This window comes from Lotus japonicus, chromosome 1 (assembly GCF_012489685.1).
Source record: "Lotus japonicus ecotype B-129 chromosome 1, LjGifu_v1.2".
NCBI lineage: Eukaryota > Viridiplantae > Streptophyta > Magnoliopsida > Fabales > Fabaceae > Lotus > Lotus japonicus.
Window position 1 is genome coordinate 82913358 of NC_080041.1, and position 71100 is coordinate 82984457.

Sequence of the window (71100 nt, forward strand, 5' to 3'; positions counted from 1 at the left end):
CAGAAGCAGAAGATATGAAGGTCAGAGGATCCAAGCATCCCTCTGACTCTGATCACCAAGCTTCACAAGTTCCAACATGAAGCGTTGTTTGATCAGAAGTCAACTAGGATAAGGCTCACGTCACTGTCCAAGTACAAAAGCAATTGTACTATCCTGACGACCTTACCTAAGATGTTCAGCCACAACAGAATCTGGAAGTTCCGGATTTGCCCTCCAACGGTAGCATTTCAAACAACGGATACAACCTTAATCCTTGGAGTATAAATAGAGGCTGAAGTTGGAAGAAGAGGCTAAGAAACTTTGTACAAGCTTAAGCAACCATTCAATATTCTCTTAGCAATTTTTCTTCAATCGTTCTTATTGTTTTTACCTTAGCTTTCTTAGAAGCATTCATTGTAAACCCAAAACCCTCAAACAATTAGTTTGATTTCCTTAAGGGACCAAGGTTGGTCAGCTCCTTGAGAAGACTAAGAGAGTGAATCTTAGTGTTTTCTAGTTCATTGTATTGTTAGTCATTGAGCAGGTTGCTAGTGCAGTTGTAACAAACATTGAATAGTGTATTGCCTTCATTCTAAGAAGGAAGAAATCACCTTAACGGGTGGACTGGACTAGCTTGAGCGATTATCAAGTGAACCAGGATAAAATACTTGTGTGCTTTTCTTCATCTCTTATCTTTGCACCTTGATTGTTTGTTCGAGAGATTTGTCTAAATCTCAAGAGGGAAAAGTTTTTAGTGGAAAATGCTATTCAAACCCCCCCTTTCTATCGTTTTTCATACCTTCAAAAAAGAGTACTTTTTTAGTCCTAATTTTGTACCAAGCTTGCTCTGCTGGAGTCAAGTCCTTGCTCGTCTCGCCATGCCGGTGGCTGCCTTCTGTCGCCATTCAGAGCACCTCGCCAAGAATCCCATCTCTCGACCCTGAAGTGCTTGCCACCCAACCTGCATCCTCTGGAAACCAAACCTCTCGCCCGGACCTCCTGTGGTGAAACTGATTTTCACCCACCTTGAATTTGCCCTTCAATTGTTGAGCTATTTTGGAGGGTTTGAAACCCGCCGCCCCCGCCGCCTTCCAATACACCATTTTTCCCTTGCCTTTGTTCTCTGGGCGATACTCATGACGCATCGCCCGTACCTTCCCAGATTTACTCTGGAACCACCCTGCTGAGCTGCTTTTCCTTTTCCTTCGTTTTTGCTGCAATGATTCCGGGAGACCACCGACGGCGACTTCCCAAATTTTCCATGGCCGCCATTGTTCTGACAATGCTCCGAAGGGACTGCTGCCTGCTGCTCCATTTTCCCCTTTCCGTCACCTTCGAAGTGACTCTTCAGGAGAATCAGCTTCTTAAACTTGGGCAAGCCCCACTTGGCATCCTTCTCACTCCAGTAAAAAAGGTCTAAATTTTTTCCTACCAAATTTTCCAAACAGTATTCTTGCTCCATTGTAAGCTCAGGATCAATCGTCAAGACTCCCCTACTAAACTTGAAAAGCTCAAGATCTCCGATCAAGCGTTCTCATCGTTCCTCCGCAAGAGGACCGGTGAACTGCCCATCCTTACCTGTCCTCCTTTTAGCTCTTTCTTCATAACGGCTCGCTCGGCGCCTTCCGTTCCTCGCGCCAGCCAACTGTCCCTGCCTGCTTGTTCTACCCTGGTCCTTATCTTGAACGTCCCTCTACTCCTGATCTCCATCTAAAACCTCAATTTCGTGGCACCTGTGACCTGCAACAGCTCCCTTCTTGCCATACAGACTCAAACAGTTGTTGTAACATTCTCTTGCTCTCCGCTGATCAACTGGTATCTTTCTTACCTTGTCGTTGTTTAGCGGGTACTTCACCGCCAAGTGAGCCGTTGAAATCACTGCACATAGAAGATTCAGCGTGATCCGACCAATGATGATGTTGTACGACGCTACTACCTGCAAAATCAAATACCTTACTCGCAGAACCTTCGCGTTGTCATCAATACCAAAAATTGTGTCCATATCCAGGTAGCCGCGCACCCAAACTTGTTCTCCGGAGAATCCTACCAGAGTTCCTGTGTACGACGTCAGGTCCTGATCTGTCAGCCCCAGCTTGTCGAACGCGTCGTCGTAGATTATATCCGCTGAACTGCCCTGATCTAGGAGTACACGCCTTACGTTGAAACTATTGATCCTTACCATGACCACTATGAGATCATCCTTGTGGGTCTTGATCCCTTCAAAATCAGCCGACGACACTACTATATCCGAATGCTGAAAACCAAACAGAATCTCTTGTACTGAACTTACCGCTTTGACGTGCCTTCGCCTCGCCGCCTGAGTGTCACCCCCGCCACCGAAGCCTCTGACGATTGTATTGATGTTCCAACTGGCGGCTCCAGATCTTTGTTGAAGGTTTCCTCAGCTCCCTTCTTTCCAATCGCTAATGTCTCCTTTCGATATCTCGCTGGGGTTCAGCGACGGTTGTCCTGTCCGTGCTCCTCTCGTTGGCGGTCCCCTTGCTGGCGATAACCCTACTGACGATCACCTCAATCATACTGTTGTGAGTGTCCCACCTTGATCAGCCTTTCAATTTCTTTCTTCAGGGTGAAGCAGTCATCAGTGTCGTGGCCCGCCGAGCGGTGGTACTCGCACAATTTAGTCTTGTCTACCCACTCGTGGCGGGCGCGCCTCTTGCTCGACTTCCACAACTGCATGCTTTGCTTTTACCTCGCGAAGTGTTGGTCAATCTTCAAGTGCATAGAATATACCCGATTTTAATTTATCGAACCACAGAGAATTGGAATGCGAATTTGGTTTAAGATTCAAGTTCAAGGTTGGAAAGCAAATAAAATTCAGTTTTAAGGGTTGATTGTTAAGTTGATTAATTATAAATCTAACAAAGATAAGTGTGTGAAGAACAATGGTGAGCATGCCTTGGGTTCTTGCTTAACTAATTCAGTTCTAATCAACCTATTCTATCCACAAAACTCTGAGTCTCTCCTTGATGCTATAATCTAAACAACTATCTATCAATGCCTCGCATAGTTAATACTCTCAAATCAAAGGATAAGCTCAATTCCTTGTGTACTTAAACAATTGTTTGAGGCATTAAGTTTTCAATTTCAGATCAACAAACCCCAACTCTTCCTCTATTCCTAGTAGCAAGCATAGAAGAGGTAATCCCACAATAAGTCCCTAATCTATAACAAACTTCCGTTCTATTATAGAAAAGCATAAAGCTAGCACGCATTCTAACTTGAAACATAAAGCATGGATATGGGATTCAAGGGTTTACTCAGAGGATTCATGAATAGAAATAGGAATTAAGATTAAAACATCATAAGTCTTACAAAGAAGCCAAAGCAAAAGGGGTTTAGCCAAGCATAGCTATAGAACTCATACAAGAAAGAAAGGATGAAACCTGGAACATGGACTTGGAGAAAGCTTCTCCTCAAGCTCCAGAGCCTAACCTTACTTCTAACTTATTTAGGAATGTATAGAAATGACAAAAGTTACAAAAGAAATGACAAAAAGTAAATTTATAGGCAATTTGGGAGAACTAGGGCGCTCAAGCACTGCCCTGGGGCGCTTGAGCGCTCCCTAAACAGAAGCCGGCACGAAGCTTCTGGAGTGCTGGCACCTGGGCGCTCAGCCCCAGCGCTTGGGCGCTCAGCACCCAGACAGAAAAACTTTCCATTTTCTCTTTAACTCCCTTTGAATGCTTCCATCAATTATCCTGATAGCTCTTTGGCTTTCCCTCTTCATCAGTTACCACCTGAAGTACTTAGAGCCCAAGCTAAGGAATAAAATCAAGAAACTCAAAGGATTAAAAGCACTAAAGTCCTCACAATTGAGTGGAAAACAAATGCAAGTCCTAAACTTACTTAAAATGCAAGAAAGGTCCCTATAAAACTACAAATTTACGAAAACAAAATAAAAACTCAAAGAAAGATAAAAATGCAGGATAATGCATGAAACACTACATGATACTCAAAAAAAAGACTCAAAATAAACTACGAAATAACCCTAAAAAGACTACTAAACTAGGGTCATCACGAAGCAAGTCTGTCAGATGTGCACTAAGGTCCTTGTGTGCTTCCTCTCGTCGGGGTGATCCTTGTTGTTGCCAAGGGCGACGCTGCTCAAAACTCTCTTTCTTCGGATAAAGCTGGTCCTTAGCATATTTCTCCGATGACTTACCGTTCTTCTCCCTTCGCTTGTTGCTTTCACCTTTCTCCTAGCCTTGCCCGTCCTTTTTCAATTGTTCTACTTGTCTGCCATCTTTCTCCTTCTTCGCACGCTTTCTTTTAAACGTTTCATCCTCCTCATCCAAAATGTAAGTGTTTGCCCGCACGCAAATCTCTGCCATGAAATGTCGATGGAAACATTCTACACTTCACCGCGTCCGAGGTCGCGCTTATCACCATCTTCGTGTTGAAATACAGAAGGTCATCCTTCGGATCCGTCTTCTCACTGTAAGATTCCAGGACGAGATTCTTCAAGTTGTCCGGAATTAAGACCTCTCTCACCGCTGCTGAGAAATGCTCGAATTCCGCTACGACCTCCGCCTCTCGCACTCCTTCGTCCTGCTGCTCATGGCGGAAATAGTCAAGCTGCTCTTGCAAATAGTCATCTGTTTCCGAATGTCGTCAACGTTGCGTATCAAACGCCGCCAATCTTTGTGAGGAAATTTCCTCTGAGGCTTCAGTGATCCATTTTCTGCAAGGATCGGGGAGTTCCCCGGAGTTCCTTGCTGCGAAAGGTGAGGATGGCGGAGTAGGCAACGGAGGTGTTGGAGAAGGAGGATGGGGAAGCGGTGGAGGTGGAGGAGGAATCAGTTGCTTAGGCTGCTCGCGACGAACCTCCTCGCGACCTGGTCTCCCCCTCACACGACGCGATGGTGAACCGCGCCTCTGCTCCTGCGTCTCACTGCGTCGACGACGGCGAGTTTCCATCGAAAATCAAGCGTAAGCCAGAAAATCAATCCGAACTTCTCTTGATCGTAAAAGCAATCCACGTAGTCTGGGAATTGAAATGCACCGATCCCCACAGACGGTGGCAAATCTTCTAGCCAAGAACATAGAGATATGGTATAGTACCTAAAGTGAAGGGGTTGCAACAAGAGAGAATCTAGAGAGGGAAATGTGTAACTGCCTAGAGAGAGAGAGTGTAACCGCTTAGAAAGAGAAAATAACTGAAGTTAGAGTTTGTTATTGATTAAATGAGCCAAGAGTCTCTTACATGTGGTAACCGCTCCCTATTTATAGGCTAGGTGTTCTATCCAAGAACATAGAGATGAGGTATGGTACCTAGAGTGAGAGGATTGCGATGTGAGAATCTTAGAGAGAAAGGACGTAACCGCTTAGAGAGAGAATATAACTGAATTTCAAGCTTTTATTTCTCAAATGAGCTAAGAGTCCTTTACAATTGGTAACCGCCCCTTATTTATAGACTTGGGGTTGGGCCTAACACCCCTAACCGCTCTTAGTGGGCCAGTTGGGCCTCTTAGGGGAGGCCCAAACTCCCTGGCTCATTCACTGCCCTGTGACAAGCGCCCTTGGGCGAGGGCCCCTTTGTCTCGCCCAGTCCATAAGACACCGAGCTCGAAGCATGAGGGCTAAGAGTGTCTTAATAATTTAGGCATCCAATATGAGAAAAACTAACTAATGTCAAAGCTTAGTGATGAAGAATGATTGCCAACATGGCATAGTAAGTAAAGCCAAAGCTAATTTCTGATTCCCTTCACGAGCCCCTCCGAGTCCACAAGTCCACAGGTTATGGCGACGATGCTTGGTTCTCTCGCCCTATTCCAGTTGTGATCGCCGTGAATCATGGTTGTCTGACGCGTGAAGGCCACTTGTAATGTACTGAAGAAGTGCAAAGGCCAGCGAATCTGCAGAATCCAAACCGTTGTCCTCGAAACGTCCCCTCGAACCGCAATAAAGCCTGCCAATTTGAATTTAATCCAATCAACCGTCATGATTTTTATTTAATGCGCCATCCACGCTTCCTGAAATACGCGTCCTTTCCCCCAATAATCATTTCATCTTGTCATTATAGGTTACGACTCCTTACTTAACTGTGAATCATCTCCTTTCTTATTTCTTTATTACCTCATTCCTTATTGCCAATGCCCTCATACTCTTCCCGACTCTCACAACGGTTTCTCCTGACAACCCCGCGAACTCCGACCTCTCCTGCTTCCTTCTTCACAGCTTCTCTTTGGTTAGTATTCTCATCCTTGTTTTTACTCTTTCCTTTTGTTTTCGCGATGCCTCCAACAGGAGCCCTTTCTTCTGTGGAGGAAATCAAAGCCCACCGCTTGAAAACCTTCGCCACTCTCCCTTCCCCAATCCAGAACGCTCCTGACCAAGGGATCCTTGACCAACCCTCGGAACTTGTCACTGGTGACTCTGTCTCTGACCTCGCCCGCAGGGTTGGGGGTTTTTGTAGCACCCCGTTGTTAGAAAACCTCCTTCGCACTACAGGTTGCCAAGGCCAAGATCGCTCGTGGCAGCACCGCGCACTTAATAACCCCAAGTACTCCCATTTCTTTTTTATGTATGAATACCTGTTCCTTGACCTTGGAATCAAACTCCCTTTCTCCCCATTTCTTAGCCAAGTGTTACGTGACGTCAACGTTTCCCTTTGCCAACTTCATCCCCGCGCCTGAACTTACTTGAGCTGTTTTGAAATTCTCTGCAACAATGTCGACGTAGTTCCTTCAACTGCCCTCTTCTTCTTTTTCTTTGAAGTGGATTCCCGATCCCTAGGGTCCCCTGGCTAGGTCGAACTGGCGCCCCGCCTGGGCCGGGAACGACTCAGACTCAGCCCTTACCAGGGTGACCCTAAACCATGTCTAGCTCGCCGGTACTTCCGGGTCGTCGTTCATCCAGCCTACCCCTCGTCCTTTACGCAAAGAGACGGGAAAGCTCCCTTCCCTTTTTACTAGACCAAGTGCCCTAAACCAGTAGCCGATCCTTCTAAAGCACCTTTGTCCGCCAGAGAGAATTTCGCCCTCAGGGTCCTCGCCCGACTTCCCCGCCTTAATTGTGCTGAATTACTCGGCGCCCCTGCGGGCTCCAAGCTACTCCCGCAATTAGGTTTCTCTTTTAAATGCTCTTTCAGGTACTCTCTTGACTTTTCTGCTGCTAACAACACCTTTTTGTTTTTGCCTTTCAGGGAATATGAAGTTCTCCACGCTGAGCTCCTGAAGGCTTTCACCTCTGGGAATGCCAAGGTATTCTCCTCAACCCAAGTCGGGGAAAAGAGAAAATGTTCGTCGGTGCACGCCGAATCATCCAAGAGAAGAGATTTGGGAGAGCCAAACCCTCAGACTATCCCTTCGACCAGCACAGATGGAGGACCAATCGCGTCTGAACCTGCCGCCGCAGATCCCCCACTGGTGTCCACTCATCATGGTCAGACGGGCGCCTCTCTGCCTCCAAACACTCCTCCCACCACGACCCCATTGGAAGGGCAAAAGTCACCTTCCTCCGTCCGCCCGTCGTCTTTCTCACCCGGCCCGACTTCCTTTGACCCATCAACCCCACACCTTCCCGGGGCTAGTGGTGAAGGAGAAAATCCTCCTGCGGACCACCCGGAGGGTCCTTCCAGCGGCTCCTCCCAAGATCCCTTTGTCTTCCTCCTTTCTCACCCTTATCTTGAGAAACTGAGGGAGGCCTCCAGCCAGGACCCGCAGGATATTGCACAGGAAGCCGTGTCCAACCTCCTCCGCGCCGGGTGTTTGTTCACCCAAGTGGCCCATCGAGCACGACCCCTTGCAGGAGTCTCCGAGCTCCGCCAAGAGGTGGAGAAGCTGCGTTCTAACAACTTTCGAGCGAACGATACTTGCTCTAAACTGTCCAACCAATTGGCAGCAGATGAGGGCAAGGTCAAAAAGATGCAGCAAAAGCTCAAGGAGGCGAGGCTTGCAGTTTTAATGGCGAACGAGAAAGGGGAAAAGCTTGAGACCCAGGTCGAGGAGCTCCAACGGGACCTTGACGCCAAAGAGGTCATTGCTGCTTCTCAGGTGGAAACCCTTGCCACCAAAGATAAGGAGATCGCCACCTTGCGTGACGAACTGGCGGGCAAGGGTAAGGACCTCGCCGAGGCTCAGGCGGATCTGGCGTCTAAGTGCCAGCTCGCGGCTGAAAAGGATGCCCAAGCTAAAGCTCTAGAAGAGAAGATAAGAAGGGAAGCGGCCCTGGCGGCGGCCAAGGAGCGCGTTCGCGGCTTCCTCATTTCTAAGGCCCAAGTCAAACACCTTCACCTTTCTGTTAACCTCAGCTCCTTGGGAATCTTTAAAAAGGTCACCCCAATCGGGTTGGAGGGTCCATAAGATCCACCGGAAGTTGTCCATGTTGATCTCGGGGATACTGTGGAATAAGAGAAGAAAACATAATGTTAATTATCCTTAATAATTGTAACATTAGTACTCCTTTATTTTTGTAATAACGTATTTGTTTCAATTGCACGTTTCGATTTTGAGTTAATTAGTTCAACTTTTATTTCCTATGTCTGTTTAATCGCTTTTCCAAAATTTTCACACGCTTCCCTCTCAGTCTCCTTGGGTCTGAATTACGTTTGACGATATTGATGGTGTGTCCGGTTTAACTAGGACTTTTGCTCAGTTTCGAACTGAGGCTTTGTTCACACGCTCCCGTAAGATCAGGTGTGGCCCCGCCAGCTTTACTTGGCGAGGACTTACAGTGGCTCGGGTCCCAATGGCCATGTGGGTTGCCCGAGACTTAGCCTACTTAGGTTCGCTCGCCCAAATTTCGGGGAGGCTATTTTGGATAAGAAGCTTATCCGCACACGTCGCCACGGATGACGGCGAGCAGGGTCGGCTTTTCCGGAGCAATCCCCAGACATCAAGGTCGTGTTGGGATTACAACCTTCAGGGAATTTTTCCCACCTAGCACTTGCCGCAATTCAGTGTGGTTGAAATTGCTTGATACAATTTTTGTATTTTCAATCAGACGTTATAGTCAACAAACTCCCGAGATGGAGAACAAGAACGTGTCTTTGTTTTTACAATTTTTAGGCGTTTTAGCCAACAAACTCCCGATATGGAGAACAAGAATATGTCTTTGTTTTTAATCCAGCGGTCTTCATGAGTCTTGTTTAGTCGATTGCCCTCGCCTCCAATCTAATCTCTTCCTCAATCTTCAGCTGTAGTATTACCTCAGGCTTGATGCGTTCCAAGATCGCAGCACTCGCCTCCCATCCAAACACTCGAGGTGGTAGGCCCCCTTCCCCAACGCTCTCAAGATTCTGTAAGGGCCTTCCCAGGCCGGACTCAACTTATTCCCCACATTCCCAGTTCGTTTCTTAAGAACCAAATCTCCTTCCTGCATCACACTTGGGCGGACTTTTGAGTCATACCTCGCCGCAGTCCGCCGTTTCATCGCAGCCTCTCTGATACGAGCCTCATCCCGCGTTTCCGACAGCAAGTCCAGTTCCACAACCATATTAGAAGAATTCTCGCCCTCGAACTGTGGTGTTGTTCGCCAAGAGCTGTTTTCTATTTCCACATGCAGCATGGTGTCCGCCTCGTAGGTCATTCTGAAAGGAGTTTCCTTTGTGGTTGAGTGCGACGTAATGTTGTAGGACCAAATCACAACCGAGAGCTCGTCCAGTCAGACTCCCTTTGCCTCAGAGAGTTGACGCTTTAAACCTCGCAAGATCAGTTTATTTGCTGACTCCGCTTGGCCATTGGTCTGAGGGTGTTCCACTGAAGAAAACCTCAGTTGTATGCCCATTTACTCGCAAAACTCCCTTGCTTGTTTGCTTGCAAATTGCGTCCCATTGTCCGAGACAATCGCCCTCGGGACCCCAAACCGACACACGATCGTTTTCCAATAGAAACTTACGATCTTTCCCGCGGTGATAGTCACAAGGGGTTCAGCTTCTACCTACTTTGTGAAGTAATCCACCGCTACAAGGAGGAACTTCATCTGTGACCTGGCGGCCGGAAAGGGTCCCAACAGGTCGACCCCCCACATGGCGAAAGGCCATGGCACGCTGATCGTAGCCAATTGCTCTGGCGGGGCTTTGGGCAAGTCAGCAAACATCTGGCATTTTTCGCATTTTTTCACAAATTCTGCGCAATCTTTCCTCATCGTGGGCCAGTAGAAGCCTGCCCTGAGGACTTTGCACGCCAAGGACCTTCCCCCGATGTGGCTGGCGCAGACTCCCTCATGAACCTCCGCCATGACGGCCTCGTACTTTCCGGGCAGCAGACACCTCAAGAGGGGCGAGCTAAATCCTCTTCGAAAAAGCGTGTCATCGATCAGTGTGTAGTGTCCCGCCTCTCGCCTTTGCTCCTTCGCGTATTTTAATACCTCGCCCGGCTTTCTCGCCAAGATGTCCACGAGGAGGTCCATCCAAGTTTCCTGGCGCTCGACACTGGCCACCAGCTCCCCCTCTATACTCAGATTGACCAGTGTCTCCTGAATCATACTTCGATTATTCCCAGGCTTCCGGGTACTTGTTAGCTTTGCTAGGGCATCCGCCCTTTGATTCTTCACCCTTGGCACGAACTCAACTACCACCTCCTGCAGTTGACCCATGAGGAGTCGCACGCGCTCCAGATATTTTCCCAGGGCAGGCTCTTTTACCTGAAACACCTCATTTACCTTATTTGCTACCAGCAACGAGTCTGTTCTAACTAGCAAACTGTCAATCTGAACCTCGATGGCCAACTTCAAGCCCGCGATTAACGCTTCGTACTCCGCCTGATTGTTGCTTACTTTGAACTGAAATCTCAAAGACTGCTCTAGTATTAATTCCCCAGGCCCTTGCAGCGTGACCCCTGCTCCGCTTCCATTTTCATTCGACGATCCATCTACGAACAGTGTCCATTGCGTACTTACCCTCTCGCCGGCTTCCGGTGTTAACTCTACCACGAAATCTGCTAAAGCTTGCGCTCCTATTTTTCCTCTTTTGTCATATTGCAAACCATACCCCGACAGTTCTACTGACCACGCGACGAGCCTTCCCGATAAGTCTGGCTTCTGCAACACCTGCCTCAAAGGTAGATCAGTTCTTACCTTAACCTGAAAGTTGTAGAAGTAAGGCGTTAGGTGTCTGACGGTCACGAGCACGGCGAGCGCCGCCTTCTCAATCTTCTGGTACCTGATCTCTACGCCCTGAAGTGTGTGGCTGACAAAGTAGACTATTTTTTGTTCGCCTTCCACTTCTTGGAGAATTACTGAGCTGATCGCATGGTCGCTGACAGAGAAATACAAATGTAAAGGGAGGCCTTGGATAGGTTTTGATAGAACTGGCGGTGCAGACAACAGTTCCTTGAGGCGATTGAAAGCCTCCTCGCACTCTGGGCTCCACTCAAAAGCTGCATTTTTCTTAAGGCATTTGAAAAACGGAGCTGACTTGTCGCCCGAGTGAGGTAGGAATCTAGAAAGGGCCGCAATCCGCCCCGTCAGACGCTGCACCTCTTTCACACTGCCTGGACTCTTCATTTCCTGAATTGCTTTGCACTTGTCCGGGTTGTTCTCAATTCCTCTCGGTGTTATCATGAAGCCTAGAAACTTTCGTCCTTGTTTACCAAAAGAGCACTTTTCTGGATTGATTCTCATGTTGTATTTACGGAGCCTGCCAAAAGCTTCCAGCAAATCTTCATGATTATTTGCTCCCAGAACGGACTTTACGATCATGTCATCTACGTAGACCTCCATGTTTCTTCCTACCTGATCTGCGAAGACCTTGTCCATCAGTCGTTGATATGTCGCCCCGGCATTCTTCAATCCAAAAGGCATTGTCTGATAGCAGTAATTCACCTTGGCGGTCATGAGGGCCGTTTTGTCCTCGTCCGACGGGTGCATTTTGATCTGGTGGTAACTTGAGTAGGCATCCATTAGGCTCAGCAATTCATTGTCGGACACTCCGTCCACTAGTTTGTGTATACTTGGCAAGGGGTAAGAATCCTTTGGGCATGCCTTGTTCAGATATGTGTAGTCCACGCACATGCGCCATTTTCCGTTTGCCTTCTTTACCATCACCACGTTCGTCAACCATGTGGGATATTTGATTTCTCGGATAAATTCCGCCGCCAGTAATTTGTTTACCTCTTGCTGAACGACCTTCTCCTTTTCATCACCCATGCGCCGGCGTGTCTGGGTTACTGGCTTAATCCCGGGGTCCAAAGCTAGCATATGAGAAATGAAGTTTGGATCTATTCCCGGCATATCCTTGTGGCTCCATGCGAAAAGATCCAGATTTTCTCCTAACAATGTTGATAGCCTTTGTTCTTGGCTCTCAGTCAACCTAGTCCCGATTTTAAGGACCCTGTCTCCAAATTTCAGCTCCTTGGTTTCTTCGATCGGGGTGGGCCTGTTAACGCGGCCTTCGCCTCTTGATCCAGGCTCTCCTCTGGCACATCGACCTCGTGGCACCGGTGTCCGATCGAGGCACTCTTCCTCCGTACCGATCCACCACATTGCAGTAGCATTCTCTTGCGATCTTCTGGTCCACACTAATTCTCCCAATGCGCCCACTTGCCAACGGATATTTGACCGCCAGACGTGCGGTTGAAATCACGGCACATAGCCGATTCAAAATGTTTTTGCCGATTATTATGTTGTAAGATCCCACCGCCCCTAAGACTAGGTATCTTACCTTCAACGTTTTAATGTTCTCAAGCTCGCCAAATATAGTATCGAGGTCGAGGACGCCCCTCACCCACACCTGCTTGCCCGCAAACCCCACAAGAGAACCTATGTAGGGAGTGAGATATCTCTCGTCCAATCCGAGCCGATCAAACGCGTCGCCGTAAATGATATCCGCCAAACTCCCCTGGTCCAAAAGCATGCGCTGTACATTGAGCTAGTTTACACGGAGCAGGACTACAATCGGGTCATCAAGATGTGGCTTTACTCCAAAAAAGTCAGCAGAGGAAATAGTAATGTCGGGATGCAGAAAACCGAAAGGAACCTCCGTAACCGCATTCACGGCCCTAGCGTATCGTTTCCTCGCCGCGCTTGTGACTCCGCCTCTTCTGAACCCTCCGGCGATCGCTCCCACTTCTTTAGGCATTGAACTCTTACCGCCCTGAGCACTCATGGGTCGCCTTGCCGCCAACAACTCCTCAGACTCGTGTTGTAAATCGCGGCATTCCTCTATAATATGGCCCATCGCCCGGTGGTACTCACACCATTCATCCGGTCCCGTGGGTGCCCTTGGTTCACCGATCATTCGCGTCGCCTGCATTTCTTGGCAGATTTCTGTCTGGTTTGGGCCATTCACGTACATTGACCTTCCTTCCCGAGGTGAAGGTTTCCATTTTCGTCGCGACTTCCGCTGATCTTTTCGCCTAAACAGCTCAAGCTCTGTCAGAGCCTCTGCCCCTCGGATTTGTTCACCTTGCTGCTCGAGTCGGCTGGCAACATCTCGGATTAAGCGTCTCCAATCCCTACGAGCAACCAGCGCCCGAGGTGTTAGTGATGACCCGGGTTTATATGATGTTTTTAGGGTTTTTCCTTGTAGGTTTTGAGTATTTTTCTTGTGTCTCATGTAGTGTTTCATGCATTCTCATGCATTTTTACTTTTTTTTGGGAATTTGCATTAGTTTAGTAATTTTGTAGTTTTATAAGGGCTTTAGTTGCATTTTATTAGAGTTTAAGAGTCATAGGCAATTTCCACTTGTTTTGGAGCCTTTGTGCAAAACTAACCTCTGAATTTCTAGATATTTTCCTAGCTTTGTCATCGAGTTCTCAGGTTGTAACAGCTGAAAATGGAGTGTCTAGAGGTTTGGAGAATTGAAGGGATGCTTAAAGGGGCTTAAAGAGGAGTAAAGAGGAGTTAAAATGAAGATCAAAAGGTTTTCCAGCGAGTCAGAGCGCCTAGGCGTGCTCCATTGGCGCCTAGGCGCCAATTGCTTTTTCTAGGGTTCTGGAATTGGCGCCTAGGCGTGCTTAATTGGCGCCTAGGCGCCAATTACCTTCCAGAGGCTCATTTTCAGGATGGAATTGGCGCTCAGGCGCTTTGAATTGGCGCCTGAGCGCCCAGAACAGCCCAAACTCGTGATTTTTGCCTATAAATAGGATTTTAGTCATTTTCTTTTGTGATCTTGGATACTACTTTCATTTTTACATAAACTCAGAGGTAGAGGAGCATCTAGGAGAGTGTGAGAGGGCTTCTAAGCTTGTAATTCAGGTTCTTAGTCAAGCATGGCAAGGCTAATCTCTCTTTCTATTGCTTTGGTTTTCTTTGTAAGACTTTTATATTTGAGTTATAATCTTAAGTTCTTTCCCACATGTTCTTCTTCTTTCCTTGAATCCCATTCTCTGAATATCAATCTAAGCTTGTATGCATGCTTGCTTTATGCTTTTCTATAATCAGAACAGAAGTTTGTTATAGATTAGGGAACCGATTTGGGATTACCCCTTCTATACTTGCTACTAGGAATAGAGGAAGGGTTGGGGTTTGATGGCCTGAATTGGCATGATCTAAAACCTCATATAAATGACTAAGTACACAAGGAATTGGGCTTAGCTTTTAGTATGGGAGAATTGCTTATGTGAGGAATCAATAAGTGAGTAACTAGGCTATATCATCAAGGAGAGATCCATGAGTTCATGTGCTTAGAATGATGTGCTTAAATTGACTAGTTGAACAAGAACTCAAAGCATGTTATTTTCTGAATTGTCTTTTTATTTTTCCTTTTCCTTATTACTACTTCGACATATCTTTGTTTCAATAAAACCAACCTTCAAACTCAAAGCTTAAACTGAATTTAGTCACTCACAATCCCTGTGGTTCGATAATTAAAACCGGGTGGATTCCGTACACTTGCGGATTTACCAACAGTTAGCAATCCACCTTTTGAGACCTCCAGTGAGAGCGCTGGAGGCTCCTGCTCCTCACTGCGCGGCATTCCCATTACACGACGCAGCGGTGAGCCGTGACTCCGCGTCAGTTTTACGTCGCGTCGTCGACGACGTGTCTCCATCAAATTCCCACCACAAACCGGGAATTCAGCTTAGAATACAAAAACGAAGAAAATTTCACCGAAAATCAAACCTCTCTCAATCGAAATCACAATCCACGTAGTCTGGGAATCGAAATCTACCGATCCCCACAGACAGCGCCAAATGTTCTATCCAATAACATAGAGATGAGGTATGGTACCTAGAGTGAGAGGATTGCGATGTGAGAATCTTAGAGAGAAAGGACGTAACCGCTTAGAGAGAGAATATAACTGAATTTCAAGCTTTCATTTCTCAAATGAGCTATGAGTCTTTTACAATTGGTAACCGCCCTTTATTTATAGGCTTGGGGTTAGACCTAACGCCCCTAACCGCTCTTAGTGGGCAAGTTGGGCCTCTTAGGGGAGGCCCAAACTCCCTGGCTCATTCACTGCCCCTGGGCGAGGGCCCCTTTATCTCGTCCATACCACTAGGGGTTGGGCCTTGCGAGTTAAACCACCCCTATTGGGCCAGTTGGGCCTCGCGGGTTAGGCCTAACTCTTTGCCTGTGTGACCGCCACGAGGCGGGCACCCTGGGCGAGGCCCTCTGGGGAGCTCGCCCAGTCCAATACGAAAACATAAAATACAAATTTTTTAGTTAATTTCGAGATCAATTCCTTAAAACTAATTGATATCATTTTGAGCGTAAGATAATACATTCATTTTTTTTATTTATTTTGTAATATAACTATAATCATTAAAAAAAAGACTTTGTCAACATTCATCTTAATGGTAGAAAAGTCACAATTGACTTTTATTAGTTATTCTAATATCATTAAAAACTATTAAATGTCAAATAATACAATAGTTATTTTTGAAAAAAATCACAATTGACCTTTATTAAATGTCATTAATAACGATTAATTGCAAAATTAATAAATTAATTATTTTTTGAAAATATGAAAATTATAAATATTTAAATTATTAAAAAATTAGAAAATATAAATATGACGTCATCTACCGACCAATTATAGTATGAGAGGGAAAATTTATGAATAAAGAAATAGAATGAGAGGACGACACTTGTCGGAGTTGTCACTTTTAGGTTTCAAAAATAGTACTCCCTTTGTTCCTATATAATTGATCATATTTTGATTTTTTTTCCTATTTATTTGACACTTTTACAATTTTAAGATAGCATTAATTATACTTTACCAATTGTACCCTTCATTTATTGGTGGTAGGAAAAAAATTGAAAAGTTAGAATTAATATGAGAGATAAAGGGTATAATAGGAAGTTAGAGTAGTAATTTTAATAAAATTATTAATTGCTATTTCTTAATACTTGTGCTACAACCTTAAAATATCAGTTATATAGGAACTGAGGGGGTATATAGTATAGGATAGGATGTGAAGAAAAGTAAAAAAAAAAATTATACCACTTGAGTGGTATTTGTATATGGTTGTTTTAGGGTTTTTTTGTTTGTTTGATCGTGTTAATCTCCTTTATCGGTAAAGAGAGTAATTTTATACTGATTTCATGCCTCATAATGCCTCCTCTCTTTCATATATTGTTTGGGTGGAGGAGAGTCTTCCGGATCTCTTACAACTTTTACATGTTGATCGCTTGACTACTATACTAGATTCAAATTATTAATAACATCGACTACGTTTAAAAAAAAGTTGTTGTTCCTTGTATAAGACCATTTACAATGGGTGAGTTGAGTTTAGTGTTTAGTGTTGAGTGGGTAGTGTAGTGGTGTTTAGGGGTGTGTTGAGTTTGAGGAGAGAGGAGAAAGGTGTAGAGTTTGGTCCCGGAGTGCCACGTGGCGGCCAACGAATGGCCGCATCAGGCGCGTGTGATGCACGGCCCGACAGGGCGCGTGTGTCATGCGCAGCGGAGAGAGAAAATGAAAATGTTGGATAGGGTCTGACACATGGCGAGCCCTGATTGGTTCGCTGGATTTTTATCTTCTTAATCTTTTGAACTCAATTATTTCATTGGAAAAAAAAATTCCGGAAAAAATTTTTATACCAAAATTCATGATTTTTTTTCCTCTATAAATAGAGACTTGATTTGTTAGATTTAGACACAGAAAAAAAAGAATCCAAGTTTTTCACCATCTTATTATCTTTCTCACCATCTCATTATCTTTCTATTAACCTTTGTTTTGAAATGGATCACAACAATATATTATTTTATATATTTAAAAAAAATTAAATTGTTAAATGTTTATTGTTTTAATTTAATTTAAATCCATAATAGTAATTTTATGTAATCATAAAAACAAAAATATAAAATTAAATAAAAATATGAAATAAAAAAGTGGTGGGGTAGGGTGAGTGGTGGGGTAGGGTGTTGAATGAAAAACTATTAAAGTGGGTAAAAGTTGAATGAGTGTTGAATTGGAGAGAGAAGATGATGTGACGTGTTGGGAAGAGAAAAAGTGGTGTTGAGTGTTGAAAACCATTGTATATGGTCTAATAAAATAAAGGAGTTTTGATTTTCATCTAGATTCATCCCTTTAGCCTCATTAGTATGGTCCCCCAATTTCCTCTAATATAATCACACAATCCTCTCCCTCCCACTAATCACACAATTCTTCAACTTTTGTGTGTACATTTGGTGGTTTAAAAATTGAAGAGCTTCCAAAATGTGTCATCACACAGCTGAGGCATACAAAATTATCAGTGTCATTAAGGACAGATTTGTTTTAAAACCAATTCTGTTACTACATTGAATAGCAAGAATCTGAGTCATTCCACTCTTAACATTACAAATTTCGCAGTCTTAATACTGGTCATGGCCTCAAGCCCCCAAAGTATTACCAAAAGGAAAAAGCATCCAGAATCATAATTGTACACCTTACCAGAATAGTTATCTCTAAAATGTTGGTGCTGTCATATCTTCTCTTAACATGATTTTATCAAGAATTTTCACACCCATTAAATAAGGATACATTTCTTAAGGTACGTTGTACATATATATGTTATGCAATCTTTTAGACAATTGAACCTGTCACATGTGATAACTTTGCTCTAATCCTTGATGAACCACTACCATGTTGTTCTTTTTCTTCTGTAAATGTTTCTTACCTACACAAGATGCAGGATTACTCAATAGATTTTCCAAGTGTCAATAAAACATGTAAGGACCCTTTCAGAAAGCTTTCAATGTTTATTGAAATGCAAATTTATTTGATTTTAAGGTTGATTGTTCAACAATTTCAAGTACATTGCACAAAACAAAACAAGGAGCACAACCTACCTAGTACAGGGGATTGCACACTGAAGCTATGCTTATGAACTCTTCATCTGATTCCAGTGCCGCCATTGTTTCCGGCAAAAGACACACTTCTAAATCTACACTTCCCCCTCCTTCTCTACCTGGATATGAAGTCACCTTCCCATCACTCTTGTTTGCATAACCACTTCTAACCGCCACAGCTTTCCCAATTCCAAATTCATTCCCATACATGTTGAACCTCGGTGAACTACCCATCATCACAATATTCGGTTCCAGAAACAGATCAAGTCGATACACCATCGGAGACTGCAACCACTCTTTAACATACTTCTGCACCGCCGCATCGCCGTGGTTCGCAACCGCCAGATGCAGCTTCCATGCTGCCCATCCAAGATCCTTCTCAAGAACCTCCCCTGCTTTTGCTTCAGCATGAACTGCATGAAGTGAGTTTCCGAAGTATTCATGAGGCAAAGGCGGTTCCATTCTTGTTCGGTTGTTCACCGCCATCCTGCAAATTGTTCTCTGATCATGTGGTAGATGGCGTGCACGGGTCAATGATCTCCAAACAAATGCTGATAAGGATTGGAATGAAGAGATCTTGTTACTTTTTGATTCTGAGTTAGCCTTTGCTTTCAGTTTTGCAATAGACTCTGCTGAAAAATGGAAGATTCTCTCTCTCAATTTGGTTGATTCGTACCTGCCTATGAATTCATCATGATGTCTGAAGGGAAGGTTGATTAGTCGATTGCAACCTGGGGGAAACCATCGATTGTGAATGGGGTGGTGTGAAATGGGAACATAATGAAACTCATCATGTCCTGTTTGAGCTTTTGCTTGAAAGATCTCAGACCATGTATTGAAGAAATTCCAGTAAGCAGTACCATCACCAACACAGTGATTCATGGAACAACCAATGAAAACACCATCTAATAATTCAGTGACCTTGATGGTCAACAACGGCATGGTGTGACCGTCATGGTTGACTGCTTTGTGGTGGTCAAAGAATGATTGAACAACAGGTGGGACATCAACAGGGAAGAGGATGTCAGATATGGTCATGTCTAGAGTTGCATGTATGAATCCAGCTCCAGGACTGTTTATGCAATCAACAAAAACTGCATAAGATGGAGGATCTTCTGTTTTCTGGGTTACAAGGCGACCAGCAAGTGGGTAGAAATGGACAAGGGCAAGAGAAAGTGAGTGTTTGAGGTTATCCAAGAGATTGTTCATGAAATCTGGTTGATTCTCAATGGATTCGGGATTCTTGAAGAGAAGGCCCTTCTGGATGTAGTGGACAGACAACATAGCTATGTCCCAAGGTGTTAGATAGCATATCTGGTTTGACTCTTCGATTGGGCTCTGTGGCTTGATGAAGCATTCAGAAACGAGTTTCACTGCAGGGGTACTCATCTTCTCCTGTAGTGAGATGCAGAGTTCAGATTTTGGATATCTGAATTAGCAGAGATGAAGGTGGAGGAAATGTGTTGGAAGATGACACGCGAGGTTGTGGCTGATGCTAGGGATCACCGTTGATGATATTACTAATAAATTGAATGATTCAGATTTCATCATATTCATGTAATAAAGTTAGAGTATAGAGGACGCACAATAACTTGATTATAGTGCTATAGCCGCCAATGCATTGTTGTCTTTTCCTGGTTGTCGATGGTCGAAACCATTGTTTAAGTTTGTTGAATTTTGTTGAAATGGTTTAATGGTTGTTGAAGTTGGTTGAAAGGGGGGAGAGAGAAGAAAATTGTTGAAGATTTTCAACAGAATTAAAGAGCCTGCTGTGTGCCACGTGGCGCGAGGCCAGTGGCCACCGCAGGCGCGTGTGCTACACGCGCAGACAAGGCGCGTCTACAAGGCGCGTCTACTGGAAAGATAAATTTTTTTTTCAGCCCTTGCCACGTGGCTTCCTCTGGTTGGTTGCTCCGGATTTCGTTTTTCCTTATCTTTTGAACTCAATTATTTCATCAAAAAAAAATTCTGAAAAAAAAATTATACCAAAATTCATGATTTTTTTCTCTATAAATAGAGACTTGGTTCGTTTGATTTAGACACAGAAAAAAAAATCAAGTTTTTTCACTCTCTTATTATCTCTCTCACCATCTTATTTATCTATCTATTAGCATTTACATAATTGTAATTTTATGTAATTATAAAAACAAAAATATAAAATTAAATAAAAATGTGAAATAAAAAAGTGGTGGGGTAGGGTGAGTGGTGAGTGGTGGGGTAGGGTGTTGAGAGTTAAGTAAAACCATTGGAGTGTGTAATTGTTGAAAGTTTGTTGAATTGGAGAGAGAAGATGATGTGGAGTGTTGGGAAGAGAAAAAGTGGGGTAGGAAATGGTTAAACAAAACATTTTTTGTTTAACCATTGTATATGGTCTTAGTTATCTTTAGAATACTTTGAAGTTGATGTGAAAGGTTCATTTTACGTTGAACACGATGTACTGTTCCTACGATTCCTCTCTGCTTCGTAGAACATACCAAAGAAGTAGAAAGATCTCAATTTGCTGCTACCAACCCAGCCAAGCAAAGTCAAGGATTGCATCATGCACATGGTTGAAGGCAGGGGCGCAGGCAAGGCTGGGCATGTGCCCAGGCTCCTGGCCCAAAAAAGAAAATTTAACTTGGGTCATTGGCCCTGTTTTGGGAAAAAAGAGTCATGAGATGGGAAAAAAAAAAGAGGCTGTATGAGCCCTCAACTCATCGGTTTCCACGTGATAGTGCCTTGTCTTTAGTATAGTAGGAACCACTAGGATTTTAGGAAGTCGGGTGGGACCAGCTTTGATTGTAGTCTTTTTATTGTTTTCCTTCCTAGTTTTTTTCTACTGTTTTCTCTCGTTGTGGGCTAGGCTCTTTGGGTCCTTCTTTAATCAACAATCACTTAATATTGACCAAAATAATTAAGGGATTGGCATGGGGATGCTATTTTTAATTTTTTATGGTGGGTTTGTATTGATGATAGGTGGGCAACTTTATGGTTTGTGTGCTATTATCGTCCCAATAATGATATACTCACACCTCATTTTTTTCTCCACTTCATTTTTACCTATTTTTATTTATATCTCTCTCATCTTATCATTTAAGACGTCTTATATTTTCTCTCTCTTACTTTTTTTTTCTTCCTATCTCTCTCATCATCCACCTCTTTCCACCTCATTTCTTATTTTAGAGGTGTGAAAGAATAATTATTCATTCTCAATATACACACTGATTTTGCCATTCAAAATAAAAATAATAGTTCATTGACAGTGGCATTGGATTATCAATTTTTACCCATGAATGGTTATTTGTCCTTAAAAAAATTATATTTCTTATTAGTATATATTGTCTTGTGTTTTCAGTGCGGTTGCAGCTCTTCCCAGTTTCAATTTCAATTATCTCATTATTAACTTTTGATCATCAAATTTTAGAGATGAGGAGGTTTTTGGTTGATATAGTAACTATTGAGAATGTGAATGTCGAACATTTACTGCAATAAAGTCTCAGAAAGGGCATTTGCCTCGTGATTTTATATATTATATTATTATGTTTCATTTCTCTTCTTTCAATACAGATAACTTATGTGAATTACAGATCCATTTTTTCTTATCTTGTATGGTCTTCTTGGACGTGTCATGTGTGGATGGAATGGAAATTGAGTTAGCTATACTTTTATTGGCAAAATGACAAGTCTTTTTTATTTTAATTTATAATTATTTATATATTGCATCACGTGTGAATTTGCGCTTTTAAAATTTGCCCAGGCTTCATAATATTTTTGGCTTCGCCAAAGCTGCTAGTCAAGATTGGCAGCCAGAGATTGTCAACGTGGGTGCAGAAAGCGTGATCAGGAGGTTTTAAAATGTGCTCTGCATTGTAAAGGGATTTTGACCATGCTCATGTAGTGAATCGGAATTCAATCCTTCGTCTCTAAGAATACAAAGTGATCATTTTCGCCTTCCTAACCAACAATTGTCTTTAGGCAATATAACATATAATAATTACTACAAGTTAATTTGTCCTTCCTAGTTTACAAACCTAATCTACCCCTCTTAGATTGCTATCATGGTATTCCCACTCCAATCACAAGTGTTAGGTTATTATCGCTCTCAATTTTTATTTTAGGCATATCATCCCCCTCGGTATATTCATCACTGCTTCTTGCATAGTGGCTTTAATAATTTCCTGATTTTAGTCTTCACTGGAGTCTGAAGTTACCTATGTATCCGGTAAACAGTAATGCAACACTCCAACATCATCTGCCACGTCACATGAAAGATGACCGGAAGGTTGATGTGTCACTTGAGAAACAAGTCTTGCCTTATTTCTGACATATTCTCCCTTCTTATTGAGATTGTTTCTGAACGCCCACTTGGCTCCAATGACATGAACATCTTTGGGTTTCTGGACAAGATTCCAAACATCATTCTTGGTGAACTGATTCAATTCTTCTTCCATAGCCAGAATTCAATCTTTGTCTTGAAGAGCTTCATCAATAGAAGTTGGTTCAATCAGAGAGACCAAACCCTTTAAACTTAGAAGCGTCTCTTCAAAAGGTCTGAAAGCAAATCTGGTACTAACTGGTTCATCTTTATTTCCCAGAATCAATTCTTCGGGGTGAGAAGCTATTACTCTACTCTTCTTTTGACGAGTTGGGTCAGAAGTTGTAGCAACATCTTCTCATGTAGTTGTCTCTGGTTCAGCAGCTTCTGAAAATCCTTGACTTCTGAATCTTGTCTTTATCTGGAATGATTATGCTCATATCTGCAAACTTTTCAACTAGCTTTAACTTGTCAGAGTCAAGCTTATCATTCAATCCAACATGAATAGATTATTCAATAGTTCCAGATTCAATATTATAAATTCTATAACCCTTAGAACGTTTAGAACATCCTAGTTGATAACATTTCAAAGACTTAGAATCAAATTTATGCAATTTATCCTTAGTATTCAACATATAACAAACACAACCAAAAGGATGAAAGTAAGAAATGTTGGGCTTTGTATTCTTTCACAATTCATAAGGAGTCTTACCCAGAATAGGTCTTATATATGAAGATTCTACTCTGAATGTAACATGTTGTGTTTACTGCCTCGGCCCAGAAGTGCTTTGCCATGTCAGTTTCTTGGATCATGGTTCTAGCCATCTCTTGAAGGGTCATATTCTTTCTTTCCACTACTTCATTCTGCTGAGGAGTTCTGGGACAAGAGAAATCGTGTGATATCCCATAAGTATCAAAGAGGTTCTCAAAATCCTCATTCTCAAATTCTCCACCATGATCACTTCTGACACAGATAATCCTGCAACCCTTCTCATTTTGCACTTGGGCAACAAAGGTAGAGAACACAGAATGCAACTCATCCTTGCATCTTAATAATTTTACCCATGTCCAGCGGCTATAGTCGTCAACAATGACCATCCCATATTTCTTGCCACCTATAGACTCAGTTTTCACCGGTCCAAATAGGTCAATATGCAGAAGTTCCAACGGCCTTGAGGTGGAAACAACATTCTTTGCCTTGAAAGTGACTTTTGTAAATTTGTCTTTCTAACATGCTTCACAAAGAGCATCTGAAGAATACTTCAGAGTGGGTAAGCCCCTGACCAGGTCATGCTTACTCAGCTGAGAAATCATTCTCATGCTAGCATGCCCTAACCGTCTATGTCATACCCATTGCTCCTCATTAACAGAAAGAAGGAACTTTACTTTCTGAGTTTCCAACTCAGATAATCTGATCTTATAGATGTTGTTCCGCCTCTTGCTGTTAAACAAAACAGAGCCATCAATCTGACTTACAGCCCTACAAGACTTTTGATTGAAAATAATGTCATAACCCTTGTCAGTTAAGTTAATTGACTTATTGACAATAAATTATGCATTAAACTATCGACTAACAGAAAATTATCAATGCATGGACTCTTACCAACACCTATGGTTATAGAACCAACGATCTTACCCTTCTCGTTGCCTCCAAAACCAACTTCACCTCCAGGTTTAAGTTTTAGGTCTTGGAACATACGCCTTTCGTCCGTCATGTGTCGCGAGCATCCACTGTCCAGATACCATGATTGGTGTTTCAGTGGAGCGGTCAAGGATATCTCATTTTCACCTTCAGAGTCTGACTCAGCTTCTGACGCTTTGTTGAAAGATGTTTACCAAACCACTTTCGAATCCTTCAAGATTCAATTGTAGTACAGTAAAGGGTTTTTATCGTCCTCAGGGAATTGGAGATACAATGCCGTTCTTTAGCTAAATTACTTAAGCAAAGAGTTCAAGAAACGTTTGGTAGATTGTTTTAAACTAAGTTGCAAAACTAAAAGAAAGCTGTAATAAAACGGTTTGTAAACAAGCGGAGAAAACGGTTGGAATTGGAGTTCGTCAATTAACTCTTCAGTATTCTGTTGATTTCATATACAAATTATGTCCTATATCTGATTTCATTACACTACATCTTATCTTTTTCATAGTTCCCTCACAAGAAAGATCAGCAACTTACTAACTAATCATCAATTCCTTGAATAACTAAGAAAGCAAGTAGTATTAAGTTTAGGTGTTATTTGACTATTGAACTAATCCTATTCCTAGGCCTTAAATTCAATTGATGATCCTATCTATTTCAGATTCAATTAAATGGTTTCCACCAATTTCTCAAATCTACATCAAGTTCTAGTTGATCACTCTAAAACTAGCATTAAGAGCAAGATAGATCATTGAAATCATCACATAGAAACATGAATTTATACATGGAAATCAAAGTAAATACATTCAAGTTAAAAGACTACATCCAATCCCAACACAAAAGGTTTAGCAATCCATTTCCAGGGATGCTATAAGCTTACAATAAAGGAAAATGAAAAAGAAGATGAACCGTGCGGCATCGGCGTGTTCCTAGCTCGACGGAAGGTCACCAAGCCTCCAAGTTCCTATTCTTTCTCTGCTATTTCGTGTTTCTTTTCTCAAAAGTTCCTTCTGTTGTTTTTTTTCTCTGTTCTGATTAAATTTTCCTTTTTAAATGGAAAATCTGGCACGACCGCTCAGCCTCTTTTACGGCCGCTTAGCGCCCTGTTACTTTAGGGATGAGTTTTCTTTAACCGCCTTGAAGACGCTCAGCCCCTTTCTTGGCCGCTCCGCTCTTTTCTGACAGGATAAAAGGGGCTCAGCTGGTTTCTAAAGGGCTCAGCTGATTTTTCCCAAACCTTCCAAAACTCTTTATCTTTTCACCAAATCTTCATTTCTTCACTAGATTCATGTCCCTACAACAACAATTGAGATTGGATCTCCATTTAAACACATTCTAATCAAAAGAGAGTCGATTTGCAAGATAATTCTCATGAATACAAAAGATAAGTGTCACAATAACAATTGAAAACATGGTAAATTAGACACTTATCAACTCCCCCAACTTAGAACTTTTGTTTGCCCTCAAACAAATGGTATTGATCCACACAAAAAAATGATATATACAAAGGTTGTTAGAGCATGGGTTATGAAAAATCAAAATATCACAAATCTCAAATCTTGCATGATTCCTAACTTTTGCAATTACCGTCACATGATGTGGTGCCCACAAGAGATAGCTAAGACATTAACACTTACACAATTCATCATGAAGCTACTAGGCAAATCACACTATTAAATGCTTTTTCAATCAAGGGAACTCCAATCAATTTGTGCAAAAGATGAATCAACAAAAGGTAAGTGTTTCACTTTAATCTATCAATGAATCACAAAAAATCAATCTTGCTACCTGTCTCAGTAATCACCAAATTGCACAGTTAATCCAGAGTCACAAAGGTCTTCTAAGGTTGTAATGAGGCATGGTTTCAAAAGAACATTGGTTTTTCTGGATATTCAAACACTTCCTAGCCAAGAGAGCACAAAATGACATATTTCACAATTCACAAATAAAAACCTTTAACTCTCTCCTCAACCAACTCTCTCTTTTGTCACCATTTCCTTATCATTTGTATCATACCACAACCTTTTCATTCCCTTTTAACTTCTCAATCTTTCTTTTTGTTTTTTTTTTCACATAACACACTTTTCTTTCTTCATCTTATTCTCATCATTTCATTTTCCATTTTTTTTTCTTCATTGAAAACAAAGATTGAGAAGTTTAAAGTTGATCATTACACAACAAAATACATGTTTAATGGTTTTCATTCCCCCCAACTTGTACATATATACAATCCAATCATTTATGCTCTCTTAACTATGAAAGTAAGGAAGAAACATTGTTATTCTTTTTAGGCTTTGGGATCATATAAAGAACAAAATTTCAATTTAAGCTCAAAAGGGGTGCAAATGGAATTCCTAATCAAGGGTAGGCTTCTTTGGCTAAGTGGTTATTTACACTAAAGAACAAAATGCCTTGATCTTTCTTTCATTCCCATGTAATTTCAACAATTAGAGACTCAAGCAAGTCCATCTTTGTAAAACAATGATGATTCTCTCTTTTTGTCATTTCACTAGTGTTTGGTCACACTCCCTCACTTGGCTTTAGGTGAAGAGTCCCTTTGATATCAAAACATTACAAGGTTATGCCTATGGACTCATGTGAAAGGTGCATTTATTCATGCCAAAGTACCTATGAGTGCAACCACAATCATGCTTCTACTTTCAAACCAAAAATCACGCAATCACTTTGATTTTTCATTCACCTTGCTCAAACAAATTGGATCAAACAAAATTCAAACCAAGAGCAAACAAGGACTAAACATAGCTAAAAACAAAGTACTTAAACTACACAATTAACCAAAATACCAATATAACTTAAAGTACTGAAAGTGAAACTAAAACTGAAAAATAAAAGACATAAAAATTAAATATATCACTCAGTAAGTGGTGAGTCCACAATCAGCTGGATCCTCATCAGTCCTCATGTAATTCTCATCAGCTCCAAATCCATTTCCAGCTCCATGACTATCCTCCCCCTCAGTGGTAAATGGCCTGCCCTCAGGCCAATGTAGCTGTGCCATATAAACATCATAAGGAGGCCACTCAAAAGTCGGGGTCGGAAATGAACGGTAAGCATCCCCCGCGGTCCTATAAAGCTCTGTGGTAGCCTGAAATACTGCTACTAGCTGCTGATTATGTATTTTCTGCTCATTCAGCACCTCAGTCAAGCGCTCGTCCATCCTCTGGATCATGGCTCTGTCCTCCGTCTTCTGTTCCTGAACCGCAGTTAGTTGAGTCTTTATTTGCTGCATAAGAGTCAAAAGAAGATCCATCTGGGATGGTTGTTGGTCCTGTGTGGACTGTGGTGGCACCGGTGGTTGTGATGGTTGACCTGTCTTCTTTCTCAGTTCTTCCTCCAATGTCTTCTCTTTCCAATTATTTTCGATGAAATTTTCATTGATAACTGTTGTGAGTGCTTGCATGTCTCCTGAGGAAACTGTTGCCTTGCAAAACCGGCTCAAATCAGTAATTAGAGAAGGTAAGATCATTGGTTTTGCTCCCCTTTTTATGCAGTCAGCAATTGCATCTGAAATGATTGCAGCAACATCTACACTGTGACCCTCATAAATGGTGTAAAGCAAGTTGGCTTTTGGCAATGGAGGATCGGATATATGAGAGGCTGGCCATATGTTGCATAAGATTATGTTGCTCCATATCTGAGTAAACTGGCTCTGGTAGGATTTCAGAATTGGGTCGTCCTATTTCTCTACACTAAGACCATCAACACACAGTGCTTTTCTCACAGTAGAAGGAGGGAATACAGAACCTTTCTTTTTTTTTATCTTTAAGGACCCATTCTTGATATTGGCACAACTCAGGTGACTTCTCCCATGGTTCTCCAAGGTAATTGTTGATGGTGACCTTGTCATAGTACACCTTGGTTTTGTTCACCCAGGTGAACCTCTCCTTTCTGGCCTCCTCAGAGTAGATAGAATTAGCATAGAATTGTTTTACCACATCAAGATTGAACAACTTCTGTGGGTAAATCAATTTCTCCCATCTTCTGTTTTGAATCTCCTCCATGAAACTTGAAAATTGACCTTCCTCAAACTCTATGATTCGTTCCAATGTGAGCTTATTGTGGTTCAGTTCAGAATATTTCTCAGCAGTGGCAGTAGATTTGAATTTCTGTTTGTTATATGTTGCTGCCTTCTTGGTATTTCTCTCTATCTGTGGTTCCATGTCTTGCTCAAAATCAAGATCTTCAACCACTCGGTGTGAGGTTCCTTTTTCCTTATTTGCAAAGTATTTTCTTTTCATGGCCCTGCAAAATAATTAGAAGAAGCAATGTCCAAGGTCCATAATGTTAGTCCAATTCATCAATTAAACAAGTGACTTCCCATCCAACACCTTCTAAGCACACAATAGTTCAAATCATGTCATATGCCCGTCATTCACAAGTCAGACCAAGTCAAATTTCTTTCAAGTTTAGAGACAAGTGCAAGTTTTTCTTGAATTCATCTTAGTCAAGTTGCAAAGCAATCCTGTAGCATTTTTCACTTTGAACACCAAAATGATAAATGAAAACATATTTTTTTTTTTGGATTTTAGATTTTTAAAACTAAACACATATTAATAGACTACACACACTAAATTACTAGGCCCAAAACACACACATAAAAATACAGTACGCACACACACAAACACAACACAAATCACAAACTAATTCACATACTAACAAAACAAAAATCACGTTGGTCTATTGCCCAGTACAAAACAGAAACACATATTAACCTAATGACTAACACATATGGACAAGAAAAGGCATCACTACATTGAAACAAATTATTATGACAAATAAGACCAAAGAAATATCACAGTCCTAACTCCTAACACTTCCAATTCATATCCTTGGGGTTCAAATCAAATACTAAAAAAATCCCAAATTAGGAACTCTAACTCAAGATAATCATGAAGTTTAACTGTTAACATGCAAAATTCAACCAATGAAAAATCAATCATCAAACCAAACATCAAACTTTGCAACAATCCCAAATTTCTCAACCCTAATTCGAGTTCTATGGAGTAGAGAAGAAAGAGAGAAGTGAAGAGTACAACTCACATAGACTAGAGGTGAGAGGAAACGTGAATTAGAGATGAAAACAGTGCTTTGAACCCTTGAGAGAAGAAGAAAATTGAGTCTGTGAGGAGAAGTTGTGCGTGAAGTGCTTCAGAAAGAAGAGTGGTTTGTGCGTGAGGTGTGTGAGAAAGAAGAGTAGTTTAAGTGAAAGAAACAATTTACCCCTCTTCTTTTTCTTTTTCTTTTTTTATTTTTATTTTTTATACAGACAAACCGCTGGGCTCCCTAGAACACACGCTGGGCGTGTTTGCCAGTGAGTTTTCTGCATAAATTTTCTAACAGCCCAATATTTCTTTCCATAAGCTCCTCACACAATTTGTCTTTCACGCACATTAGACTCGTCTTAACTTCATCAAATGTCTCTATCTACACCTAAAAATTTGTTCACATGCATCTCAATCATTATTCTCATTCCATCTCTCAAAATCAAGATATCAAATTGGCAGTTTTGAAGAATAACTCAAGTTCTGATAAATCCCAAGTGACCATACTAAATATTGAGTTTTTCACTTTCAAAACATGTCAATGACTCCATTCACTTCATTAATCATTAAAACAAGTCTGAAGCTTATATTTGAACAATCACATGCAATGCATCAGAGATGTTCAATTCCTGAATCCTAAAGACAGGTTTCAAGCAATTACACAACCTCATTGGTCAGATTTTGATTTGGTAAATTATATCACATACCAATCACTTCAAACACATACAAATGTCTTAAGAAACTTGTGCCAAACTTAAAATTGACAATTAAACACATTTAGCACAAAAGTAAACTCATAATCCATTCAAAACTCATTTTATCCTTTTTAACAACTCAAGTTCTCAAATCATGTAAAACTCATTCTCCTTTCAAGTTAGGCCTCAAAAACAATCATAAATATCATTCAAAGCTTATTGAGAGCCTTTAAACACACATTTGATCAAAATTTCTCTAAAGCACCGCTTAAGTTCCGACAAGTACTTAAACATGACCCAAAACATCAAAGGACTTCAAAACTTACCAAATGAACACCAAATTATCCTAAACATGCTCAAAATGGTAATCAAAAACTGTGAAGCACATGAACACAGATTAGAGCAAGACTTCACAAAATCACCATATCACTTGCTAAAAGAAACTGAAAACTGTAAAATCTAACTGAACACTGGGTTGCCTCCCAGGAAGCGCTTGTTTAACGTCGTTAGCTCGACGCCTGTATAGTCTCAAAGTTCCTTGAAGGAAAGAACAGTGGTGAGTCTATCCACATCACCACCTAAGTAAGGTTTCAGCCTCTGACCATTAACTACCCAAGTCCTTGTGGATTCAGGATCTTCCAACTCAATTGCTCCATAGGGCTTAACATCCTTGACCACAAAGGGGCCTGACCATTTGGTTTTGAGCTTTCCAGGGAACATCTTCAACCTGGAATTAAATAAAAGTACCTGTTGGCCAGGTATGAAATCTTTCTTGATGATCTTGCTATCATGGTACTTTTTCATCTTTTCCTTGTATAATTTAGAAGAATCATAAGCTTGGAGCCTTAATTCCTCCATCTGATGCAACTGGTTCTTCCTATGCTCACCTGCAAGATTCAAATCAAAATTAAGAAACTTAAGAGCCCAATAAGCTTTATGCTCCAATTCTACTGGTAAATGGCAAGATTTGCCATAGACCAACTGAAAGGGGGTTAGGCCTATTGGTGACTTATAAGCAGTCTTGTATGCCCATAAAGCATCATCCAGCTTCTAAGACCAGTCATTTCTAGAGCTTGACACAGTCTTCTCTAGAATTTTCTTGATTTCTCTGTTAGATACCTCAGCTTGCCCATTGGTCTGTGGATGATAAAGTGATGCTACCTTATGCCTAACACCATAATGCTCCAATGCCTTAGCTAGCTGAGAATTCACAAACTGAGAACCTCCATCACTGATAATCACCCTTGGTGCTCCAAAGCGGCTGAAAATGTTCTTCTTCAAGAATTTGATCACAGTTTTGCCATCAGCCTTGGGAGTCGCCACTCCTTCCACCCATCTAGAAACATACTCGACAGCTACCAAGATATACTCATTAGAAAATGAAGATGGGAAAGGTCCTATGAAGTCCATACCCCAGCAATCAAAAACCTCAACTTCTAAGATACTCTGCAAGGGCATTTCATTTCTTTTACTTATTCCTCCTGACCTCTGGCATTCATCACATCTCTGAACATGAAAATGAGCATCTTTGAAGAGGGTACACTACAAAAAAAACGGGATTTAGCGGCGGTTTTTTAGTGTCGGTTAGTGCAGCCGCCGCTAAAACGCTAAGTTAATATTTAGTTTTGTGACTTAGCGGCGGTTGAGAAATTGATCCGCTAATGTTTAATATTAAAATATTCATGAATCCACGCTTCGCTCCAAGACGCGGCGAGAACTTATATTCCTTGCGCCCTCTCCAATTTATTAACAATAGAAACCCTATTTCCCCTCCATGTTCCCTATTTCCCCTCAATGTTCCCTATTTCCTTGTAACCGCTCCACCTCTTCACCCAATTCTGATTTCATTGTTGACAAACAGGTGCATAAGCCTTCACCGCTTAGGATCCTCTCGCTCCTTGTTCCAATCGCTGTTCTCGGGCTCCATCTCTGTTCGCTGGTCCAGATTGAAGGACCTTTACAACAGTCTTTTCTCCATTATAGTGTCCTCCATAAGCAGAGTTATGACAGTGTTTGAGAATATCCTTGGCTTCATTTGAGGCTACACACCTTCTCAACAAACCATCAGCTCCCATCTTGAAGAGATAAGGATCATCCCACACAAATTGAGTTGCATCTCTGAGAAACTTCTTTTTCTGGTGAAAATTGAACTCTGGAATCACACCTGCAGCTTTGAAATTGGCCATATCAGCAAACCATGGCCTCTCCTGAACTAGAAACAACTTCTCATCAGGAAATGCATCTGCTATCTCATTTTCTTTTGTGGTCACCTCATCATTCACCAGCCTTGATAAGTATCAGCTACCTGATTTTCCTTGCCGCTCTTGTCCTTGATTACCAGATCAAATTCCTGCAATAAGAGAATCCATCGAAGCAATCTAGGTTTGGAATCAGGTTTTGTCAGAAGATACTTGATGGCTGCATGGTCAGTGAAAATGATAACTTTTGAACCTATCAAGTAACTTCTAAATTTCTCAAGTGCATACACTATAGCTAGCAATTCTTTCTCAGTAGTAGCATAGTTTATCTGAGCCTCATTTAAAACCTTGCTAGCATAGTGAATTGCATGAAAAACCTTATCCTTTCTCTGACCTAAAACTGCTCCAACTGCATAATCACTAGCATCACACATTAGTTCAAAATCAAGATTCCAATTAGGTGCAATAATAATAGGAGCAGATATCAAACTTTGTTTCAATTTTTCAAAAGCTTCTAAACAAGAATTATCAAAGAGAAAAGAAGCATCCTTATTCAAGAGATTACTCAATGGCTTGGCGATTTTGGAGAAGTCTTTGATGAAGCGTCTATAAAACCCAGCATGACCAAGAAAACTTTTGATGCCCTTAACATTTGTTGGTGCTAGTAGCTTCTCAATAACCTCCACTTTTGCTTTGTCCACTTCAATTCCTCTTGATGAGATTTTGTGCCCAAGAACAATTCCTTTTGTCACCATGAAGTGACACTTTTCCCAGTTTAGAACCAGATTTGTTTCCACACACCGCTTCAGTACGGTGTCCAAGTTTTGCAAGCATAAATCAAAGGAAGCACCAAATACTGAGAAATCATCCATGAAAACCTCAATGATCTTCTCCACCAAATCTGAAAATATTGCAAGCATGCATCTCTGAAAGGTTGCTGGAGCATTACACAACCCAAATGGCATTTTCCTATAAGCAAAAACACCAAAGGGACATGTGAAGGTTGTTTTCTCTTGGTCTTCTGGATTGACTGTAATTTGATTGTAGCCTGAGTATCCATCAAGGAAGCAATATAATGCCTGCCCAGATAATCTCTCCAACATCTGATCCATGAATGGCAATGGGAAATGGTCCTTTTTAGTGGCCTTGTTCAGCTTCCTGTAATCTATACACATTCTCCAACCTGTGACTGTTCTTGTCGGAATTAGCTCATTCTTGTCATTAGTAATCACAGTCATGCCTCCTTTCTTTGGAACTACCTGCACTGGACTTACCCAAGAACTGTCAGAAATAGGATAAATCATACCTGCATCTAGCAGTTTCACCACTTCCTTTCTGACTACTTTTTTCATGGTTGGATTCAATCTTCTTTGTGGTTGTGCTACAGGCTTGAAATCATCCTCCATCACGATCTTGTGCATGCAGTAAGAAGGACTAATGCCTTTAAGATCAGATAAGGTCCAACCTATAACTTCTTGATTTGCTTTGATAACTTCAATCAGCTTCTCCTCCTCCTCTGGTGATAGAGAACTGCTAATGATCACTGGCTTACCTGTTTCACCCTGCAAAAACACATATTTTAAATGAGCAGGTAAGAGTTTTAGCTCCGCCTTCTGATCCTCCTTCTTTGTATCAGCTTCCACTGGTTCCTCTTTCTTGATATTCTCCACTACCACTTTCTCAGAGGGTATTTCTTTGAGAAGATTAAGTTCTTTCACACACTTCTCGATTTCTTTTTCCTCCAGTTCATTGAATTGTGAGCAACAGCACATGTTGATGAGAGCTACCTCCAAAGGATCAAACACACAAGGCTTTTTATCAGCTTCTCTGCAAACTTCATCAATTGCATCAATTTTGAAACATTGTCCTTTGTCCTTTGGATGTTGTATGGCCTCATAGAGATCAAATTGAACTTCAACATCTTGGACTCTCACTTTCAGCTTCCCAATGTCCATGTCTATCGCCATTCTTGTTGTCCTCATGAAGGGTCTCCCCAGAATGATTGGAACTTCTTCATCCTCTGGAATATCAATAATAGCAAAGTCAGCGGGAATTAAAAATTTATCAACTCTTACCAGTACATTCTCTGCTATGCCAACTGGATATTTGATTGATCTGTCTGCAAGCTGTAAAGACATCCTGGTTGGTCTAAGCTCCATACCACCTGTTCTCTTCATTATGGAAAGTGGCATAAGACTTATACTGGCTCCCAAATCAATCAGAGCTTTTCCCACTGCTAAAGTACCAATAGTCACTGGAATTGTTACATTTCCAGGATCATCCATCTTCTCAGGTATGAAATGCTGAATAAAGGAACTGCAATGAGCTCCTAAATGAACCACTTCCTCATCCTGAAACTTTCTCTTCTTTTTCAGCAATTCTTTCATGAATTTTGCATATGTCAGCATCTGCTCCAAAGCTTCTGCAAATGGAATGTTGATTTGAAGTCTTTTGAAGATATCCATGAACCTAGTGAATTGCCTTTCCTTGTCCGCCTTGGTAGGAGCATGTGGATAGGGAAGTCTCTTCTCAAGTGGAGGTTTTTGCATAACCTTCTCTTTGTCTTTCAACGCATTCTCTTTTCCTCCCACCTTTCTTTTCTCTCCACTATCACCTACCTTTTCCTCACATTTTTCTTTGGTTTTCTTTTAATCACTCTTTTCTTGTCTATTTACACTATCACTCTTATTTTTTAACACCTCCCTCTCAATCTCCTCATTATCACTCATTTTCTCTTTTTCTTCACTACTATCATCTTTTTCACTCACTACTTCACCAACATCTCTACCAACCTCTTTTCCGCTCCTTGTGAAAATTGCATTACACTTCTGATTAGGATTAGGCTCAGTATTTGCAGTGAATTTTCCTTTCTGATTCTCTGCCATCTGTTTAGCCATTTGACCCATCTGAATCTCCAAGTTTTTGATAGAAGCATTTGTATTCTTCTGGTTGGCTATGGACATCTGCATGAATTGATTCAGTGTGTCTTCTAGCTTTGCAGTCCTGTCCACTTGTGGTTGCTGGTATTGTTGATTCTGATAAGGTAATGGTGGTACCCTGCTAGATGAGGGACCTGCATCTTGCCTCCAAGGTTGATTATATTGTTGATTTCTGCCTTTGCTGATTTCCCACATAGTTCACTTCTTCTTGATTCTGATCACAGCTACTGGTATGATGATCACCTGCACAAACATCACATCTATATACCTGTTTTCTAGAAGAGGAATCATGCATCTCCTTTAATTGCTTTGGAAGATCTGCGAGCTTTTGTTTTACTTCATCTAGTTGTTGCTGAAGCTGCTTGTTTTAAGCTAACACAGCATCAGTTGCTCCAAGCTCAATCATTCCTCCTCTCCTAGGTGGACCTCGGTGATGTTGATCTTGTTGATCATTTAAGGCCATTGCTTCAATGATTTGAGTGGCTTCAGTAGGCGATTTAGCCATTAAAGAACCCCCGGATGTTGCATCCAAAATCAACCTAGTTGGTTACTGCAAGCCCTTTCTAAAGATATGGATTTGGGACTTTGCATCAAACTCATGGTTCGGGTATTTCCTCAACAAAGATTTAAAACTCTCCCAAGTTTCACATAAGCTTTCAACTGCAAGCTGAGAGAAAGCAGAAATCGCAGTTTTACAATCCATAAATTTAGAATCAGAGAAATACCTTGCCAAGAATTTTCGTTCAAGTTCATTCCAATCGGTAAGGCTACTTTGTGGTTGATCTAAAAACCAATCCTTTGCTTGTCCAAGTAGAGTCAAGGGAAAAAGCCTCAGAAACACAGCTTCTTCCTCAGCTTGTGTAAGACCAGCAGTGCCACGAAGTTCATAGAACTTTGTCAAATGCGTGTGCGGATTCTCATGGTCCAAACCAGCAAATGGATTGGCATACATCAGTTGCACCAATCCGGACTTCATCTCAGGTGACCTCTCATTCCCTGCAGGTCTTCCGAGTCTTGTCATGTTCCTCGGTGAGAAGTTCACAAAAAATGCATTATTATCTCCATTGTCACGACCTGGAGCAGCTGCCATGATGTTTTGTTCTTGATTGCTTGAAGAGATTAAAGAAGATGATGCTTCTTGTTCCTTTCTCTGCCTAGCTAATTGTTTTCTCCTCTTTGTCTTGCTATTGTTCCTTCTAGTTGTAGCTTCGATCTCGGGATCGAACAATAGTTGATCGGCTGGAGTTTTACCTCGCATACACAAAGTGAAAATACAACCTAGCCAAGAAAGTCAGTGAACAAGATAATTAAAGATAAAATAAAACTATATACTATATTCACAATTGCTCAAGATAAGAAAACTAAAGCAATGCTTTTGTATTGACGCAATTCCCCGGCAACGACGCCATTTTGTTGAAAGATGTTTACCAAACCACTTTCGAATCCTTCCAGATTCAATTGTAGTACAGTAAAGGGTTTTTATCGTCCTCAGGGAATTGGAGATACAATGCTGTTCTTTAGCTAAATTACTTAAGCAAAGAGTTCAAGAAACGTTTGGTAGATTGTTTCAAACTAAGTTGCAAAACTAAAAGAAAGTTGTAATAAAACGGTTTGTAAACAAGCGGAGAAAACGGTTGGAATTGGAGTTCGTCAATTAACTCTTCAGTATTCTGTTGATTTCATATACAAATTATGTCCTATATCTGATTTCATTACACCACATCTTATCTTTTTCATAGTTCCCTCATGAGAAAGATCAGCAACTTACTAACTAATCATCAATTCCTTGAATATCTAAGAAAGCAAGTAGTATTAAGTTTAGGTGTTATTTGACTATTGAACTAATCCTATTCCTAGGCCTTAGATTCAATTGATGATCCTATCTATTTCAGATTCAATTAAATGGTTTCCACCTATTTCTCAAATCTACATCAAGTTCTAGTTGATCACTCTAAAACTAGCATTAAGAGCAAGATAGATCATTGAAATCATCACATAGAAACATGAATTTATACATGGAAATCAAAGTAAATACATTCAAGTTAAAAGACTACATTCAATCCCAACACAAAAGGTTTAGCAATCCATTTCCAGGGATGCTATAAGCTTACAATAAGGGAAAATGAAGAAGAAGATGATCCGTGCGGCGTCGGCGTGTTCCCAGCTCGACGGAAGGTCACCAAGCCTCCAAGTTCCTATTCTTTCTCTGCTATTTCGTGTTTCTTTTCTCAAAAGTTCCTTCTGTTGTTTTTTTTCTCTGTTCTGATTAAATTTTTCTTTTTAAATGGAAAATCTGGCACGACCGCTCAGCCTCTTTTATGGACGCTCAGCGCCCTGTTACTTTAGGGATGGGTTTTCTTTAACCGCCTTGAAGACGCTCAGCCCCTTTCTTGGCCGCTTAGCTCTTTTCTGACAGGATAAAAGGGGCTCAGCTGGTTTCTAAAGGGCTCAGCTGATTTTTCCCAAACCTTCCAAAACTCTTTATCTTTTCACCAAATCTTCATTTCTTCACTAGATTCATGTCCCTACAACAACAATTGAGATTGGATCTCCATTTAAACACATTCTAATCAAAAGAGAGTCGATTTGCAAGATAATTCTCATGAATACAAAGGATAAGTGTCACAATAACAATTGAAAACATGGTAAATTAGACACTTATCACGCTGATTCATCTTTTGACTCTGCTTCCTTGTTCTTCACTACTGCCATGATTCCTTCAACGACTTCACCATCAGATTCTTCTTCTTTTGAATTTGAAGCATCAAAAGTCATCATGAGACCTTTCTTAGCCTTGAAATGCTTTTTAGGATTCTTGTCTTTCTTCGGCTTGGGACAATCACTCTTGTAATGTCCTGGTTCCTTGCATTCAAAACAAGTTACTTCTTTTGAAGAAGACTTGGGTTGACTGGATGAAGACTCTTGTCTTCCTTTTGCCTTTGCTGATCCTTTGTACTTGTTCTTCCTGTGCTTCCAGAAGCAGTTGATCCTTTTGGAAATCAATGAGAGCTCATCTTCATCAGAATCTTCAGAAGATTCTTCTAATTCTTGTTCAGCTTGAAGCGCCTTGGCCTTTTCAGGTCTGGACTTCAGAGCTATGGAATTTTGCTTCTTCTGAGGTAGATGCTCAGCACGATCTATCTCATGACTCTTCAGAATGCTGATAAGTTCCTCCAAACTTATCTTGTTTATGTCCCTTGACAACTTCAAGGAAGTCACCAAAGGCATCCACTTCTCAGGAAGGCCTCTGAGGATCCTCTTCGCATGATCAGCAGTGGTGTAGCCTTTGTCAAGCACTGTAATCCCAGAAATGATCATCTGGAATCTGGAGAACATGGCTTCTATGGATTTATTAGGTTCCATCATGAAAGCTTCATGCTTCTTGATTAGAGACAAAGCCTTTGTCTCCTTGACTTCCTCGTTACCTTCATGAGTCATCTTCAAAGAAACAAAGATAGCCTTTGAAGAATCACGATCAGTAATTTTCTCATATTCTTCATATGAGATAGCATTGAGCAAAATGGTTCTTGCTCTGTGATGATCTTTGTACATCTTCTTTTGGTCTGGAGTCATCTTATCTCTTGGGATCTTCACACCATCTTCATCAACTAGACGTGTGTAACCATCAACAACGTGATCCCAGAGATCAGCATCAAAGCCAAGAAAGAAACTTTCGATTCTATCTTTCCAGTAATCAAACTTTTCTCCATCAAAGATAGGCGGTTTTGCACTATAGTGGTCTTTCTGAGTTTCATTGGTGGTGGTCGCCATTTGATTTTTTCACACCGGCCCGGATATCTGAACATTGTTAAGTGTAGTAATCAGAACTTACGCTCTTATACCAATTGAAGGCATAAAAAACACTAGAAAAGGGGGGGGAGGGTTTGAATAGGGTTTTACGTATAAAAACTTTCCCTCTATATTTTAGCAAAACTTCTCGGTTTCAAGAACACAAAGTGCAAGAGATAAAGAAAGAGAAAAGCACACAAGTATTTTATCCTGGTTCACTTGATAAATCCCTCAAGCTAATCCAGTCCACCCGTTAAGGTGATTTCTCCCTTCGTAGAATGAAGGTAATCCACTATTCAAAGATTGTTACAACTGCACTAGCACACCTTGCTCAGTGACTAACAAATCTAAGAACTAGCAACATTAAGACAAACAAATCTTAGTCTTCTCAAGAAATCTGACCTCACTGATCTCTCAAGGAACTACAAACAGATTGTAGAAGGTTTAGGTTTACAAAGATTTGCTTCTAAATAAGCAGGAGTAAACACAATAAGAACAATGAAGAAATATTGCTAAGGTATTTTTCTTGAAGGTTTTCACTTGTATTGCATAATAGTTTCTTAGTCAAATTCTTCTCTCTTCAACCTTTTTATACTCCAAGGTGAGGTGATGTATTTGTTGAAAGAATCTATCCGTTGGAGGGCAATTCTGGAAATTCCAGAACCTGCAGTGGCTGAACTTCGTAGGTAAGGCGGTCAGAATAGTACACTGCTTTTGTACTATTGACAATGACATTGCCTTAGCCTAGTTGGCTTCTGATCTTGGCGACGCTTCATGTTGGAACTTGTGAAGCAATGGATCAGAGTCAGAAGGAAGCTTGGATCCTCTGACCATCATAACTTCTGCTTCTGGACCGTTCACTCAGAACCTCTGGTCTTCAGAATCAGAGTCACTATGGTCTTGAGAGCCAGCTTACTCTTGGTCTTCAGAGTCTTCAAATCTTCAGCTTCTGGACCGTTCGCTTAGAACATCTGGTCTTCAGAACTTCAGCACTTGAATCTTCAGAGCCCACATCAGAGCTTTAATCTTCAGAACATTTGAAGTATTTACTACCGTTCAGAAGAACGTAGTGATTGCAGAAGCGTAACATTGGTTACTCTTGGGTCTTGAACTTCTGATGAATATGACTTTGAATCAGAATCAGAACCTGTTTGTCAAACACTTAAAAGACAAACGTTAGAGTACCCTAATTGTTCATACACAAATATAAACTTGTTATCATCAAAACTTAGAGTTGTAACAACTGACCAAATCTTGGTCTTACAGATGTCAATGCCATATTATCAAACTAAGAAGAGTTTGTTCGAATACGAGTTTATTGAAGTTTATTTACTAGAAAATGCACCAAATAAGTTCTAATAAATGCTTTTTGGCTTACATCTAAATGGGTACTAAAACAAGAATCATAGGGAACGAACAGAAACAACCTGCATGAACTCCCCATCTGATTCTAGCGCCCTCATTGCATCAAGCAAAAGAGTCGATGCTAAATCAATGCTTTCCCCTCCTTCACATCCTTGATATGCAGTCACATTCCATCAAACTTGTTGGCATACCCACTTAGAACTGCCACAACCGACAACCACTACAAGAATAGTCTAATTTACCAACGAGTTTTTACATACGGACAAAAAGTCGTCGATAAAGGACTCCATTGTCGGCGGCTTAACCATTGGAAATGAATATTCGCAAAAAATAAAATAAAAAAGAAATTAAACATGCATAAGGCATCGGTAATTTGGTAGGAAAATTTAGCGCGCTCGTTACCGATTTGGCGGGTAATTTTTGCGCGTCATAACCAGAGGTTTTTTATTTTTTTGAATGAATTTGAGAATTTGTTTGAGTGGAACAATTGACGGCCAGAATACCTACGGCTTTTTCCGTTGGTAACTTATAAATACTCGTTTAAAAGTTGTTAGTAACATATATATAGGTTTTCAAAGCCTACACAAGTAGTATTTCCTTCCTTTTTTGTATTTAATTTAGTTTATATTTTAGATTTTTTGTGTTGTGTTGTACACTAGATTTGCATTGTGGACTAATTAATTGTATTATTTTACTTTAAAAGATTTGTACGCGGAACTTTGTCATTTAATTTTTATTGACTAGTATATTCCATTTATATTTAATTTGCATATAATATTGTTTGATATAATTAATCTTTAAAGGGTTAGTGGCCAATTTAGTCTTTGATTTGTAAGTGAGTTTGATTTTAGTCATTTGACGGAAAACTGACGTTTAGTGGCCTTTAAAAAGAGACAGTAATTATAAAAATGACAGTCATTAAACGTTATTTTTCCGCGAATTAACTCAAATCAAACTCACTTACAGAGTCATAGCAAATGTTTTCAAACACTTCTCCTAGATTTACCAATATAAAGCAAAAAATCAGCTGTCATGGGTAGATGGGGGGGCATATGTTGTAATTGTGCATAGTACATTGAGTCGTCATTTGTTCTTCCATGAAATAGTCACAGAAATACGTTGTCAACATCAATTAGAAATTGTCAGCCTTAAAGCCAAGATTGCAACTTTGAAGGCACAAAAGGACGATGAACAAAAGGAGGGAAACGACGAGAAAGAGCAAAGCGACAAGCCGAAAATGAAAATGAAAAATAAGATATGAATTTAAAATAAAAAAGAGGCTCAAACCATCAGTAGTTACTAGTTACCCACAAAAATGACCATCGCTAATCGGTTCAACCGGGAACCGGGAGCTTCTCCGGTTTAGTTTGCTCCTATAACCGGCCTTTAAGAAAACCGGTGGAACCGGTCAAAACCGTTTGTCCAACAGTTTGAACCAGTCACGTAGATACGACTTTGTTTTTTCTTTTTCTTTTTTCTTCTGTAATTTTCTACAAGCATCCCCTTCTCTTTCTCTTTGTTTTGCTGCTCTTCTACCTTTCTAACATTGATCCATCATTTTTAAATTAAAATTAAAAAGAAAAGGAAAGATACTGAAACCCTAATTCAATTTCTGACAACCACAAGCCATTAGCCCATTACAATACCACAGAGGGCTTGGTTGAAACCCTGTTGCAGTGACAAAGAAGCTTAAGATAAAGATATTGCAGGCAAACTAGGAGAGGGATTGCGGTGCTAGCTATCAAACAATAACAGGGAAGGTGGAGAGAGGGCGAGACCACGAAGGTGGCGGCCACCGGTGAAGGAGGAAAAAAACTGAGCATAGAAAAGGTGAAAAAAACTGAGCATAGAAGTGAAGAGGTGGGTGCACATGGTAGAAGAAGTGAAGTGGTGGTTGCTCACGGGAGAAAGAAGTGCATGTCTAGGTTACACTAACATATACTAGCATATGGGCTGGGCCCTTTACGTTTTTTGGTGGACCTACATAATGTTTCTTACTTTCTTTACGTTTTTGCTTAGGTGGTTGCATGCTTTTTTAAACCTTTATGTTGCATCACATATATAATTATATATATAAACATAATTTAATTATCACCGGTTCGACTCCGGTTCAACCTTTATTCGACCATTAAATCTCAAACCGGTGCCTCAATCAGTTCAAAGACTGGTCCGGTTGGCGTTCATTCATGGTTTTACCATGGTTTGAGAAAATTCGTTGGCAATCAACCGACAATATATATTGAATACTTGGTGGTAGTCGGTAAAACATCATTGCCGGTGGTTTTTCGTGTGTACCGACGGTAGTATGTTATTTTTTCTTGTAGTGCAGTGAGTTTTTCCTATTCCAAATTTATTCCTTTACATATTGAACCTCAATAATAAAATCTTGTTTTTCTGTGGCTTCTTGAATAAGAGACCCTTCGAAATGTAGTGAAAGGACAACAAACCTATATCCTAGGATGTTAAGTGGCAGATTTAGTTTGATTATTCACTGGGATTTTTTTTTCATTCCTTTTAGTCTGGGCATGGCAGGTGCTATACTTTCTTTTTGTGTTTTAGCTTTATTTATGACTTGCATTAAGCACTCGTCGCAGGTCGATGGAGCTCCTATCTTCGGCAAGGATCCGCTCAAAAAAATTTCAAAGATGAGGATTATTTACAATAAATTTTCTGACGAGAGACCTAGATCAGACAACGACACAAAAACATGGACTAATTTGATGCTTAACCCCGAAAAAACCTTTATTGAAATGCAGATTATTTGATTTTAAGGTTGACTCATGAACAAGGTAAAAGTACAGAGCACATATACAAACAGGAAACACAGAGCTGATAGCTAGCACAGAGGATTGCACGCTGAAGCTATGCTCATGAACTCCTCATCCGATTCCAGCGCCGCCATTGTTTCCGGCAAGAGACACACTTCCAAATCAACACTTCCCCCTCCTTCTCTACCTGGATACGCCGTCACTCCACCATCACTCTTATTCGCATAACCACTTCTAACCGCCACGGCTTTCCCCATCCCAAATTCATTCCCATACATGTTGAACCTCGGTGAACTACTCATCATCACACTGTTCGCTTCCACCAACATATCAAACCGATACACCACCGGAGACTGCAACCACTCTTTAACATACTTCTGCACCGCCGCATCGCCGTGGTTAGCAACCGCCAGATGCAGCTTCCATGCTGCCCATCCAAGATCCTTCTCAAGAACCTCCCCTGCTTTTGCTTCAGCATGAACTGCATGAAGTGAGTTTCCGAAGTATTCATGAGGCAGAGGCGGTTCCATTCTTGTTCGGTTGTTCACCGCCATCCTGCAAATTGTTCTCTGATCATGTGGTAGATTGCGTGCACGGGTCAATGATCTCCAAACAAATGCTGATAAGGATTGGAATGAAGAGATCTTGTTACTGCTTGATTCTGAGTTCGCCTTTGCTTTCAGTTTTGCAATAGACTCTGCTGAAAAATGGAAGATTCTCTCTCTCAATTTGTTTGATTCGTACCTGCCAATGAATTCATCATGATGTCTGAAGGGAAGGTTGATTAGTCGATTGCAACCTGGTGGAAACCATCGATTGTGAATGGGGTGGTGTGAAATGGGAACAGAATGAAACTCATCATGCCCTGTTTGAGCTTTTGCTTGAAAGATCTCAGACCATGTATTGAAGAAATTCCAGTAAGCAGTACCATCACCAACACAGTGATTCATGGAACAACCAATGAAAACACCATCTAATAATTCAGTGACCTTGATGGTCAACAACGGCATGGTGTGACCGTCATGGTTGACTGCTTTGTGGTGGTCAAAGAATGATTGAACAACAGGTGGGACATCAACAGGGAAGAGGATGTCAGATATGGTCATGTCTAGAGTTGCATGTATGAATCCAGCTCCAGGACTGTTTATGCAATCAACAAAAACTGCATAAGAGGGAGGGTCTTCTGTTTTCTGAGTTACAAGGCGACCAGCAAGTGGATAGAAATGGACAAGGGCAAGAGAAAGAGATTGCTTGAGGTTACCCAAGAGATTGTTCATGAAATCTTGTTGATTCTCAATGGATTGTGGCTTCTTGAAGAGAAGGCCCTTCTGTATGTAGTCCATAGACAACATAGCTATGTCCCAAGGTGTTAGATAGCATATCTGGTTTGACTCTTCGATTGGGCTCTGTGGCTTGATGAAGCATTCAGAAACGAGTTTCACTGCAGGGGTACTCATCTTCTCCTGTAGTGAGATGCAGAGTTCAGATTTTGGATATCTGAATTAGCAGAGATGAAGGTGGAGGAAATGTGTTGGAAGATGACACGCGAGGTTGTGGCTGATGCTAGGGATCACCGTTGATGATATTACTAATAAATTGAATGATTCAGATTTCATCATATTCATGTAATAAAGTTAGAGTATAGAGGACGCACAATAACTTGATTATAGTGCTATAGCTGCCAATGCATTGTTGTCTTTTCCTGGTTGTCTTAGTTATCTTTAGAATACTTTGAAGTTGATGTGAAAGGTTCATTTTACGTTGAACACGATGTGCTGTTCCTACGATTCCTCTCTGCTTCCTAAAACATACCAGAAGTAGAAAGATCTCAATTTGCTGCTACCAACCCAGCCTAGCAAAGTCAAGGATTGCATCATGCACATGGTGGAAGCCGGGGCGCCGGCAAGGCTGGGCATGTGCCCAGGCTCCTGGCCCAAAAAAGAAAATTTAACTTGGGCCACAGGTCCTATTTTGGGAAAAAACGAGTTATGAGATGGGAAAAAAAAAAAGGTTGTATGAGCCCTCAACTCATCGGTTTCCCACGTGATAATGTCTTGTCTTTAGTATAGTGGGAACCACTAGGACTGGACTCTAGGAAGTCGGGTGGGACCAGCTTTGATTGTAGTTTTTTTATTGTTTTCCTTCCTAGTTTTTTTCTACTGTCTCGTTATGGGATAGGCTCTTTGGGCCCTTCTTTAATCAACAATAACTTAATATTGACCAAAACAATTAAGGGATTGTCATGGGATGCTATTTTTAATTTTTTATGGTGGGTTTGTATTGTTGATAGGTGGGCAACTTTATGGTTTGTGTGCTATTATTGTCCGAATAATAATATACTCACACCTCATTTTTTTCTCCACTTCATTTCTACCTATTTTTATTTATATCTCTTTCATTTTATCATTTATGACATCTTATACTTTCTCTCTTTTACTTTTTCTTTTCTTCCTATCTCTCTCCTCATCCACCTCTTTCCACCTCATTTTAGAGGTGTGAAAAAATAATTATTCATTCTCAATATACACATTGATTTTGCCTTTCAAAATTGAAAAATAATTCCTTGATAGTGGCATTGGATTATCAAGTTTTACCAATGAATTGTTATTTGTCCTTTAAAAAACTATATTTCTTATTATTATATATTTTCTTGTGTCTTCTATGCGGTGACAGCTCCTCCCAATTTCAATTTCAATTATCTCATTATTAACTTTTGATCATCAAATTTTAGAGATGATGAGTTTTTTTGTTGATATAGTAACGATTGAGAATGTGAATGTCGAACATTTACTCCAATGAAGTCTCAGAAAGCTCATTTGCCTCGTGATTTTATATATTATATTATTATGTTTCATCTCTCTGCTTTCAATACAGTTAACTTATGTGAATTACAAATCCATTTTTTCTTATCTTGTATTGTCTTCTTGGACGTGTCATGGTGGATAGAATGAAAATTTAGTTAGCTATACTTTTACTGGAAAAATGACAAGTCTTTTTAATTTTAATTTATGACTATTTATATGTTGCACCACGTGTGAATTTGCGCTTTTAAAATTTGCTCAGGCTTCATAAATCTTTTTGCTTCACCAAAGCTGTTGGTCAAGATTAGCAGCCAGAGATTGTCAACGTGGGTGCATAAAGTGTGATCAGGAGGTTTTAAAATGTGCTCTGCATTGTAAAGAGATTTTGACCATGTTCATGTAGTGAATCAGAATTCAATCCTTCGTCTCTAAGAATACAAAAGTGATCATTAACATATAATAATTACTACAAGTTAATTTGTCCTTCCTAGTTTATAAACCTAATCCACCCCCTCTTAGATTACTATCATGGTATTCCCACTCCAATCACAAAGGTTAGGTTATTATCGCTCTCAATTTTTGTTTTAGGCATATCATCCCCCTCGGTATATTCATCATTGCTTCTTGAATAGTGGCTTTAATAATTTTCTGATTTTAGTCTTCACTGGAGTCTGAAGTTGCATATGTATCCGGTAAACAGTGATGTGGCACTCCAACATCATCTGCCACGTCACTTGAAAGATGACCGGAAGGTTGATGTGTCACTTGAGAAATTAAAATCATTTTCTTTTAAATTTTAGAGGACTAAAAGCTTTTAGCCTAGAAAAATAGATTTTCTTCTCCACTCAAACCCTCTTCTCTCACTCCTCACTACATTACACCATAACCACCCACATACAAGCTCCAATTTTGGTAACACAGGAAAATAATCAAAGTCAACAAAGGTTCAAACTTTAATTCTAATTTGTTTATCCTCTAACCCATTCTTCCATTACTTTCATCCCTTTTGGTCATAAAATGGTGATGGAAGAAAGAAGTTAGAAGTTAAATAAATTAGGATTAAAGTTTGAATCTTTCTTGAGTTAGGTTTTTTTTGGACTAAAATTTGAGTTTGTGGGTGGGTGGTTATGTCGGAAACCAATAAAGAGTGGGGGGAAATAGTTTGAGTGGAGAAGAAAATCTAACTTTCTAGGCCAAATAAGTTTTTGATCGCTCTAAAATTTTAAAGATTTGGTTTTAGTCTGACATGTTAATCTTCCATGTGACGTGGCACATGATGTACGAGTGTCAAATCGCCCTTTGTCGCACATAATGAGGGACCAAAAACTAAATGATGCCAACAACATAGTTAGAGGACCAAAAACTTAGTTAACACAAATATAAATCATTCTATTTTATTTTAAGGTTGAATGTTCAACAAGGTCAATAGCACATAGATAACAATTTTTATTTTTTACACTTTTTTTTCTTTTATCTCATTTTCTCTTCTTATCTCTCTTTTCTTTATCTATCACACTACCAATCACATATCACCTTTCTCTCACTTGGGGTAGATAAAAAATTATTTCAAAGAGAAACAAAGAAGAAGTAAAAACAGAACAGGAAAGAATAAATAAATAAAAACTGGGCACATGGACTACAAATGAGAGACATGAAAAGAAGAATTTTTTTTTTTTGATGGGCAAAGAAATATATTGATATGAAGTACAAGGGATGAAAAGAAGAGGTAACAAAAGGATTGTGATAGCTAGTACAGGGGAATTTTGCACACTGAAGCTATGCTCATGAACTCTTCATCTGATTCCAGGTTGGTCATTGTATCTGGCAAAAGACACACTTCCAAATCTACACTTCCCCCTCCTTCTCTACCTGGATATGAAGTCACTTTGCCATCACTCTTGTTCGCATAACCACTTCTAACCGCAACTGCTTTCCCCATTCCAAACTCATTCCCATACATGTTGAACCTCGGTGAACTACCCATCAACACAATATTTGGTTCCAGGTACAGATCAATGCGATACACCATAGGAGATTGCAACCACTCTTTGACCCACTTCTTCACTACCCCATTGTCATGGTTCGCAACAGCCACATGAAGCTTCCATGCAGCCCATCCCAGGTTGTTTGCAGCTAGTTTGCAAACTGTTCTCTGATCATGAGCCAGGTTGCGCGCACGTGTCATGGATCTCCAAACAAATGCTGATAATGATTGGAATGAAGAGATTTTTGTTGAATTGAAAGACCATTCTCTGTTTGCCTTTGCTTTCAGTTTCGGAATCGACTCTGCTGAAAAATGGAAGATTCTTTCCCTCAAATTTGGTGCTTCACACCTGCAAATAAATTCATCATGATGTTTGAAGGGAAGGTTTATTAATGGATTGCAGCCTTGTGGAAACCATCGATTGTGAATGGGTTGGTGTGAAATTGGAACATCAAGATGAACATCATGCCCATGATGAGCTGTTGAGCTTGTGCTTGAAAGATCTTAGACCATGTATTGAAGAAATTACAATATGAAGTCCCATCACCAACACAGTGGTTCATAGAACCACCAATGAAAACGCCATCTAAGAGTTCAGCGTGACCTTGATTGACAACAATGGCATAGTGTGACCGTCGTGGTTGAGTGCTTTGTGGTGGTCAAAGAAGGACTGAACAATGGGTGGGACATCAACAGGGGAGAGGATATCAAATATGGTCATGTCTAAAGTTGCATGGATAAATGCAGCTCCTGAACTGTTTCTGCAATCAACAAAAACAGCATAATATGGAGGGTCTTGGGTTTTCCGGGTAACAAGGCGACCGGCGAGTGCATAGAAATGGACAAGGGAAAGAGAAAGAGAGTGTTTGAGCTTTTCCAACAGAGTGTTCATGAAATCTTGTTGATTCACAACAGATTCGGGCTTTTTGAAGAGAAGGCCCTTCTGGATGTAGTGTAGGGACAACATAGCTATATCCCAAGGTGTTAGATAGCATATTTGGTTGGACTCTTCGACAGGCTCGACGAAGCATTCAGAAACAAGTTGTACTGCAGGGTTACTCATCTTCCCCGGTAGACAGATGCAGAATTCAGATTTGTGTTGCAAAGACTTTAGATATCTGAATTAGCAGATATAAAAGCAAAGTAAATGTGTTGGAAGGCTGGAAGCTGAAACACGAGTTTTGGGGCTGATGCTAGGGATCACTGGTGGATATATCATTAGTAAATTGAATGACTTAGATTTCATCACATTCAGGCAAATAGGCATTGCAGTGTTTGTTTAAGTTGCAGTGGAGATAAACGAGGTAGAGAGTTACAGTAGAGAGACCAAGTGATTGTAATATGATGTTAATATAATGTAGATAGTATCTCTTCTATGGACCTAGCGTGTGTTTGTGATTTGTATAGACCACCAAGGGAACATTGGCAGCAAGAAGAAGGAAGGTGAAGAACCCATACTAATTTTAAATTGCAAGTTGAAACTTGAAATTACAAACGCCAATATCGATCTTTAACAATTCCTCTGGAAGCCAACTGCCTTTCATTGGGCACATGATCAGAACTTGCTTTGTTTGATTGTTAAAACTTCACTCAACATTATAAATTTTTCTCCTTGTTTAAATATTTAAAATTCTGAGAGCAGGTTAAGCTTTAGCACATCTTCTTAAGCCAACCAATTCAAGGAATATCATCAAACTATAAAATCATCTTCTAGTGTTGTTCAAATGACACCGCTCCAAAGATCATCAAAAAACAAAGTCTGAGAAACTTTCCCTGACAACAATCAGATCGGAAATCAAAGCATTTGCTGCTTCAGCAAAACTTACTTTCTGCTTAATTTCAAAAGGAAATAAATGTAAATAGAAAGATTTTATGGGTGAACCTAAATTAGTGATGGATCCAAAAATTTGATGTTGTGAGAGCAATATATACATATAAATTCTTATAATTTCTTTTTAATATATACTATTAGAATTTATTGCATTTTTTACCAAAAAAGGAACACAAGTGAAGACATTTTTTACCAAAGAAGTCATAAAAACTACATACTTTTACTACTCAATGTGGAACACAAGTGAAGACATTTTTTTACCAAATAAACCATAAAAAACCACAAACTTTTACTACTCAATTTTTTTTCTAATGATTCTTTTCAAAATTAAGTGAGGGCACATGCCCTCATGGTGTTGCACTTAGATCCATCACTGTATACAACAGGATCAAGTATATGGCATGCCATATTACCAAACTTAGAAGAGTTTGTTCAGATATAAGCTTATTATTGAAGTTCATTTACTAGAAAATGCACTAAATAAGTTCTAATAAATGTTTTTTGTTTATATTTTTTTTTGTCAAAACAAGAATCATAGGGAACGAACATAAACAACCTACATGAACTCCTCGTCTGATTGCGCCGCCCTCATTGCATCAGAAAATAGGGCCAATGCCAAATATATACTCCCCCCTCCTTCACATCCTTGATATGGCAGTCACATTACCATCAAACTTGTTGGCATACCCACTCAGAACTGCCACGGGTCCACGACCACTAAAAAAATAGTTTGATTTACCGACGGTTTATTACATACAAGCAAAAAGTAGTCGATAAAGGACTCAATTACTGACCGCTTAGCCGTAAGAAAGGAATATTCGTAAGAAAAAAAATAGAACATACATATGTTGGTAATAATTTGGCGGGAAAATTTAGCTTGTTACTGATTTGGCGAGTAATTTTCACGTGTCATTACCAAAGATTTTTTATTTTCTTGAATAAATTTGAGATTTTTTAGCGGAACAATTGCCGCCAAAATACCTACGGCTTTTTACGTCGATAACTTATAAATACTCATTTAAAAGACGTAAGTAACATATATATGAGTTTGTCAGTCTCTTGCCTTTCAGTTTCACTGGTATCCATTTCAAAGCTTATATATATGTTGTATCTTACATTTCAAATTGTTTATTTTGTAAATTTCACATTGTGTAATGAATTTCATTTAATGTCATGTGAAACATATTTATATTGAACGAGAAATGTTAGCACCTTCACTTTTAGAATGACGTTCATTAATAACCACATCAACGCAAAAATATAATTTAATGCGACAACCATATGTTGATAGAGGGTGGAAGTTGCATTATCAAGATCCACAGTGCATAAGCTATAAATAAACTACCCTAATGCTTAATTATCTTAGACCACCCAATGACTGATTGAGGATTTCCCATAGGTGGCGTTGTACGTATTAGCAAAAACAATACTCTCATACGAGCCACCATCAACTGAGTGTTATCCTTGCGTGGAAACTTCTGTTAGTGGTAAATGACAAACTTCAAAAACTCTTGGACACTTCCCGCCTAAAAACAAAACATAAAGAGTTATTCTATAAATTAAAAATAAAACTACAATTTATTGACAAAACATACGAATCAACCTACCTTCGGCTCTCCAGCCGATATTTCAACTGCCTCCTTTGTCACTTTGATAGAAGTGTCCTGACCATCTGCAAGGATGTTAAGCTTGTCTGGAATCCTTTGCGGCCTCTCTTCCAACATCATTATAAAATAGTAAGTTAAAATATTAATTTTTTATATATATCAATATTATTAAAAACATACCAAAGTCTGGCACTGTTACATGGACAAAAGCAAAAGGAAAGATCATGCTTTCCTTTCCACCACCCTTACATGTTACAAACTAACAAAGCAAGACAGTACAACCATGAAATAAAAAGCTAGTAATAATCGGATAGTGCATTCAGTCCCTGCAAGAGAAAAAGTAGCAAAAGACCTCCTTCTTCGCCCTCCCTCAAAAATTGTGTTTTATTTTGTGTTAATACTAATAGTATCAGGTAATAATTAAAAGTTAACTTAAAAATAGAACTAACAATAATTCATGCAACTAACTTAACTACTCATACTAAATAAATATATTTTATTTTAAAGAAACTTAATTAATTAATAAAAAATTTAATAAATAAAGAATAGAATGTAATTTTTTCATATTATTAATTTTACTAAATATATCAACAAAAATATACATTTCATAAAATATTATGAATATTCATATATGTAAACATATATAAACGTGTATTATATGTTGTTCAGTGCCATTGGAGCACTTTAGGGTATGCCATTCTTCCCCCAAAGCCCTTCTCCTGCAACATTTTTTCCAACTTCCCTCGAGTTAGGAGTTTGACAAGCAACACCTAGTTGATATTGGATTCGTTGAGAACTTCTACCGTTGTGGAAGTGCAGGGTGACCTGTTTAGGAGGCGTAAGGACGGGATGAGATGGCTTCCCTCTGCTCGGCTTCGGGCTGATTCTAGTTCCTTAGCTCCGGGTAAATCGAGATATGCTAACTTGGAAGCTGATTTCCAAACTCCCTCCGTGGAAGAAACAACTAATGATGAAGGTCCAACCGAGACTTTTAGTCAGTCTCAGCTCCCAAATGGCAGCGATGCTGCAGGGAAACAACAACTAAAACTCTATTGACATAATCTTCTCCCTGAATTTACTTAGCCTTGTCTACTGTCCACTATTTGGCCCTGCATGATTCATGATTTTGAGAGTTTTTCTTCCCTCTTTTTTGGAGGTGATGGGGTGATGGGAATAGAGGCTAGTGGAAGTTCCTTCTTTCCACCGTCACTGAGCTCAATTTTGACAGTAATTGAGTCAAGTAGTGCAAACAAAGAATAATTTTTTGCTATTGTTTTGGTCTACAAAATAGGAGAAATTAACAAGAAAATTTCGGAATTTTGGTTGAGATGGATTTTTTGAGATTATTGGTTTGTATAGCTTATATTTGTGCTCTTGGTGAATTTTCTTTTGATGGTTTGTGGTGGCAAAAAAATGTGTATTATATAAACATGCATTATATGTTTATTGAATGAAAAAACATAGACTCTATGAGATAATCTAGAAGTATCTAGATGTATTTTGAATTTATATTTATAAATATGATAAATACGTAAAAAAATACATATTAATGATATATTTTTATATAATAATTATCGATAAATAGAATTTTGATTAAACAATTTTTATGTTCAATATTTCATTTTTTTATTTTGTATTTAGTATTTATTATTATTTTATTAATTTTAAAAAGGACTATGGAAATTGAATTTAAGGTTTTATATTTAAATGATATTATTTAATAATATGGGTAAGTTTTATCAAACTATAAATAGGTTCTATTATATTGTCACGAAGAGCGCAATATATTAAAAATTAAAAAAATTTCTACCGATGAAGCATTTTCATTTCTAGTAATGTTTTCTTTTCGTTCAAATTGACATACTTTGTCATCGGTAACTTAACGACGGTTGAGGTAGTTAGTAACTTACCAACGGCTATGACCGTCGCTAAGTTACCAATAGCTTTTGAAAATTGTTGGTAAATATTATTAAGGAGCTAGATAAGATGGATATTTGATCGTTGGTGATTTTTATTACTAACGACTTTTAGAGCTTACTAAAGATTTTTGTCTGTCGCTAATTCTCGTTTTTCTTGTAATTAATGTCATATGTGTAACTTAAAGTTTAATTTTATATATTATAACAAATTAAGATGTTTCAGAATGAACACTCATAAAGGTTATAGGCCTCAAACCCTAGCAAAGAAAGGGTGAGGTAATAACCTAATCCTCTTTAGATAAAATGTCAAAAGGTCATGTACAACAATGTGAAAGCTCTCTTTTATAGGGGTAGTACATTGAAACCTAATTCCTAAGCTAATTGGGCTAGACGACTCCAACACTCTTGGCCCAGCTCCCTTACATAAAGTGATCGCCTTACGACGATCGTTCTAGCATAATGTCCTAATCCTCTAAAGTCTCCCACTCTCGCCCATGACGTTCGTTCTTCCACACGCTCAATTGTTCTTAGATGAGCCCCCTTTAGGGGATGTGGGCCTCGCCCATTCCATAAGATGACTTCAAATGTGTGTAAATGTATTTTAAAGAGAAGTTAGATGAAAGGCTAACTATATTCGTTCGGTCATATCTCAAACATTTTTCATATTTGAGGCTCATGTATTGAATGTTGGTGGATGTTACTGAAAATGATCATTTGGAAGTTGAAAAATAAATAGGTAGAGTGCTCAAATTGTTTAAAATTACTTATGTAACATGAAATGAGAGCGATTTTTTTATGTGTCAGCTTCACATCTCAAGACACGCGCAGTGCGTGAACATATAATTACTTTGAAAAATCCTTGAGAGATTAGAAAATATAATATTAAACCTATAAATAATAATAATAATATATTTACTTTTTAATTATACAGAATTATAATAAAAGTTACATTTAGAATAGTAGAAGATGAAGATCTCTAATCTCTATGAGGTGACAACTAAACAGTGGCGGTACTACCTTGGAGCAAGGGATGACCTTGGCTCTCCCAAGGTTTAAAAAAACATACTATATATATATATATATATATGATAATTGATAACTCCTAGGCAAGTGTACCTATTCGTTAGGTAGTAATAAAATATCGATCTCAAGAATTGCGGTTGTCCAAATCAATTTCACTTATTAAATAACTAAAAAGACTAGTAAAAAGGTTTTGGGGGTAAATAATTGTTGTTGAAAACGAACTTAATTGAAAGTTGCAGAATTCAGTGAAAAGCAAGTGCGTAGTATTGAAAGCAATCAAAAGGGGAAGTACCTGGGGTAGGATTTCATCAATCTCACTTATGTTCTTAATAGACTAATTAACTCATGAATTATCTAACTTATTTATGATGCTTGCCTAAGTTTCTACGTGATAATCTCTTAACTACGCAGAACTTCCAATTAAATTGCTAACACTAATCTCTTAGTTCCTAGACGAATTTAATTGGAGAATTAAAGTACTTAGTTACTAGCCAACACAACTAGAAGTTACCCTTATCTCTAAGGCGTAGGCGTTCCTAATCAATTCCTCACCGGATCCCTATTTTCTACCGATTTCTCAATCGCATACAAAATAACAAAGTTAATCTTCATGCATAAAGATTCATAGATAAAAGATGAAAAATTCATAAATAAAACTAGGATTCATGAATCAAAAAGTAAATCAAAACATAAGATCAAAAGATTCAAACCAGACACCCCAAGTACCTACGGAGGTTTAGCCAAACATGGCTTCCATAATCAAATAAATTATTGAAATAAAAAGAGTTCTTCAAAAAGCTCAAAGTGGTGCTAAAGTAAACTCTAGGAAAAACTCCATAACGGCTCAAGAGCTGCTATCTCCAATCTATCAATCCTCTCCCTAGGTTGTTCTCTCCAAATATATATATATTCAATCACGTTGCTGTTGCTGTGCACGTGGTCCCTCTGTCGCACAAAAGCCCAATTCAAAATCTATCTAAAAGTGGTGCCACGTGTCAGCAACCAACTGGTCCAAGCTTAAAGTACGTATTCCCGTGCTCCGCGCACCACCATTCTTACGGTGGACCTTCGACATGATTGTAGCACGTGGCAGAGAAGAAAATATCAACCGCTGGATCTCCACAGGTGCGTGGTAGATTTCATGGAACAGCAGCGCCGGATCAGCTCTATTATTCCTGATTTTAACATTAAATAAAAATCAGATAAATAAGATAAAAATCTCAAAATAAACCAACTAAATTCTAATCAAATCTATAATTCAAAAAGTCCTAATTAAAGATAGATAAAAATTAACAAAATAAAATAAGATAACAACTTAAAATAAACTATCTAATCCTAAATTAAAGTAAATAAATCCTAATAATATTTAAATAGAATATAAAGCTAATTTAAATCCTAATAAAATCTAGATAAATAATATAAAATGTAGAAAAATACTAAAACTAAATAAAAATATTAAAATGCATGAAATAGGCCTAGAGTGTCCTAAAATGATTAAAATATCTTAAATAATACATTAAAATGCATGCAAATAAACTAGGAAAATAGCCTTAAATCCCGGGTCATCAATAATTCACATTTTATCAAACAAACTGTGTAGGTCTTGTGGTTAGTCTCTCCCCCCATGTTGTTTGTGAGTCATGGGTTCGATCCCTATTATTGTTAAATAGTAGGGGTGTACAAGGGACGGGTTGGGACGGGTTTTGGTTAATCCTAACCCGGCCCTAAATATTGATCGGGTCAATTCATAGACCCTAATCCGTCCTAGACCCGAAGCAACCCGACATTATGCGGGTCCAATTTAGGACGGGTCTATGTAGGACGAGACCGGATTGGCCCAAGGGACAATAAGTTTAAGACTATTTGATACTAATTGTAAAATTTAAAGATAATAACATACTAAAAGAGTTATAAGTTAGAACTATTTTTTAGAAGAAATAACTTGAAAGAATCCAATTCTTTCATAATCTATTGCACTTGAGAGGTTTACATTTTGTTTGATCATTTCTTCACTTGTCTCACATATGCATAATACATACACACATGATTTTCTCTTGTTAGAGCATGAAAGTGTCAATAGTTTGAGCAACGTTTATTTAATTCATAAGATAAATGTTAAACATTTTAATTTCATCTACATGGCAAGATAAATTTGAGAACCATGTATCACATTTTAATCATTATAACAAATTAAAATTTTATAAAATATATATGTGGGACGGGCCGGGTGACCCGAGTGTCAACCCGAACCAGACCCTACCCGAAGTCGGGTAACTCAAAGATCAACCCGAACCCGGATTCTTTTAATGATCGGGTCGGGTTCAACCCGGCCCTAAAGGCTTGGGCCGGGACGGGTTGACGGGTAGGGCCGGGTCTTGTACACCCCTATTAAATAGTAAGAGAAAAATATAATTTCTTCTCTTCAACAAAAACACATTTTGAGAATGATAATTATATATATGCTTCTATAGCTAATTAAAAAGGCTTTTAAATTGATTGAGTTAACTTATGTATTTTACGTATTTAGTTTAAAATTTTAATAACATGTCGAAAAATAGAAATAGAGTGAAAATTCTCCCCATTATGTGAAATGAGAATGAAGTGGGGATAGAAGAGAAATGTGGAGATGGGAAGCGGGAAGACGCTTCCGCTCCCGCCTCACGCGGGTGTCATCCTAATATAGAGAAATAGAGAAATAGACAAACAGGACAAGTAAAAACAGAAAATATAAAGCCCAAATGAAATCAGAGAAATGAAAAGAAGGAGAGCCATGGATTGTGATAGCTAGCACATGGGATTGTTGCACACTGAAGCTATGCTCATGAACTTCTCATCTGATTCCAGAGCCGCCATTGTTTCCGGCAAAAGACACACTTCCAAATCAACACTTCCCCCTCCTTCTCTACCTGGATATGCAGTCACTTCACCATCACTCTTATTCGCATAACCACTTCTAACCGCCACCGCTTTCCCCATTCCAAATTCATTCCCATACACATTGAACCTCGGTGAACTACTCATCATCACACTGTTCGCTTCCACCAACATATCAATCCGATACACCATCGGAGACAGCAACCACTCTTTCACATACTTCTGCACCGCCGCATCGCCGTGGTTCGCAACCGCCACATGCACCTTCCACGCCGCCCATCCCAGATTGTTCTCAACCACCTCCCCCGCCGTCGCTTCTGCCTCGAGCCCATGAACTGAGTTTCCGAAATATTGCTCAGGCAGAGGTGGTTCCATTCTCGATCGGTTGTTTGCGGTTAGTTTGCAAGATGTTTTCTGATCATGTTGTAAGTTGCGAGCGCGGGTCATGGATTTCCAAACAAATGCTGATAAGGATTGGAATGAAGAGATTTTGTTACTGTTTGATTCTGAGTTGGCCTTTGCTTTCAGTTTTGTGATAGACTCTGCTGAAAAATGGAAGATTCTGTCTCTGAGCTTGGTTGATTCATATCTGCTTATGAATTCATCATGGTGTTTGAAGGGAAGGTTGATTAGTCGATCGCTGCAACCTTGTGGAAACCATCGATTGTGAATGGGGTTGTGTGAAATTATGGGAGCATCAACATGCACTTGAGGTGTTTGAGGTTTTGCTTGAAAGAGCTCAGACCATGTATTGAAGAAATTCCAATAGGAAGTGCCATCAGCAATACAGTGATTCATGGAACAACCAATGAAAACGCCATCTAAGAGTTCAGTGACCTTGATTGACAGCAAAGGCATGGTGTGACCGTCATGGTTGATCGCTTTGTGGTGGTCAAAGAATGAATGAACAACAGGTGGGACATCAACAGGGGAGAGGATGTCAGATATGGTCATGTTTAGAGTTGCATGGATGAATCCAGCTCCAGGACTGTTTATGCAATCAACAAAAACTGCATAAGAGAGAGGGTCTTGGGTTTTCTGGGTTACAAGGCGACCGGCGAGTGGATAGAAATGGTCAAGTGCAAGAGAAAGAGAGTGTTTGAGGTTGTCCAAAAGGTTGTTCATGAAATCTTGTTGATTATCAATTGATTCAGGCTTCTTGAAGAGCAGGCCCTTCTGGATGTAGTGCACAGACAACAAAGCTATATCCCAGGGTGTTAGATAGCATATTTGGTTTGAGTCTTCGATGGGGCTATACGGCTTGATGAAGCATTCAGAAATGAGTTGAACAGATGGGGTACTCATTTTCCGAAGTACGCAGATGCAAAATTCAGATTTGCGTTGCTAAGATTTCAGATTAGCAGAGATTAAGGCAAAGTTAATGTGTTTGAAGTTGAAACATGAGGTTTTAAGCTGATGCGAGGGATCAATATTGAATACTATATTACTAATAAATTGAATGACTTAGGTCAAGAAGTGGCAGCATGCACGTGGTTGCTCCTGCTGGTCAAAGATTTGCATCCATATATTATAAAGAACCCTCAAGAAACGTGTTCTAAATCTAAAGTTTAAGCACAAGTACCAATTCGGAGTACAGGTTAAGCTTTAGTCTTCTAAAGCCAGCCAATTCAAGCAAAATCATCAAACTTTAAAATCCTTTTTTAGAAATGGAGGTAAATGTTGTTCAGATGACACAGCTCAAAGAACATCACAAAACATAGAAAGTCTGGAAAACTTTCCCTGATTACAGTCAGATGGGAAATAAAGCATCTAATGCTTTAGCAAAACTTCCTTTCTGCCTAATTTCAAAAGAAAATAATTGTAAATAGAAAGATTTTATGGATAAACCTATACAACTGGGTCAAGTAGATGTCATTGCCATATTACCAAAGTAAGAGCCTCTTTTGATATTGAGTTATTGGAGTTTATCTACAAGAAAAATACACTTCGATTTGATTTGCATCCAAACAGGTACTAAAACAGGAATCATAGCGAACGAGCAGAAACAGCCTGCATGAACTCCTCGTCTAATTCCAGCGCCCTCATTGCTCCAGGTGAAATGGTCAATGCCAAATCAATGCTTCCTCCTCCTTCACATCCTTCATATCCAGTCACATTCCCATCAAACTTATTAGCATACCCACTCAGAACCGCCACAGCTTTGCCCATTCCAAATTCATTCCCATACATGTTGAACCTCGGTGAACTCGACATTGTCACACTGTAAGGTTCAAAGTGAAGACCAAGCTGGTACACAACAGGAGATTCTAGCCACTGCTTCACCTTCTGCCTCACCGCTCTGTCATCATGATTAGCAACAGCAAGATGCAACTTCCACGCAGCCCATCCAAGACCGTTCTCAAGCAATTCCCCTGCACCTGCCCTTGCATTCACTATATCGATTGAGTTCCCAAAGTACTCTCGTGGCAGAGGAGGTTCCATTCTTAATCTGTTGTTTAAGGCTAACCTGCAATTGGTTTCATCATCATGTTTTAGTCCTCGGGCGCGAGTGATGGATCTCCAAACATGTGCCGATAAGGATTGGAATGATGAGATTTTGGTGCTGTTTGATTCTGAGTTGGCCTTTGCTTTCAGTTTTGCAATAGACTCTGCTGAAAAATGGAAGACTCTCTCTCTGAGCTCTGGTGATTCAAATCTAGTGATTAACTCGTTGTGGTGTTTGAAGGGAAGGTTAATAGGTGGATCACAACCTTGTGGAAACCAGCGATTGTGAATTGGGTGGTGTGAAATTAGAATATCATCATCTTTACATTGAAGCCCTTGTGTTATTTGAGCTTGAGCCTGAAAGATCTCAGACCATGTATTGAAGAAATTCCAATAAGAAGTGCCATCTACAATACTGTGGTTCATGGAACAACCAATGAAAACGCCATCTACCAATTCAGTGACTTGGATGGAGAGCAACGGCACGGTGTGACCATCATGGTTCAATGCTCTGTTGAGGTCAAATAATGACTGCACAATGAGTGGAACATCAACTGGAGAGAGGATTTCGGATATGGTCATGTCCAAGGTTGCATGGATGAATTTAGCTCCGGGATTGTTGCTGCTGCAATCAACAGAAATTGAATATGAGGGGTGATGAGGGTCTTGAGTTTTGTGAGTAACAAGGCGACCAGCCAATGGATAGAAATGGAAGAGGGCAATTGAAAGGGAATGCTTGAGCTTTTTCAGCAGATTCTCAATGAAATCTTGTTGGTTTTCTGGTGGTGCTGGCTTCTTGAACAGGAGACCCTTCTGGATGTAATGAAAGCATAACATACTTATATCCCAGGATGTTAAGTGACAGATTTGGTTTGATTCTTCAGTGGGGTGTAAGGGCTTGATGAAACATTCTGAAACGCTTCGAACTGCAGGGGAACTCATCTTCCAAATGAGTTCAGAATTGTGTTTGAAGACTCTAGAAAGCTTAAAGATGTAATTCCTATGAGATATCTGAACCGGGGTATAACCACTCTCTTCCTCTTTGAATATGAATTTCAACAGAGCGGTACTCATCAATTCATCAGCAATTGGTCGGTATGGGGTGGCAGCTAGCTAGTTATGGATAAAATTCAAAAGTCAAAACTAGTTAGTGTTCTACTACATCGCAATAATGGATAAAATAGATAACTTGTGGTTAGAGGTAGCGTGGGTTTAGCATCCTGTACTTTTCTGATAATTGGGAGAAGGTGTTGTTTAGCAAATCTATATTGTATATTGCTTATTTTCTCAAGGAAAATCCTTCATGTGTGGTATAGGTCATGCCTTCAGCCACATCAGTATCCTTTCAACTCACCATTTTCTTTTGTCTGATCTTCAGCCACAGTACTTTTCAGGAGCCAGACTAAACCCCACACGTAAGAACCACCATTCACTGTAACATGAATGTAGGCTATCCACCAAAGCAAGATTCGTGTACTCAAAAATAAAATCACTCATTACTACAGCTGGAATAGTAGATCCAGCAATGTTTCTTTTTTTTTTTCACCTAAATGCAGAACATCACCATCTAAAATTGATAATTACAAACTAAAATCGAGCTTGTAACAACTTACTTCCTTAACATCCCCAATCAGTGACACAATATATCGTCTCCACTCCACGAACAATCATATAGCAGTTAAGGTACGATTCTAAAAAGTTTAATATGCGATAGGTAGAACACCGGAAGGTCTGAAGTGAGACCACAAATTAACTTCAGAGGTCTAATTCTGGTTTCAATTTTCATACATTCACACTCACTTTCTTTTCCTATTATATCATTCATCATATTTCACATTTATCTTTCTTTTATTCTTATCTCATGCTTTGTTTGGTTTAGAGGCGAAAGAGAGATGATTCAGAAAGTGGTGAGAAAAATAGAAGATTTTATAAAAGAGAATATGAGTAGAGAGAAATATGTCAATAGGCTATTAAGATGATTAAGAAAGTGGCGAGAAAAATAGAAGATTTTATACAAGAAAATATGAGTAGAGAGAAATATGTAAATAGGCCATTGGTGGATGGTATTTGACGTATTGGGTTTCTGGTTGGTTTTCATTTTGAGATTTGGTTCATCTTTGCTTCAGGGTTTCAACTGGGCTCGATTGTGTTTCAGGCGCTCGGTATTGGATTTTGAATTGATGATCTCATATCCACTGTATTGATGGTTTTGTTCATTCAGTGTGAAAAAAGGATTATAGGGGATGCAAACTTGTAGTTCATGATCTCTATTTGGGAGGAGATTCAAGCCTTTGAAGCATGGTAATGGTAGTACAATGAAGTTGAGAAATATCAAATGCTGTTTTCTTATGGCTTCAACAGAGAGCAAATATCACTCATAGTCACAGAGACAAACATCCATCATTGTGTGCAATTGTTTTACCAGTCGATGAAAAAACACTAGATATATTTTTGGTAGGCTGAAGCTTAACAGTAGATTTCACATATGAAGGATAAAAAGATGAAGATTCCCACTTCATTTATCAGCTCTCTATGCTGTGTTACCTGCTCTCTCTGTCCCTTCCTCTCTCAGTGCTAAGCGCCTAAGCCCTTCACTTTCATAAAATTATGGTGCCCATTGACACACATTTTAAAACCCTTGTTAAGGTGAAGAGGCTATAAATTTAAGGAGAAGGACTGCCTAAAATACTAACTGTACTACTGCGCCATCGGAAAAAGAAACATGAGTTATCGCTTGTATTCAAGTGTCTGGGTTCAGATGAAAAACTGAAATCTAGTTTGGTCACATCAAACAACCGAAGTAAAACTGAAACAGAAACCAGTTGATAATTCAGAGATTGTTCAAAGAAAACTAAGACATTTTTTTATAAGAATCTAAGACAGGTCATTCAGAGAGAGAGAAGCCAGTTGATCGATAGGGGTGTTTGATTGCTGGCGAGCAACATTCCTCAGCACATCCATCGCTTCAGCAACTTTCGCCTTGAGAGCATCTGGTGACTCAATCAGATGTAAAACCTCAGTCTGGTCCATCTCCAAAAGCATACCTGTGAGCTTTGCTGCTGCATCATGCTCCAGCTTATCTACTAGCGGGTACAAAACTTCACCAAGCATCTATCATACCAAATGCCATTCACCAAAAAGTGTCAGTGACAATTTCCTAGTGCCCATAAAACAAAAAGTACTCAACCCAAATGTGTTGAAACAATAGGGGAAACAGGTCTTACAGTCCTCTGCTTTTCAGGAGTAGCATCTGCAAGGGCTGTAGCCAGGGCCTGAATGGACACTCCCACGCCACCAGCTGCTCCCGGCAGTGGAACATTTTGCAGGTTGTGACCAGGACGATATCGATAGACACGTCCCCTTGGGTGCATCTTAGAAACGCAACATTTGGTATGTCAACCTCAAGCTAAAAGAACATAGGAGAAAAAAAAAACAGAAACTACAGAAGTTAAGAATGAGCAGACCTGTTGCTGCATAAGTGGCACTGGCTGCTGGGGTTGTTGCATAGGGCCTGCTCCTAGGCGTCCACCTGGGCGCTGACCTTGTTGACCCTGATGCCCCAGTGGAACATAGAAGTTTGACAATGGACCACCACCTGGTCTCATTCCAGGAAGAAGTTGCTGCTGGAAATATCCACCCTGTATTTATTATTGCTTAATTTATAAATATAAATTCAACATATATGAGGATAACATGTGAAAGGTAAATTCTCATTTAATATGGCAACACAGACTAGTAATCGATGCAAGTTGAAGAGAATACAGCACGTCCTATCAAATCTATTGCTGAAGCAGTTATAGGCAGGCCACTAAGCAAAAAAACTGAATTGTGAAGAATTAACGAGCTAATATAAAAGATGACAATCATATTTTCTTCACAAAATATGGAGATCATCTACAAAATCATGAATTCATGATATCAGGAATACTGAAAATTAAAAATGAAGTTAATAACAATTTTTGAATTACTTGAGGTATGATGGGTGGTTGCCCGTACAAAAATTGTTGTCCTATCCCAGCAGCTCCTGGAGGGTACATAGGCATATGAGGTGCAATAGAAGAGACCATGGTAACTGGCCTCATTTGTGAAAATTGTGCCTGTACGAAAAAAGTGAATCTAAGACAGGTTGTTCATACCGTAATATTTTTTTTGCATACGATATAGGACCAGGTTGTTTAACCTTGAAGAAAGAAGTGATTTTGTATTGTAGCATTTTTTTAGACTTTGTTCAAAACCTACAATTTTTTGCTTTAAAAAAACATGAAATAGCTTTTTGAAACTTCTGCCTTATTTAAAAAATGCAGAATTACATTTTTTTTGAAAACAACTTTTAGAAGAGAAAGAAATGCTTTCCCCTAAAAGAAGTATAAAAGTTGGAGGTCAATAGTCCTACTTGGAGCGTGAAAAAAAATAGTTAAATGGAAAGGTTAAACAATGGAAGCACATGACCTTTATTTAAATAAAAGAAACACATAACCAGTGGGATTAAACATTCGAAAGAAGACACCGAATTTCAGCTGCTGATGAAGGGTTGTTTCTTTGGCCAGATGGTTCTACTTGAGAGGGAGTTGCCATGTCTGGCAAGTGAGGAGATAGAGAAAAAAGGGGTGAATAAAGGCAAAAAAACCTTTTGGATGCAAACCAAAGAGCACTTATTGGAGATTATCTAGTTCTTTTGCTCGTAGGTAAGCTCCAATTACTCTGTATCCAAAATGGGCTCAAGAGAACCAACAAGGTAAAGAAAAAGAGGGAGAGAATAACAGCCAGAAGAGACAAAATAAAGCAAAAAAGGGCCAGATGGTTCTACTTGAGAGGGAGTTGCCATGTCTGGCAAGTGAGGAGATAGAGAAAAAAGGGGTGAATAAAGGCAAAAAAAAACTTTTGGATGCAAACCAAAGAGCACTTATTGGAGATTATCTAGTTCTTTTGCTCGTAGGTAAGCTCCAATAACTCTGTATCCAAAATGGGCTCAAGAGAACCAACAAGGTAAAGAAAAAGAGGGAGAGAATAACAACCAGAAGAGACAAAATAAAGCAAAAAAGAGTCAACAAATAAAGAAAACAAGGAAATAAAAGGAAGTAAACAGAACTCTGAAAGCTGCTGGGTGAGATGTCAGGAAACATAGACCCTTCGGGCAATAGGAGGTCATGCAGTGGCTGGTCCATGCTGGCTTGGTTGCTGGGCAATGGGTTAGCACTCATAGTCTCAGATAGAAGGAAATGGCACCAAGAGGAAACCCTCTATTAAACCAACCGTTTTCATTGTAATTCCGAAGAGGAAACCAAAATAAAGCAAAAAAGAATCAACAAATAAAGAAAACAAGGAAATAAAAGGAAGTAAACAGCACCCTGAAAGCTGCTGGATGAGATATCAGGAAACATAGACCCTTCGGGCCATAGGAGGTCATGCAGTGGCTGGTCCATGCTGGCTTGGTTGCTGGGCAATGGGTTAGCACTCAGTCTCAGATAGAAGGAAATGGCACCAAGAGGAAACCCTCTATAAAACCAACCTTTTTCATTGTGATTCCGAAGAGGAAACCAAAATAAACCCCCCCCCCACCCAAAAAAGTTACATAACAGCCATAGCATTAATATTCTAACGGCACACTTTGGTTTTGGAAAGGCCATGCTTGTAGTGTCAATATAGCTTGGCCACTCTAAACTGCAATGTGACGGGATGATGACCAAGAGCTGGCCATGGGCTGCTACGGGCCACAACAGGGAGATAGCACCGACATAGCACCCTATTGAGAACACTTTTATTATAGGACATTATAGTCTCTAGTCCATGTAGCCATTACTAGCCAATGTGAGAAGGCCTTGACAATTGTTGTTGTATAACCTCTTTAAATCTAAAAATAAAGGAGAATGTGTGCTACCAAATGAAAGTTTATGTAAAATTCTAATTAGAGATAAACATAGACACGAAAGTACACAATAACTATCATTACTAATGAACCCAATGCCGGAAATTCTGATCCTAAAGAAGACCACAGTGTATATAAAGCAAATAATTAACTGCTGACCCACAGTTTGATAGTATTACCTGTAACTTTGCCCTTCTCTCTTCTTTTTTCTGTGCAAGGGCAACATAAAGAGGTTTTCCATCAACCATTTTACCATTCATCTCACCAAGCTACAAGTACAAACAGATCTGTATATGAGCAATAAAGTTCCTTGTCAATTATTAAGGAATAGTGACAAAAAAGAATTATACGTACAGCTCGAGTTGCTTCCTCAGGAGTTGAAAATGCAACAAATCCAGATCCTCTACTAACTCCATGTGGATCTCGCATAATCTGCAGGTCAGGCAAAAACAAACATTTCATAAAGATAAATACAACCGCTGCAGATGTAAACAGAAAGGAGAACCCATATTCACAAACCTTGCAAGAAGTTATTGTACCAAACTCAGAGAACAGTTCCCTGAGTTTTTCATCATCAACATTGTCATCCAAGTTCTTGAGATACAAGTTTGCGCCTTGATATTTGTCAACTGTTTCCTGCATACTCTGCTCATGTTGTTCTTTCAGTTCAAGCTCCCTTTCAGACTTTTTCTTGGCTTTTCCGACATACCACTCCTTATCATCAAATTTCTTTCCATTAAGTGCATCCACAGCTTTAGCAGCTTCATCTGCATTTTCAAAATTGACAAAACCAAAACATTTCGATTTCCCATCAACATCTCTCATCACTACGGCACTAGTAATAGTTCCATATTCACTAAATATTTTCTTCAAGTCATCATCCGTCATCGCCTCAGATAGGTTTTTCACATAGACATTATTAAACTTCCCGCCACCGAGAGCAGCATTCTCTCTGTCCTGCTTTCGTTGGAAATGACTAACATAGACCTCCTTATCACCAATCAGCTTGCCATTGAAATTGTCAATAGCATTTTGTGCAGATTCTTCATTCTCAAATTGCACAAAACCATAGCCTTTAGACTGGCCAGAACCATCCGTAGCTATCTTGCAAGTCAGAATATTTCCGAAAACCAAAAAGGTATCATATAGAGCTTTATGATCAATTGACTTATCCAAATTCTGCACAATCCACAACATCAACAAATTACAAGAATCAATAATCAAACAGAAAGTTAACCAATCAGACGCTACTTATAGAAAAAAAAAACGGTATAATAACAATCAGTCAGAAGCAAGCACCTTCACAAAAATATTAGCAGCACCACTCTTCCGAACACTAGGGTCACGATGAGAGTACATTATCCTAATCGGTTTGCCGTTCAGCGGAGTGAAATTCAGCACATCCAACGCCGTCGCGGCTGTGCAATATAAACATTTCGCAATCAATCAACATACGTATTCAAAATTAACCCTAACGCGATAAACCCTAACAATGCATTTGAGATTAACCCTAATACAATCAATCAATAATAGTATGAATGAATTGGAATTCCAATTCCAATGCTAGGTAAAACTGAAATGGAAAACAAGGAAGACGAACGAAACGAACCATCCTTAGGGTTAGTGAAATTGACATAGCCATAACCAAGCGATTGCTGAGTGGCCAAGTCCCTGCAGACCCGAACGGAAACAACCTGGCCGATCTGGTTGAAGAGATCGTAAAGCTGCGAATCGTTGATCTCAGTGTCAAGATCTCCGACGTACAAAGACGTCGGCATCGGCTGATTCGCCTCCTGAGCCACCGCGTCAGTCTCGTGAATTTGCGCCATTGATTGGTATCAAGTTTCTTCTACAAGATTCAACAACAAATTTATATATGAATTAACTCTCGGAAATGCGTTACCAAAATGTATACCCTAACTATTGATAACGATTTTTTTGGGTTTTGGATAAAACCGCCGGAGCTGCGACGGCGGCAGTGGCGGAAGTGCGAGGGATACGACTGTAACTAGAGCGAAGCAAATTTTATTTTATTTTTTCAATTTTTTGGATAGGAAGGGCACATCGACCTGAAGGGCGCGGGGATTTGCGGAAGAGTGAGGGTTATATAGTGAGACTGTTAGCAAGAAATTTCATACAATTTTTTTCTCCTATTTTAATTCTATAAAACATATTGATGAAATAAAATAATAAAACTACTTGTTTTAGTAATTTTAAAATCATTTAATGTAATGCATTAAATGAAAGATGCGTTGACATTCTTAACATTTATTATTTAATATTTTTTAATTTTTATATATAAAGTATTCTTTTAAGTTACATCAATAATATTTTTCAAATTAAAAATTAATTAATTATTTACTATTTTTTATTTTTTAATATATAATTTTTTTCATTTAACATTCACTTCACTAATTATGTAAAATATAATTTAAGAATATAAATAATGCTGATCAATAATTTTAAAATCCTGATAATTATGTAACCAAAAAAATCCTAATAATTATTTTTTTAGAAATGAAATCCTAATAATTATTAAATATTATTCATATATGTTTTACCACCTTCATCAATCAAATTTTTTCAAAAGGGAAATTTGATAATTTTTCATTGTTTATATTATATTCGACATTATCTTGTCCACTTCAACCACAAGATGAGAGCTGGATAGACTCTTATCTTATCATATCATGTCTTTATCCAACTTTTTGTCGTATTTTGCATTTATCTTATCTTGACCACCAAACAAACCCTAAAAGTAAACATAAATATTATTTTGAATTTTAATTTTGCCTAATGGAGAGGCTGTAACACTTTTTTTACGGTAAAATTAAACTTCATTAAAAAATCAATCGAAAATATTCGAACGAATACAAGAGTGAAAACAAATAGAAACATCACCAAACCAAATAGGATGAGATGCATAATACTTATATAACACATTCTAAATATTTAATTTCAGACACCTCATATCTGAATATTCATATTACTTTTTTTTTATACACCGGAATTCAAACAAAGAAACAAAGACGCTAAGCAATCCAGAGGGAGTCCTTCAACAGGAGGACTTCTAACTCTGGCGAGGGAGACTCAACCAACACATTTCCAGTCATTGAAAGGATAACATAAAATATATGGATTTAATTCAAATGCCTAAAGTATCACAGAAAATTAAACAATAATTTTAATAGAATAACCTTCATGAGATTGGGGGAAATCCTAGACGATCAACTCTTTGGCAACCAGTGTTGAGTCGCATGAGAAAGAATCTTTCCGCTTGGAAGCAGAAGAGCCTATCATTCGGGGGGAGATTATGCTTATTGAATAGTGTTCTGATGGCACTCCCCCTTTTCTTCTTGTCTTTCTTCCGAATTCCTAAGGGGGTGGTGAGGGAGGCAAAGAAGATTATGAAGAATTTTTTGTGGGGTGGAACCGAATCAACGTCCAAGATCTCTTGGGTTAAGTGGGATAAGGTCTGTAGAGAAAATGAGGAAGCAGGTTGGGTGTGAAGGATTGAGACTCTTTCAACATGGCACTTTTGGGAAAATGGCGTTGGAAGCTGTTAACGCAAGGCAATGATCTTTGTAGTAAAATCCTTCGGGCATGCTATGGGAATAAGGAAGTGAATGGAGGCTTAAGTGTCATGACAAAGGACTCGATCTGGTGGCGCGACTTATTCAAGGTTTGAGCATATGGGCTGGTTCGACACAGGTCTAAAGCGAAAGATTGGATGCGGGAACACGGTAAGGTTTTGGAAAGATGAATGGTACGAAAGTGGACTGATGAAGGTTGGCTTTCACAGGCTCTTCCAACTTTCAACACAGAAAAACTGTACACTGAGGGACTTGGCTGTTTGGGTGGATGGGAGGATGCATTGGGCTCTTACTTGTAGAAGACCTCTGAGTAATCAGGAAAGAGAGATGGTGGAAGAACTTCAAAGAATCATTGGGGGAATTCAATTGGTGGCAGGGGTTCTTGACAAGTGGATATGGTACCTGGAACTAGAAGGTAGATATTCTGTGCAATCAGCATACAAATTGATAAAAGCCCCAATGTTGGAGAACAATGATACGATTTTCAGACTGCTTTGGGGAATTGGAGCTCTATCCAATACATGTGCATTTCTCTAGAGGATGATGTTGGATCGTCTACCAACAAAAGCAAACCTGATGAAGAAAGGAGTGATATCTGATGAATCTGATGCAAATTGTGTCCTCTGTCTACATGCTATTGAAACAACATATCACATTTTCACTAGATGCCCAATTACAATCAGATTGTGGGGAAGATGCTATTGATGGTTCGGTTGTGTTTCAGTTACCCCATGTTGCTGTAGATATCACTTATTGCAGCATGCTTGGCCTAGTTTTTCCTCCAAACAGAATGCAACTTTCCAGATGGTTTGGTTTGTAATAACCTGGTCGCTGTGGGTGCATAGGAACTGGATAATTTTCAATGGAGGAACATTACAGGAGGCAGAGATTTTTGACAGGGCTCAGCGTCGGGTGTGGCACTGGTTATCAGGGAGGGTGGGAAATTTTAATTCATCCATGTATGAATGGATTGCCCATCCCCTGATTTGTTTGCAAGCGATTTGATGGTTGATGGTCGATGGTGGATGATTTTTGGCTGTTGGGTTGTCGTGGAGCACTTGCGGGATTGCTGATTTCATAGGAACCGCTTGAGACTAGTGTACATTTGGAAATTTAAAGGAGGAATATACATATATGGTCTCATATCATGGGTTCTTATTGTGGGGTTTTAAATTTCGAGCATCCCTTGTATTCTCTCTGTTTTCTCCACCTTTTTCTGTTTATCTATGTTTGTTTTCCCCCCTCTTTCTCTTCTTTTTTCCTTGTTGTTTTTTTCCCTTTACTTGTACTATGGGTGGCACCCCTTGTGCATTTTAATACAATTATATGTCTTATAAAAAAAAACATTTATGAACGCGTTTAAAAAAAACCCCAGAGTATTCCCTTACCTAGTGGGCTTGATTATCGTAGTGTCCAAGTGGGTTGGTCTCCTCCTCCACCAAGTTGGGTGAAGTGCAACACAAATGGATCGGTGAAGGGACCCTCTTATATGGCAGCTTGTGGTGGAGTATGTTGTGATTCTTAATGGGAGCTGGCTCTTTTGTTTTTGCCGGAATTTAGGGACGTCAAATGTGCTTTGGTCGGAGCTCTAGGGTATTTTTACAGTTCTTCCTCTAGTTTGAGAAAGGGGTGTCCCTAGGATTATGATGGAAAGTGATTCTAGTGTTACTGTTCAACTCATTAACGTTGGTTGTGGCCCTTTGCATCCTTATGGTCCCCAAGTCAATCAGATTCGAGCTTGGAAGGAGAAGGCTTGGGAGTTCCATTGTGTCTATGTCTTTTGGGAGGCCAACCAAGTGGCAGATTGTCTAACCAACATGACTCATGACCTAGGATCGGAGAACCATGTTATGGAACGTCTTCCTCTGAGGGTTTCTAATATGCTTTTGTTTGATGTTTCGGAAGTTTCGTTCCCGCGCTCTACCCGTGTGTAGTTTTCTTTTTTGGGCTTAGCCCTCCTTATAACAAAAACATTATATATGTTAATATTATATTAGTTTTAATTAATATACATATTTAATTCATATGCACAAAGTCAAACATAAATTTAAACAATAATTTTAACGGAATATACATAACCTTTATGAACGCGTTTAAAAAACCCTCTTATGAACGCATTTGAATCGATGTTAAAATAGCACAAAATCATATCCACATTGAAATTTACCTTATTGATTATCGACATTCTTTTATGTGGTTGTTTCATGCATTCATTCGTAATTTAGGTTGTTGAACATGTTATGATTGTTT

The 71100-nt window shown here is 39.6% G+C and overlaps 7 protein-coding genes, 1 non-coding gene and 1 pseudogene across 9 annotated transcripts; 1 reads left to right on the forward strand and 8 right to left on the reverse strand.

Annotated features, from left to right (window-relative positions):
* Positions 1–1672: 1672 nt before the first annotated feature.
* On the reverse strand, positions 1673–2161 carry LOC130748652 (uncharacterized). Its single transcript, XM_057601889.1, has one exon. It carries the CDS (start codon positions 2159–2161, stop codon positions 1673–1675), a length of 489 nt encoding a protein of 162 aa, XP_057457872.1.
* A 15436-nt stretch (positions 2162–17597) lies between these two features.
* Positions 17598–19721, reverse strand: LOC130722258 (uncharacterized acetyltransferase At3g50280-like). Its single transcript, XM_057572944.1, has 2 exons — positions 18158–19721; positions 17598–17985 (listed from the first exon to the last, which is right to left on the reverse strand). The coding sequence occupies exon 1, from the start codon at positions 19544–19546 to the stop codon at positions 18158–18160; it is 1389 nt and encodes a 462-aa protein (XP_057428927.1). The 5' UTR covers positions 19547–19721; the 3' UTR covers positions 17598–17985.
* Positions 19722–24855: 5134 nt separating this feature from the next.
* Positions 24856–29459, reverse strand: LOC130722276 (uncharacterized). The gene is made up of 2 exons (XM_057572964.1): positions 29152–29459; positions 24856–28353 (listed from the first exon to the last, which is right to left on the reverse strand). Exon 2 carries the CDS (start codon positions 27575–27577, stop codon positions 26966–26968), a length of 612 nt encoding a protein of 203 aa, XP_057428947.1. The 5' UTR covers positions 27578–28353; positions 29152–29459; the 3' UTR covers positions 24856–26965.
* A 6119-nt stretch (positions 29460–35578) lies between these two features.
* On the forward strand, positions 35579–35685 carry LOC130734768 (small nucleolar RNA R71). The gene has a single exon (XR_009018113.1). It is a non-coding gene; the product is annotated as a small nucleolar RNA R71 (small nucleolar RNA).
* Positions 35686–42751: 7066 nt separating this feature from the next.
* LOC130722306 (uncharacterized acetyltransferase At3g50280-like) lies at positions 42752–44613 on the reverse strand. Its single transcript, XM_057572993.1, has one exon. It carries the CDS (start codon positions 44362–44364, stop codon positions 42976–42978), a length of 1389 nt encoding a protein of 462 aa, XP_057428976.1. The 5' UTR covers positions 44365–44613; the 3' UTR covers positions 42752–42975.
* A 2779-nt stretch (positions 44614–47392) lies between these two features.
* On the reverse strand, positions 47393–48981 carry LOC130732130 (uncharacterized acetyltransferase At3g50280-like; annotated as a pseudogene).
* Positions 48982–56768: 7787 nt separating this feature from the next.
* LOC130722337 (uncharacterized acetyltransferase At3g50280-like) lies at positions 56769–58665 on the reverse strand. Its single transcript, XM_057573035.1, has one exon. The coding sequence runs from the start codon at positions 58249–58251 to the stop codon at positions 56857–56859; it is 1395 nt and encodes a 464-aa protein (XP_057429018.1). The 5' UTR covers positions 58252–58665; the 3' UTR covers positions 56769–56856.
* A 138-nt stretch (positions 58666–58803) lies between these two features.
* Positions 58804–60613, reverse strand: LOC130722329 (uncharacterized acetyltransferase At3g50280-like). Its single transcript, XM_057573025.1, has one exon. The coding sequence runs from the start codon at positions 60463–60465 to the stop codon at positions 58933–58935; it is 1533 nt and encodes a 510-aa protein (XP_057429008.1). The 5' UTR covers positions 60466–60613; the 3' UTR covers positions 58804–58932.
* A 1489-nt stretch (positions 60614–62102) lies between these two features.
* Positions 62103–67393, reverse strand: LOC130722348 (polyadenylate-binding protein 2-like). 2 transcript variants are annotated; one of them, XM_057573046.1, is made up of 9 exons: positions 66867–67393; positions 66557–66675; positions 65777–66436; positions 65612–65689; positions 65437–65526; positions 63360–63488; positions 62856–63029; positions 62616–62762; positions 62103–62502 (listed from the first exon to the last, which is right to left on the reverse strand). In XM_057573046.1, exons 1-9 carry the CDS (start codon positions 67084–67086, stop codon positions 62266–62268), a joined length of 1854 nt encoding a protein of 617 aa, XP_057429029.1. In that variant the 5' UTR covers positions 67087–67393; the 3' UTR covers positions 62103–62265. The 2 variants fall into 2 exon arrangements, with proteins under 2 accessions (XP_057429029.1, XP_057429038.1); XM_057573055.1 differs by lacking the exon at positions 63360–63488 and having other exon boundaries at positions 66867–67376.
* Positions 67394–71100: the final 3707 nt, after the last annotated feature.

Excerpts from the sequence above, each read along its gene's own strand:
- LOC130722337 (XM_057573035.1), bottom strand. The coding sequence starts at position 58,251 with ATGAGTACCCCATCTGTTCAACTCATTTCTGAATGCTTCATCAAGCCG.
- LOC130722348 (XM_057573046.1), bottom strand. The coding sequence starts at position 67,086 with ATGGCGCAAATTCACGAGACTGACGCGGTGGCTCAGGAGGCGAATCAG. Across the intron at positions 62,763-62,855 it reads TGCCACTTATGCAGCAACAG|ATGCACCCAAGGGGACGTGT; the intron begins GTCTGCTCATTC and ends TGCGTTTCTAAG. Across the intron at positions 62,503-62,615 it reads CTCCTGAAAAGCAGAGGACT|ATGCTTGGTGAAGTTTTGTA; the intron begins GTAAGACCTGTT and ends TTGGTATGATAG.
- LOC130722306 (XM_057572993.1), bottom strand. The coding sequence starts at position 44,364 with ATGAGTACCCCTGCAGTGAAACTCGTTTCTGAATGCTTCATCAAGCCA.
- LOC130748652 (XM_057601889.1), bottom strand. The coding sequence starts at position 2,161 with ATGGTAAGGATCAATAGTTTCAACGTAAGGCGTGTACTCCTAGATCAG.
- LOC130722276 (XM_057572964.1), bottom strand. The coding sequence starts at position 27,577 with ATGATCTTACCTTCTCTAATTACTGATTTGAGCCGGTTTTGCAAGGCA.
- LOC130722329 (XM_057573025.1), bottom strand. The coding sequence starts at position 60,465 with ATGAGTACCGCTCTGTTGAAATTCATATTCAAAGAGGAAGAGAGTGGT.
- LOC130722258 (XM_057572944.1), bottom strand. The coding sequence starts at position 19,546 with ATGAGTACCCCTGCAGTGAAACTCGTTTCTGAATGCTTCATCAAGCCA.